We start from the raw sequence: 71,467 nt of genomic DNA, 5'->3' as shown, positions 1-71,467 counted from the left end.
CGGTTTCACACCCTGTAAAATGGGGAGAACAAACAAAACCGTGATTAGGTCTATTTGATAGTGGGGAAACCGAGGCACCCAGCGTTGAAGAGACTCGCTCATGGTCCCAAAGCCAGGAATAGAAAACGGCAGGTCTTCTGATAGCCAGTTGTGAGACCTCGCCCCTCTTATCCTGACCTCTCTCCTCTAACTTTAATCACAGCCTCCATGTCTTTTCCTCCATGTCCCTTAACCCCACGTCACTGCCGAAGAAAGATTTTCTGTTAGCCAGCTGGCTCTAATGCAGTGGTTCTCAAAATTTAGCACTAGTGACCACTTTCACAGACAAAGCCACTGAGTGTCACCCCTCCTTATAAATTAAAAACACTTTTTTATATATGTAACACCATTATAAATGCTGGAGGCAAAGCAGGCAGGGGTGGAGGCTGACAGCTCACGACCCCCCATATAATAACCTCACAACCCCCTGAGGGGGCTCGTCCCCCAGTTTGAGAACCCCTGCTCTAATGCATGTGGATGTCCTTCCAAAAGATGTGCTCTGGCTCAGTCCCATGTTATGGTTGGCTGAAGGAACAACTTGGTAACATTTTAGGGCCCGAGTTATACAGGAGGCGTGACTAGATACACATAATGGTCCTTTCCGACCTGAACATCTATCAATCTTTACATTTTCTGCTGCTAGGAAGATAACTCTGGACCTATTTTCTCTCATTCACTTTCAGTTGGAATAATTTAAATCCAGACCAAAGGATTTCCTCTTCCATTGTGTCTTCAGCACCTTTGAGAGCAAACAGCTACTGTTTGCCCACAGGTTTCCAGTTTCAACCTGTCCCATGGTGAGATGGCCAGGAAAGGGATTGGAGCTCAACTGCACCTAGCCCAGGTTATGCAGCTCCCTAGGGTGAAAGGAATAAGTGTGGGGATCAGGTGACAAGTAGTAGCATGTGACTAGGACCCAGGCCTGCTGAGAGACAGAAGGGCAGCCTGTGCTCAGCCAGGAGAGAGACCCGCAAGGGGAGCAGGTGTGGGAGGAGCTTGGAGAGTCCTTGAAAGGTCAGGGACAAGCCAGGAAGGGGCTAGGCTGAGCACTTAGGACAAGGCCCGAGGAGGGAAAGACAGGGCAGTTTAGGTGATGGGGCAGATAGTCCACTTGGTTTAGGGTCCCAGGGCCAGACACCAACAGGTGAAGGTGATTGTCGAGGCTTATGTCCTTCTACCCCAGGGTAGATCTGACAGTCGAGAAGAATGATGCTGGAAGGGGGAAGAGAGTTAACCCCAAGGTCACCCACTGAGTTTATATCACAAATGCATTCTCAGAAGGATCCAAGAGAAGAAACATGGATTTTTCCAGTCTCTTCTTTCTTGGAGTCCCCAGGGCCAAGGTAAAACCCCTGCTGCCTCTTCCCATTCTGCTCACCTCCGAGATGTGCTGGAGTTTGTCTGTGCTGGGGGATGCTGTCAGCAGGATCTAGAGCTCATCATCCATGTTCTATGGGCAGGCCTTGCTCTGAGCCTGCCAGCGGAGGGAGACCATGGGTCAGGGTTATGGAACCTGGGCCTACACCTGCCAGATGACAGCTGGCTCTGCAATCCTTGCCCAGAACAGCTCTCTGCAGAGGACCTGGTGCACAGCAGGGTAGGGAACAGCCAAGCTGCTAGGAATGGAAGCTGGGCTTCTGGACAGAATCCAGGACCCAAATCCCAGCCTGCGGAAAGAAAGGACTGCCCACGGAGGGACAATGTAATGTCCCATTGAGGGAAGAGCCTCTCCCCACCATTTCTTAACCTCATAGGCTGTTCTCATGCTCTGCCAACCACACGTCTCAGTAGCTCCAGCTGTCTGAGGGAGCAGGGAGCAGAGGCCATCCTGCTGCTGGGACAGAGGTGGAGGTTGATGTTCAACCTGCAGATGGGTGTTGTCCTTTCTCATGCCCACAGTCAAGACACCATGAAAGGGAAGGACTCTGGACATGCGATTCCTGCTCCAGAGCCAGGAGCAGCTTCAGCTTGCTGGGAGGAGACCAGGCGGAATGGGCTGAGTGTCTTAATAACGGCTAGAGCAAAAATATAAAAGCCATTAAGGGTCAGAAGAACATTCATCAGGGAATTGGAGAGTTCAAGGCTGGCCAGAAAACATGTCGGCTACGGCATAAACCAGTATGCGCTCTGCCACCTGACTGGTTTTGGAGACAAGGGTACGTCTCTTGGAGAGAGGGGTTCGAGGATCTTTCTCTGAGACACACAGCTGTCATTGCTGGGAACAGAAACCCCATCTGTAATTTTGCTCACAGGCCCTGCCGCAAACTCCACCCTCCAACCATTGTGAGCCAGGCCCGGGAACACCATTCCACTATCACAGGTACATGGACCTGTGCACCTGCAGTCACTGCAGCCGGCACACGCACTGGGGCTGGTGCTGTGACATGAGGTGGATGAACCACCCTGCTGGCCCCATATCCAGCATTCCCCCCCTGAGCAATCGGTCCTGCTCCCTGCTCTTCCTCTCTTCCCCCAGGAACCCCGGAGCAGGCTCTCTTCATGGACCGTGTCCCTCTCCTCCTTGGCTCTTTTAGAAGTAAGGTGCTCATTGTTCCTCCTTGCCCCTAAAGGATTGGCACCAGCGTGATTTGTGGGCAAGATCTGACTTGTCTATTGACCTGGGTCTGGGGCTTGGTCCTTTGGGATCGGGAGAACCTTTTTCTTTTACTTCAGGACAAGGAGGAAAGTGAGAACTGAATTTTGCAAAGGGAAGCCACAGGGTAACCCTAAAAGGCCCAAACTGCAATGGTATTGAGCCAAAGGTGTGGCATGACAAAAATGATTGTAGATGGACACTTCCAATGGATTTCTTGTAATTGCTAATGGTGATTTGTTTTAGCTATTTTTTTGCTATTACCAAAAACTGTAAAAGTGTACAATGTGCCTAATCTTTGGAGAAAACCCTTGAACATGTTAAGAGTCATACAGAAGAACATATTTTATGTTAAAAAAAGCTTGTGATGCAGATGTTTCACCCGCAAAATATCTGTATTTTTTACCCATGGAAACTTATGCGCAAATAAATCTGTTAGTCTTTCAGGTGTCACCGGACTCCTTGTTGTTTTTGTGGATACAGACTAACATGGCTACCCCCTGATACTTGTAAACAGTCTTGAAACTTTTCACAGGAGAAAAGACATTCCCGACCTGTTATGCTGTAGGAGAAGGGAAACCGAGGCACACTACCATATTGCTTTCAAGGCTAAATGCCAAGATTCCTATACTATGGACAACACTAATATCTACATTGTCTTGATATTAATTGGGTTCCAGACACATGCCAAAGCTTCTATGGATAAAGTAGCTATTTTCATTAGCTCTTGGCAAGATCACATGAGACATACCGGAACCACGCTGCAAGGGCAAATCCAATCCACTATTGTTCTAAGAAACTTTTACACTGAGTTTGTAAAAGAATTCAATCATGTTATTGAACATGACTTTGAGAAACCATTTCTGTTGTACACTGATATGGGCTCACCAAATGAAATTAATAGACAGCAGGTTTAAAACTAAAAAAAGGAAGTATTTTTTTAAACAAATGCACAGTCAATGTGTGGAACTCCTTGCCAGAGGATGTTGTGAAGACCAATCTCAGCAGCTTCCTAGGAAGGAGCCAGTGCTCTTCTTAGAGGACCTTCTCCTGGACCTCACAAGGCTCTGATGCTCTCACCCCGCAAGCCTGCCTGGGGTCTTGGAGTTAGTGCTCAAGAGAACCAGGCAGAGCCCTGTTGTCGAGCACCAGCACCTTCCCTCTGTCCCTGAAGGAGGAAGGGCCCCAACACTGCTCTGAACTGACTGCCCTGACCACGGGTGGCCCAATGGCTTTCAGATAGCAGGACACAATGGAGACATGGATCATCCAGTCTCTTATTTCCAGGTCTCCCCAGGGCTAAGGTAAAATTCCTGTTGCCCCTGCCCATTCTGCTCACCTCCAAGATGTGCGGGAGTTTGTCTGTGCTGGGGGTTGCTGTCAGCAGGCTCTTTAACATGGCATCCATGTCTCTGGGCAGGCCTTCTTCAGAGCCTGTCAGGGAGGGAGGGAGACCATGGGTCAGGGTTATAGAATCTGGGGCTACACCTGCCAGGATGACAGCTGGCTCTGCAGTCCTTGCCCAGAGCAGCTCTCTGCAGAGGGTCTGGTGCCGAACAAGGTAGGGAACAGCCAAGCTGTTAGGGATGGGAGCTGGGCTTCCTGGCAGAGTCCAGGAACCAAATCACAGAATCTGCAAGGAAGGACTTCCCCATAGAGGGGCAACATCATCTTCCACAGGTTGGGACTCTCTCCCTGACAGTGGATTAATCCTCTGGCCTGTTCCCATCTCTGCCCCCCCGCACCCGCAACTCAGCAGCTCCAGCCACCGAAGAGAGCAAGAACCAGAGACCTTCCTGCTCCTGGGACAGAGGAGTACGTTGATGATCTATCTGGATGTGAGTGTTGGCCCTCCCCATGCCCATGGTCTATCCTCCATTCAGGCCGCGCACAGGAACTGTGATTCTTGTTCTGGATCTAGGGGCGGCTTCAGTTTGCTGGCAGGAGGCTGTACATGAGACCTTGCCATTTGGGGGCTACACAGGCACTAACATGGGCATAGAAGTTTGAGGAACAGGGCAGAGGCCTGTGTGGGACAAGGAGGGCGGGGATTTGAGAAGGAAAAACAGAGGATCAAATACTCACTTAATGTGGGTCAGGATGATCCCCATTTCAAAGATAGAGAAAGTGAGGTATCAGGTGGGAGAGTGACCTGGCCAGGATCACGTTACCACTCAGTGGCAGGGCTGCAGTCCAACCAGTTGCCTGCTCTCATCACTGGATCCTGTTGCCCGTCTTGTATGACTCCTCCAGCCATCCTCTCCCATAGGCCATCCCCACCGCTCTCCAAAACCAGGCTGCCCCTTCCTGGCAAGGCCTGGTGTTACAGCTTTCTTGCTGGGCTAGCACCAAAGCCAAGAGTTGCTAGGGCCCTCTGGGAGTTCTTTGGCTGGAAACTCAGCCCTTCAACCAGGTGACCGTCTTTTAGTCCACTCCTTCCTGAGTCGTGCTCATCCCAAACAAAATGTCCAAAAATGTCTAACAGAAACAAGGTCTTCCGTTCCTTTGGGGGCTCTTCCTCAGACTGACTTTGGCTCGGCCTGCCCTTGGTAGCCCTTTCTATGGCCTTCTACGTCCCCTTCCTTAGAGACCATGGGAGAACCAGTCCTACCCTGGATTCTAGGTTCTGCCCCAAGGCCCTCTACTGAACAGCTAGGCCTGCTCTTTACCTTTGCTGCGGTTTTCCCTGTTTTTTCCCTCAGGTGAAGCTCACTCTGTAATCAGTTTGGCCTAGGTCCAGGCTTTACAGCCCACAGGCCACTCTCTGTTATATTCCCTCCTCCTTAGAACATCGCCCACCTGGGGGGGCAAGTTCGATTCTTATCCAAGCTTCATCCCTCATCATCTCATTGCTGTCACCGGCTGCGCGCTTGTACAGCCTGCGCACAGTGTCTCCAGCTCCACTGCCAGCCACTCACCAGAATTAAGAGGCAATCCTTCTCTTACGCAGTATCCCAGCGCTCTTCCTGCAGCCACTCCTTCTCATTCGCAACTGCTTGCGGAGCCTGTTCCGAAGCCTTTAGCTTCTTCTCTACCCCTTTTTGCTACTGCCGCTGCATATGCCAAAACCCTTTCCGTCAGGGTCTGAGAACGCACCACGGACTGCTCCACCCTGGTGTTTGTTCCTCCTTCAGTCTGCTTCATCTCTGGGCCAACCATTTCGTCCTTCACCTCCCTGCAGCACCCAACAGGGCGTGTTGGTGGAGGGTCTGCAAGGTCCACGGCCATCCCTTCCACCTCCACGTTGCCTGCCTCATGTGGGTTTCTGTCAGAGGACACCTTCTCCTTTCTTTCTACCTTCTTGGGGCTCTGGCCCCTTGTTTTGCCACTCAGCAATTTCCTAAGCAGGCCGTGTCTTTTGATATGGCCTGCTTCTCTGCACCCAAAACAAAGAACTCTTGTCCCCATCTTGGCATTAGGCCACGCTTGTACACTTCCTCATGCCCTGCTCTCCTGGGCTAATCTTCACAGCACAGCGCAGTCATGCTCTCCTTGTCTGCTCTTTTTGTCCATGGGCATAGCAGACCCTGGGTTGATTTCCCTTTGCAGGATCTCTCACAGGTATTTCTCCTGCTGCGTCCGTACTCCGCCTGCACTTCCTTCTGCCTCTGTTGGTGTCCTAGGAGCTGCGTGAGAAACTCCTAGACCTGCTTTGGCTGCTTAACCAGTCCTGGGAACTGAAGTGAGAAATCCAGTGACCAGCTCAGTCCCTCCAGACACCCGCATGGCGGGACAGACCTTCTCTCAGCACCCAAGACTTCCCCCTGTTATCCATGAGGGCTGATGGAATTCAATCCTCCTGACTGTACCAATTAGAAACGAATCTACTCATCGTTCCGTGCCCCCGTGGCGGCCAGGCATCGCATCACAGCCCTCTCGCTAGGCTAGCGTCCCCCATCTGTGGTTGCTCCAGCACCATGACACTTTCTCTGCCTGGTAACTCAACCCTTCGGCCAGATCGCCACCTTTAGTCCACCCTTCTGGGGCCCAGCTTCTCTCACACTAAAAGTCGAAACACGTCTTTCCACAGAAAGAAGTCCTTCTGCCATCACTAGGGCTCTTCCTCATCCTGCAGCCCCCTTGCTGGGCTTGGTAACCCTCTCCAGGTGGGTGTACGCCCCTTTCTTTGGGGCCAGTAGGGGAATCCAGTCCCACCCTGACATTGGCAGCAGCCCAGGGTTCTGTATCCAACAGAAAGGTCTACTCCTTTCTCTTTGTTGCAGTTTTCCCTGGGCACTTCCCACCTCTCTTCTCAAGTTTCCCTCTAGACTTTCCTTGCTGCTCTGAACTTTCTACCTTATTCTCATTCCCGTTGATACCCCAGCTGGGCTGTATCACCACTGAGGTCTGGCTCTGTAGGGGGAGGTACATGGTGCTTCTCAGGTAGGGCTCATTCTGTAATCAGCTTGGCTAAGCCCCAGGCTGTGCAGCCCAGGGGAGAGCACCTTGTTACAAGCATGCTCTGCCCCCTCCTACTGTTCCTGGGCTGGGGTCCTTGCTCCCCATTTCAGACCTAGTTTCCAGTGGGGCTCAGTACACACAGGCCCCACTGCCTGCAACCGGAGTTTGCTTGTTCTGGTGACTCTGACATTCAGGCCCTTCATCATTCAGAGGGTGACAGGTGTGGTGAGGGGGCTGGAGAAATCCCACTGCTGAGCGGAAGGAGGCCAAAGAGTTGGGATTCTGGGAGCTGATAGGTTCGTTTGCCCTGCTGCGGGAAGTGGAGCTGGAGACCGGAGATGCCATGTGAACGAGATTACCTGATGTCCTCTTCATGCCCGAGGGGCTGGAGCCTCCCACCGGAAACCCTCTCAGGAGTCCAGCTTGGAGGACATGTCTAGGGAGTCCCTTCCTACGAACAAAACCAGGGTGGTACAATGATCGAGACGTCTCTGTCCCAGATCTGGGAGCCAGGGACAGGGGAATCTCCCAGGCAGGCTATGCATTGGGGATCCCGTTTCTCCCCCAAGAGACCCAGACGCCCCAAGGAGTAAATGGCTCTTACCTCCATGAGGGAGTGGGGTCTTCCATCTAAGCCTCTTTGAGAGCCAGCACTGCTTGCTTTGATGGGACGAGGTGACCCATCTGCACAGCTCCAGGAGTTGGCTCAGCTGCAGGCTGCACCCATCTGGGAGGCTGTGAGGGCATTTGGGACGCAGAAGGAAGGACCCTGGTCCACAGAGAGCAGAGAGGGTTTCTGTGAGTGCCAAGGGGCTCCATTTCCCCTTCCACTATCTCCCCTTTTACAGTGAGCCAGAGCAGTACCTGCAGCAGGGAGCGGGAGTTGCTGGTGGCCTCAGAGGCACAGCCCTGCAGTGTCTCAGGCACCTGGCGCAAGTGCCGGATGATGCGGACCTGGCACATCACATTGGCCGTGACGTCCTCCTTCTGCAAGGGAACGAGAACCTGTCAGAGACTCAGCCGCCCCCGAGGAATTGGGGGGATTAAGGGTACCTGGAAGCAGCAGCATTTCCACCCACCACCTGCCTATCTATGAGGGATGGATTCACCCTCCTGACCCCTAGAATGGAGTCTTCTTGTCCTTTCTAGTGACCTCCAGTGTCAACCCCCCTCCTTGTAGGGTCAGCTCCTGAAACCTCCCCCTCAGTGTCCCTGACAGCTGTTCCACCTCTAATCCACAGCTCAAGTTCTCAGTCCCCTCTCCTCCACCTCCACCCAGGTTGGGCAGGGACAGGGCTCTAGCAGGGGAGTGTGGGGGAAGGACGGATTCTGGCAGCAGTGAAGTAGGATGTCGGGAGGTTGAGACCTTTCCCCAAGTCATCCCAGACACTAATGCTGAAGATGAATGATGGCAGCCCTGGTGAATGGGGCAGATCAGCAGCCCCTGCTAACTGAATCCTCCCATTCTCTCTAGAGCGGGTCCAGCCCTGCCAGCAGCAGGACAAGCTTCCCCTGCCCATGTGCCTCAACCCTGCCTGGTGAATCGCCATCACTCGTCAGTCCTTGGCTTCCCAGGCTGCCAGTGATGGGAGCAACTCTGGGTGGTGGCTCGGGCAACAATCCCCTTCTAAAGCTCTGCGATCAATGAATCAGATATTTCACCCCATGAACAATGTCTCAGCCCCCTGGGGATGGGCAGGATCTCATTATTGGAGCGTGCCCAGGGTGTCGCAAGAGACAGCCAGGGCCATTCGGAGCAGCACTGCCCTGTTTAGATCCACCATTACCCTCCCTGAGTTTGACGTAAGTGACCGTCTGGAACCCAATTAATATCAAGACAATGTAGATATTAGTATTGTCCATAGTATAGGAATTTTGGCATTTAGCCTTGAAAGCAATATAGTAGTGTGCCTCGGTTTCCCTTTTCCTACAGCATAACAGGTCGGGAATGTCTTTTCTCCTGTGAAAAGTTTCAAGACTGTTTACAAGTATCAGGGGGTAGCCATGTTAGTCTGTATCCACAAAAACAACAAGGAGTCCGGTGACACCTGAAAGACTAACAGATTTATTTGCGCATGAGTTTTCGTGGGTGAAACATCTGTATCACAGGGTCTTTTAACATAGTGTGGGTTTTTTTGTATCACTCTTAACATGTTCAAGGGTTTTCTTAAAAGATTAGGCACCGAGATACAGCATGGCCAGAGGGCAGAAGGAGAGTGTTTAAAGGGAGCCTTATTCCCTGTAGAAGGAAGAAAGTTTGCTATAGATTAATTAGAGCACCTGAAGCCAGTCACCTGATAACACGCCCCCTGCTTCAATCGAACAAGGGAAGGAGTTGAAGCAGAGTGGATTGGTCAATAGAGTCGATTGGTCAAGTCAGATCTTACCCAGAAATCACGCTGTTGCCAATCCTTCAGGAGCAAGGAGGAACAAGGAGAAACTTGCTTTCAAAAGAGCCAAGGAGGAGAGGGACACGGTCCATGAAGAGAGCCTGCTCCAGGGTTCCTGGGGGAACAGAGGAAGCGCAGGGAGCAGGACCGATTGCTCAGGGGGGGAATGCTGGATATGGGGCCAGCAGGGTGGTTCATCCAGCTCATGTCACAGCCCCAGCCCCAGTGCGTGTGCCGGCTGCAGTGTCTGCAGGTGCACAGGTCCATGTACCTGTGACAGTGGAATGGTGTTCCCGGGCCTGGCTCACAATGGTTGGAGGGTGGAGTTTGCGGCAGGGCCTGTGAGCAAAATTGCAGCTGGGGTTTCTGATCCCAGCAATGACAGCTGTGTGTCTCAGAGAAAGATCCTCTTACTGGTTTTGGAGACAAGGGTACGTCTCTTGGAGAGAGGGGTGAGGTGGCAGAGCGCATACTGGTTTATGCCGTAGACGACCCGTGTTCTGGTCAGCCTTGAATGCTCCAATTCCCTGATGAACGTTCTTCTGACCCTTAATGGCTTTTATATTTTTGCTCTCACGATTATTCAGACACTCAGCCCAGTCGGCCTGGTCTCACTTCCATGTGGTGCCTCACTCTCCCCCTCTCTGAAGTGGCGATAATCCTAACTGACAATTAGACAGTGTTTGATCCTCAGATCTTCCTTCCCAAATCCCTGCCCTCCTTGCCCAACACTACCCTCTCCCCCAGTTCCCCAAACTTCCATGCCTATCTTTGTGCCTGTCTCATCCCTCAACTACACGGTCTCAGACACCGTCTCCTTCCAGCAAGCTGAAGCTGTCCCTGGCTCTGGAGCTGGAATCGCATGTCCAGAGAGCTTTGCTTGCCTGGTGTATTGACCATGGGCATGAGAAAGGACAACACCCATCTGCAGGTTGAACATCAACCTCCACCTCTGTCCCAGCAGCAGGATGGCCTCTGGTCCCTGCTCCCTCAGACAACTGGAGCTACTGAGAAGTGTGGTTGGCAGAGCATGAGAACAGCCCATGAGGTTAAGAAATGGTGGGGAAAGCCTCTTCCCTCTATGGGACATTACGCTGTCCCTCCGTGGGCAGTCCTTTCTTTCCGCAGGCTGGGATTTGGGTCCTGCATTCTGCCCAGAAGCCCATCTTCCATCCCTAGCAGCTTGGCTGTTCCCTACTCTGGTGTGCACCAGGCTCTCTGCAGAGAGCTGCTCTGGGAAAGGCCTGCCCATAGAACATGGATGACGAGCTCTAGATCCTGTTGGCAGCATCCCCCAGCACAGACAAATTCCAGCACATCTTCGGGGTGAGCAGAATGGGAAGGGGCAGCAGGGGTTTTAACTTGGCCCTGGGGACTCCTAGAAAGAAGAGACTGGAGAATCCATGTTTCTTCTCTTGGATTCTTCTGAGTATGCATTTGTTATATAAACTCAGTGGGTGACCTTGGGGTTAACTCACTTCCCCCTTCCGGCATCAGTCTTCTCCACTATCAAACCTACCCTGGGGAAGAAGGACATAAGCCCCGACAATCACCTTCACCTGTGGCTGTCTGGCCCTGGGAGCCTAAACCAACTGGACTATCTGCCCCATGACCTAAACTGCCCTGTCTTTCCCTCCTCGGGCCTTGTCCTAAGTGCTCAGCCTAGCCCCTTCCTGGCTTGTCCCTGACCTTTCAAGGACTCTCCAAGCACCTCCCACACCTGCTCCCCTTGGGGGTCTCTCTCCTGGCTGAGCACAGGCTGTCCTATCTCTCAGCAGGCCTGGGTCCTAGTCACATGCTGCTGCTTGTCACCTGATCCCCACACTTATTCCCTTCACCCTAGGGAGCTGCATAACCTGGGCTAGGTGCTGCTGAGCTCCAACCCCTTTCCTGGCCATCTGACCATGGGACAGGTTGAAAGTGGAAACCTGTGGGCTAACAGTAACTGTTAGTAACTGTTTGTAACTAATTAGTTAGTCTCTAAGATGCCAGAAGTACTCCTTTTCTTTTTGCGAATACAGACTAACACGGCTGTTACTCTGAAACCAGTAACTGTTTGCTCTCAAAGGTGCCGAAGACACAATGGAAGAGGAAATCCTTTGGCCTGGATTTAAATTATTGCAACTGAAAGTGAATGAGAGAAAATAGGTCCAGAGTTATCTTCCTGGCAGCAGAAAATGGACAGATTAATAGATGTTAAGGTCATAAAGGACCATTATGTGTTTCTGGTCGCACCTCCTGAAAAACTCAGGCCCTAAAATGTCACCAAGTCGTTCCTTTAGCCAAGCATAACATGGGACTGAGCTAGAGCACGTCTTTTGGAAGGACGTCCACATGCATTAGAACAGAGGTTCTCAAACTGGGGGGTCAGGCCCCCTCAGGGGGTCATGTGGTTATTCCTTGGGGGGTCATGAGCTGTCAGCCTCCACCCCTGCTTTGCCTCCAGCATTTATAATGGTGTTAAATATATAAAAAAGTGTTTTTAATTTATAAGGAGGATTCACACTCAGATGCTTGCTTTTCTGTTCTTCGCTTTGGGACCATGAGCAAGTCTCTTCAATGCTGGGTGCCTCGATTTCCCCAACTAACAAATAGATCTAATCATGTTGGTTTTTTTTGTTCTCCCCATTTTACAGGGTGGGAAACAGAGACACAGTTGGGACCTGTCTACACTGCAAGTCTCTTGTGCATTTCGAAGCTGCTAACCCCCACACGTTGTTCAGATCCTATGGACAACACCGCTCCTAAAGGTGTGTTTGGTTTATCCCCTATGTAAACCAGCAGGGCTGGGCGGACTTTTCTCACTGTGCTGTGGGGAGCAGGTCCTGGGTACTAATGCTCTGAAGAAGCTCTCAAGGACTACTTTTTACAAATATTTTTATCAATGAATTGGGAGAAAATATACAATCCCTGCTGATAAGATTGGTGGGTGACAAAATATTGGCAGAGTGGTAATTACTGATGAGGAGAGGGCAGTGATACAGAACCATCTGGCTCATTCAGCAAGCTGGGGCCATTCAAAGAAAGCAAATTTGACCAGAGCCAAATGCAAGGTCCTACACCTAGCAACAAGGCATGCCGGCCACACTTCCAGAATAGGGTAGTGTATCCAGGAAAGCAGTGACTCTGGAAAGGATTTAGGGGCCATAGTGAAGAAGCCACTCAAAACGAGCTCCCAGCATAAAGCTGTTGTGACCAGGGCTAAAGCCATCCTTAGACATAGGAGCAGAGCCGTGAGGAGGCTAGGGAGGTGACACAGCATCAGTGAGACTGCTATTGGAAGACTGCCTCCAGTTTTGGTGTCCTCATTTGAAAAAGATGTTGAGAAATTGGAGCTGGGGCAGCAAAGAGCCACCAAATGTTCTGCGGGCTGGAGGAAAATGCCTTCTAGGGAGCTATTGAAAGAGCTCAACCTGTTTAGCTGATGAAAAGCAGATTGAAAGGTGACTTCACTGAAGTGTTGAAATACCTTAATGGAGAGATTTCAGAGTAGCAGCCATGTTAGTCTGCATTCGCAAAAAGAAAAGGAGTACTTGTGGCACCTTAGAGACTAACCAATTTATTTGAGCATGAGCTTTCGTGAGCTACAGCTCACTTCATCGGACACATACCGTGGAAACTGCAGCAGACATTATATATACACAGAGATCATGAAACAATACCTCCTCTCACCCCACTGTCCTGCTGGTAATAGCTTATCTAAAGTGATCATCAAGTTGGGCCATTTCCAGCACAAATCCAGGTTTTCTCACCCTCCACCCCCCCCACACACAAACTCACTCTCCTGCTGGTAAAAAAAAAAAGGTGAAAAGAGACCAATTCATATCACAAATAAGGCACAAATATTCAACAGCGAGGAAGATTCACCACGGGAAGAAGCTACCAAGGAGAGTGATGGATTCTCCATCTCTTGATGTGATTTAATGAAGACTAGATGCCTTTCTGGAATGTGTTTGCCAAACGGTAGCAACTGTGGTATACAGGAGGCCTGTGATATGCAGGGTGTCAGATGAGATGCTCTAATGGTCTCTTCTGACCATCAAGTCGACTCATTACTGAAAAACTGAGCGTAGCATTGGGAGCAGCCTCTGATGTTTTCCTGTCTAGCCGGCTTTCTTCCTTGAATGAACACTCCTTGAGTGGGGTGATCCACAGGGAGTAGCTCAAACCTCCAAAGTGTCTGGCCAGCGGCAGGACATTAGCACTGCAGGGGAGGGGTGGGTAGGCTAACGGGATAGCAAGTGTGAAAAAGGGGACAGGGAGTGGGGGGGTAAGGGGAGCCTATATAAGAAAAAGCCCCAGATAGCGGGACTGTCCCCATAAAATCGGGACATCTGGTCACCCCAGGGGTGGGTGTGGCAGTGACAACACAAAGGCCTTTTGCAGGACCTCAGCCTATTGGTCAAAGGTAGTGGGGAGGTGGTGACCTCACAGAGAGATGCTGACATCAGCCAGGCAGGACAGGGGCGCAGGGCGAGGGAAACCTCGCAGACCCCTGTAGCTTTGCTTCAGCAAGTCTCCCTCTCGAGATCTCTCTTTGAGGACCGAGAGAGTATTAGGGTTTACGTACGTGAGTGCGAGGAGGAACCTCTTTCGACTTTTCTCCTTTCCTTTTCCTGATTTTACTAGAAAACAGACGTCCCTGTTTGGAAGGTAAGAGCCTCCGAGAGGTTTGGAACCTGTTCAGTCTGATCCATTTGGTGCCAGCTGAATTCTAGGCCTGGAAAACGCTAGCTTCAGGTGGCAGAATTTTATTCCCCACCTAGGATTTTGTCCCTTAGAATCACTGGGGACGTTAGGGTTTGTCCTTTTTGTTTTACCTTTTCCTCCGTCCCTGCCTCCTTTCTCTTCTTCTTTATTTCTTTTGTCCTTTCCCCTGTTCCCGTACTGCCACCAGGAGGGGTGTGTGGGGGAAGTCACTAGGGGTGCTCTGCAGCTCCCATTGTGGAAGGTCCACCCAAAAATGTGGGGCTGAAATAGTGCTCGGCCAGTGATCCCCATTGGTGACCTGGGCCATCCTTTGGGTTTCCTCCCGCCCCCTCAGTCTCTACCCTGATTGGCTGTGCGGGGGGTTATTGACAGGGAGGAGACTTGGGTCCTTGTTGTTCTGCTTTAAGACCAAGTAAATAAGTCAGAACCAGTCATATGTTTGACGAATGTTGCTGCTTCTCTGCCTTCATTGTCTCTGAGCAGTTCATGATTCTCTCTAACATTCCAGTTCTCCTGAAACACTTGCTGAATAATTACTATGAACTGTTTGTTGGTCTGGAGCTCATGTGAGAGGACTTTATTCAGGTCATTCAGTGTATGAAATTCAAGATCCGATGGTTAGTTTGAAAGTCAGGGCTCTTGCGTCCTCTTCCCAACTCTGCCACTGACTGGCTGTTTGACTTCAGACAAGCCAATTCTCCTTTCTCAGCCTTAGCTTCTCCCTCTTTCAAGTAGGCATAACAGTCAGCTCCTATCTACCTCACGGTGGGAGGAGGATGGGGATCCATTGGAGAGTGTCACTAGGAGCAGTGCATAATATGAGGGGTCCTATCTCGTTTACTCAGATCAGATTATGACACAATAGAGTAGCTGAAATATTCTATTTTATTTATTTTTGATTATTTTGAAATTGTTAAGAGCAGGAACTCCTTAGCTCAGACTGAAGCATCTTCTCTAATTTTCGAGATCTAAGTGTCTCCTCTTTGTGCGCGACGAGACAATTTAACACACTGTGACAAACAGGAGATGCTTTTGTTTTGCAACAATATATTTTTGCAACGAATTTTCATCCCAATTGTTATGATTTCAAGAAACAAACCATTTTAGTCTGAATGGGATTTTCTGACAGAAATGGTTTCAATGAAATTTCCCCACCATCTCGATTCCTGGTCTCTCTCTTTGCCTCTGCGGGGTTTCTTGTCTGTTAGGAGTCAGGATTTGTGGCTTCTCTTTCTGGCTCTGCCACCGTGTTGATGTGTACGCCCTTGGGTAGGTCACTTCCCTTCTCTGTACCTCAGGCTCCCCATCTGCCTAATGGGAACAGGCACAGTTTGCGAACTCTGGGCAGTCATGAGCCTGAGTGAGATAAGGAGCGTTGTTAAAGCCCTTTGTGAAAGAGAAAGGGGAGTTTCACGGTGTTGAGCACCAAGGAATTCTAAACTTGGCTAAAATGTCTAGGCTGCGGAAACAAGAAATGGTCGGGGCCAAATTTTAACCGCTGTCTTTTTTAAAGCCCATTCAGGGATGTGAGTCCCACTCTTTTAGGTATCTGGGGTTCTTTGCCAGCAGCAGAGAAGAGGTTCCTGCCTCCATCTTTGTGGCCTTAACAAACCAGGTGCTGTGCCCCAGTTCTCATCTGAGATCCCCGAAAAGACATCTCCCCATCTGTTAACAAGACAGTAGCTATCTTTAAAAGGGAAACAAAGAGAACCCCGGGACTTACAGACTAGCCAGCCTCACTTCCATACCTGGAAAGATACTGGAACACATTATTAAACAATCAGGATCATTTGGTTCTTAGTACTAGTGAGCATGGATTTGTCAAGAACAAATCATTCTAAACCAATCCTGTTTCCTTCTATGACAGGGTTACGGGCCTAGTGGAGGTGGGTAGACAGTAGATGTGATCTATCTTGGTGTTAATCAGGCTTTTGACACAGTCCCATAGGACATTCTCACAAGCAAACTAGGGAAATGTGGTCTAGATGCAATTAGTATAATGTAGGTGCACAGGTGGTTGAAAACCTATCCTCCAAGAGTCGTTCTCCATGTTTGGCTGCCCAGCTGAAGGGGTGTACCTAGTGGGTCCAGCACGGATAAGTCCGGGGTGTGGTACTATTCCATATTTTCTTTAATGATTTGGAAAATGGAGTAGAGAGTATGCTTCTAAACTGTGCAGATGACACCAAGCACTTTGGAGCACAGGACTGGAATTCAAAACGCCCTTTACAATTTGGAGAATTGGTCTTCTTGAGCCAAACTTCAGGGCTGGGCTCCTCTCTGTAGACTGGGCAGAAGTGAAACCCCAGAGCCAAACACTCCTCCTCCTGGGCAGTGCACGCCGACCTTTAATGGTCAGATGCTGCTTAGCACTGTCAGAGCAGCTTCTGCTGCGGGATTCTCCCAGCACTTTCCAAGAGTGGGAAAGTATGAAATTCCCATTTGACTGTTGGGGACAGAGCCATAGAGCGGGGATCAACTTGCCCAAAGTCTCAATCGGAAAACCAGCAATGGAACCCAGGAGTCCTGACTCTCGATCCCCTCTTTTCACAGGCAGTCGATCGCCCAGTTTCATCATCCTGCCTGTCGGCTGGGCAGTGTAACTCCTCAGGTCACCACCCTCTCCAGCCTGCCTTGGGCTTGGAGAGTGAGGAGGAGAGCGAGGGACAGCAGATGACCCTGAACATCCGCCATCCTTTGGCCAGAGCAAGTGAGTGGCATTAGGGTTCCTCTGTGGCGTCCTCTGTCTGTCTGGGGAGAGGCAGAAAGAGGGGGAGAGAATCTCTCCAAAGGAGATTGGATTTGCAAAAGGCCCCCAGGAGTCCCTTGCTCTCAGACCGGGGAGGGGCTTTTCTAGAGTCATCTCCAGTGTGTTTGGAAAGGTCCCAGCAGTGCGGCTCCCAGCCCTTTCCTTGTGGAAGACTGTTCCATGGCTGAGAGTGTCTGAGCTGGGCCAGACCCTGTGAGCTGCTGAGCATGGATTATCATAAATATAAAGGGAAGGGTAAACCCCTTTAAAATCCCTCCTGGCCAGAGGAAAAATCCTCTCACCTGTAAAGGGTTAAAAAGCTAAAGGTAACCTTGCTGGCACCTGACCAAAATGACCAATGAGGAGACAAGATACTTTCAAAAGCTGGGAGGAGGGAGAAAAACAAAGGGTCTGGGTCTGTCTGTATGCTGCTTTTGCTGGAGACAGAACAGGAATGGAGTCTTAGAACTTAGTAAGTAATCTAGCTAGGTATGTGTTAGATTATGATTTCTTTATATGGCTGAGAAAATAGCTGTGCTGAATAGAATGACTATTCCTGTTTGTGTGTCTTTTTTGTAACTTAAGGTTTTGCCTAGAGGGATTCTGTATGTTTTGAATCTAATTACCCTGTAAGGTATCTACAATCCTGATTTTACAGAGGTGATTCCTTTACTTCTATTAAAGGTCTTCTTGTAAGAAAACGGAATGCTTTTTTCATTGTTCTAAGATCCAAGGGTTTGGGTCTGTGGTCACCTATGTAAATTGGTGAGGATTTTTACCAAACCTTCCCCAGGAAGTGGGGTGCAAGGGTTGGGAGGATTTTGGGGGGAAAGACGTGTCCAAACTCTGTTTTTTCAGGAACCCAGATAAAGTTTGTTGCTGGCAGTGGAAGTCCTAGGGCAAAGGGTAAAATAGTTTGTACCTTGGGGAAGTTTTAACCTAAGCTGGTAAAAGTAAGCTGAGGAGGTTTTCATGCAGGTCCCCACATCTGTACCCTAGAGTTCAGAGTGGGGAAGGAACCTGGACAGAAATCAATGAGAAATGTGGGGGCCCTGGGCTTCCTATGCCTAGGGACTTTGATGTGGGGAATGGTTTCCACGGAGAAGTCCAGACTCCTGGGTAGTGTTCTTTTCTCTAGCCTGGGGGGTAGCCAGGGATGGTAGGAGGGAGCTGCTTGTCCGATGGTCTTTGTAACTGACCCCAGTGCCTCCCCGGGTGTTGCAGCACCAGGGATGATGAGGGAAATCGTTGGGAGCAGACCATGCAATGAAGTCCTGCCAGTGTGTGGAGACTGCACTCCCTCCACCCCTGTGAGGGGAGGAGGAGCTGCTGGGGCAGAGATGGGGAGGGATGAAAAAGGCTGTTTGGTGAGAGGTTGCCTTGTCCCAAGACTCACGCCTACTCCCTGCTCGGTTCCAGGATAGCCGTGCTCCTAAGGATGTTCAGGAAGAAGGTCCTGCAAGTGGCCCCAGAGCCTGAGGGAAGCAGCTGCCATCTTCCCCAGGAGCAGAGCGGCCCCTCTGTCCCCGCTGGTGGGGAAGGAGCTCTCGGCCCAGGCCAGGAGGTGGAAGTGCCCAGCCTTCTGGCGGAAGAAACCCGCTCTTGGTGCAGGCACCAAGGTGGGAGAGCCACCAGCCAGGCTGAAATAGAGTTGGCCCAGGATGCAGCTGGGCAGGCAGGACCCAGCCCACGAAGGGAGCCAGGCAGGGTGGCTCTGAGGCTTGTTGTGTGGGAAGCACCGGCCCCAGGAGCCCAGCCCTGATTCCCAGCAGGAGGCATCGCCCTGCCCGGTCACTGAGGACCTTCCAGTGTCCCCGGGACAGGAGGTGGAGGATCCCTGTCCCAGCACCAGCAGCTCGGCCCACTCCCCATGGGACAGCAGCAGCGCCTGGGACTCTGGCTGCAGTGAGACCAAGGGGCGCCGCTGCTTGGTTCCAGGTGAGGAGCCAGGCTGGACTCAGGGAGGGGTAAGGAGGGGGCTGTGAACACCTTGAGCCCAGGCCCTCAAGCAGTGCTATGGGGGCTGGTCCCCAGCCCAGGTGTCGGCCCTGAGCCACGTGAACCTCTGACACTAGATGCTGCCACTTTGGTCCTTGGAGCTCTGGTTGGCGGAGTGGGTGCCAGGAGGGCGGGCAGGCACCTCTCAGGGAGTCCAGGACAGTGTGTGGGGGGATCTCTTTGCTATGGACTCCTGAATTACTTGGGGGCTGAAGGTATCACTGAGAGCGGGGAATGTGGGGAGCTATCTGTCCTGGGTCCCGGATGTGGGAAGGGGGCACATTGCCCCATCATGCGCCTGTCCTTCTCCCAAGTGGCAGCAGGTATCATCCTGTCCCCTTCTCTCCCTGGTGCAGGGACCACCCGGGATGACGAGGAGGAGAAATGGGTGGACGTGGCCACAGAGGAGGCTGCTCTCAAGAACATTCAAGAGCAACTCCAGGGCCGATAAAAGGTACAAACGTTCCCCAGCTGCGCTGGAACCGAGATTCTCCCGCCCCTTCCCAGCACCCTGACCCCCTGCAGAGGGTCTTGTCTCTGATGATCCACTAGCCCTAATGGAGACCTTTCTCCTCCATGATCTGGGACGCCCAAGATGGGGGTGTTTGTCACACACCAGCCGGGGTCTCCTCCCCCAACAGGCACTGTCCCAGATCTGGACCCTGCTTGTGTGGGAGCCATGGGTGATTTGGACAATGGGCGGGTCCCCACTGTCCCCCATTCAGGCCTGAGTGCTGCAGCTGGTGTAGGTAGGGCTAACTGGCTCTCTCCTGTAACCCCACTCCTGGTGGATGCAGGACGAGGCCCAGCAGCTCATGTTCCTGCACGCCATCTACCCCCGTGTTTCGCTGCACAGCAGAGAGGGCAGGACACATTGGAGCCACACTGCTGCAAGGTGCTGTGCTGGAGAGGATTGTGGAGAGGGAGGACAGAGATGGGAGGGGCAGGGATTTCCCCAGGCCAATGGATAGGGGATGGCTGGTGCTGGAGGGGCAGCTGAGGCCAGGGATTGCTGGGGCTGAAGATGGGGGAGAAGAGACAGGACAAATTCTGAGATTGACCACTAGTGGGCAGGAATCGGAGGAGCTGGAGGCAGGTGGGGGGATCCTGCTGACTGTGTGGGGAGCTGGCTGTGTAATCTCCTCACTGGTGTCAATGAGGCCCGAATCTCTCACGCTCCTTTGTCTCGTTTGGGTCTCACGGGAGCTTATTGAGGAGCTGCCTGATAACTCTCCTCCTGGTGCCATCCTCACTAACTCCCTGATTGCTGTGGGCAACCTCGGATGCCGAGACCCTCCAGCCCTATTCCCCTAACCCCAGTGCTGCTCAGGCCCAGGGCTGGGAGTCACTGCTCCTCCCACCACCACATCACCTCCCAAGGTGTCTCCTGTGTCAGAGGTGGTGGGAAGGTTCACTCTCTCTGGGTTGGGCTGTTCTTTTCACTCCAGTAATATTGGATTTGCTTTGGGGACAGGCTCACTCCCTGGATCAGATACAGGAGGGGCAGCAGGGTCCAGGGAACAGGCACTATTCCTCTCCTGCCACTGTCTGTCTGGAAAACCTTTCACTTCTCATTCCCTGGCTCGTTGCCTCAGTTTACATTCTCACCAGCCTCTGCCTATTTCCCTGAAGTTTCATATCCCTGTTGGTGCCAGTCCCACCCCCACACTGCACAGTCTAATATCAGCCATGGTATTACCACCATGACACCTGCCCTGGAGCCAGAGGGGGAGAGCCACCTCCTTCGAGCTGCCCTGCATGTTAGCTTCACCCTGGGCACGTAGAAAGACACCACCCAAGTCCAGGTAGATCATGTTAAGTCATGGAATGAAGAGCCAGCTGTCATCCTGCCATGAATCCTTGCTAATTGCCTGCAGTGGAATGTGAATGAGTGAGTCCAGGATATGTGTTTGGGGGTCTCACAAGTGCTTCCCAGAGACCCCTCTTCCCATCTACAGGCAGGTGTAGCCCCAGTTTCCCCAATACTGACCCATGGCTCTCCCTTGCTTTATAGGATCTGCATAGTGTCCTGCCAGACCTCCTGGATGCCTTCCTAGGGAACCTGCTGGCAGAGTCCCCACACACTGACAGGCTCCACTACATCTTGGAGGTGAGCCCGATAAGAGGGGTGGGGCTATTTTGCCTGAACTCTTAGATCCATTTTCAAGTCTGTCTTCCTAGCTGGGCCCTCAGTGGGAAGTCCTTGGTTAGGGCAGTCAGTACAATGCAGTGTCAGGCCCTTCCTCCTTGAAGGACAGAGGAAGTAGCTGGGAGTTCAAGCCAGAGCTTTGCCTGGGGACTGGCTTAGGGAGTGAGAGTCTGAACCCCTCCTGTGAGATCCAGAAGATGGTCCTCAGAGAAGAGTCACTGGCTCCTTCCTAGAGAAACAGGAGGATCCCAGAGAATCAGCACTTCTCTCCAACGGGCCCTGAGATTCCTAGGGGGATTGTGCTCACACTCAGTCCCTTCACCCAACCAAAGACTTGAGAGCCAAGGAGGGGTGAGGGGTCTGTCTCCTCCCTGGTGAGCTGTTCAGGAATCAGGAGTTCAGGGAGGATGGGACCAGCGCCCACATCGAACGTTGTCCCAATCTAGAGAGACAATGAGAAGTCGTGACCTGCAGGGTACAGGCATTGTCCTGGGGGCAACAATCCCCTTCTAAAGCTCTGCGATCAGTGAATCAGAGATTCCACCCCGTGCGCAATGTCTCAGCACCCTGGGGATGGGAAGGGTCTCATTAGCACAACACATGCACCGGCTTATTGATCCTCCGCTGCCTCCTTTCCCCCTCGCACATTAACTATTGGATCATGTCCAGGGTGTCGCAAGAGAGAGCCAGGGCCATTAGGAGCAGCACCGCCCTGCTCAGATCCACCATCACCCTCCCTGAGTTTGACGTAAGTGACCTCTCAGCCCAGCTTCCTGACTCCAGACGTCGGTGGACTGGCTCGAACGGGCTGTAGGATGTGCTGCTGCAGGGACTGGGGGTTAGGAGTGTTCCTCTTGGGGAGGCAGAGTCAGAGCAGAAAATGAACTTGGCTTGAGTCAAGTTCTTCTTGTCCTGGTTAAGTGGTGACTCTGGGCTTTTAAGGGGACCATGCTGCAGATTCATGCATTTTTGCCATCCTGGAGCAGCTGGGGAAGTAAGTCCTCATGGAGGGCCCTGCCCACATCCCTGTACTCCAGGCTCCTTTTGAGGGCAGAGGAAATTTAAGGGTCTAAGCTCTACCTCCTATCCTCTAGCATCTCCTGCTGACGGGAAGGAGAGTTCTGGCCCAGGGGAAGACTGGGAACTGACAGGAAAATGCTGATGGAGTCCCCTCTCCCTTCCATTAGAACTCAGCAGAATTCCCCAGGATGGGTCACCGTGTGGCACAGCTGGCTCTGTCCATCAGTGACCCAGCCAAGGACCTCAGCCGGCAGGCCAGGAAGGGAGTGTACTGGCTCTACCGGCCTCTGCTGCACCAGAGGGGTAAGGAACCCAGCTGGGAAATGGCACCCGATAGAAGAGTGAGAGTGGAACCCCAACCAATTTCTCTCAGACTGACCCTGGCTGGAAGCTGAGTCTCTCTTGATCTTTCTCTGTTCTATACCAGCCCCCTCAATTCTGTTGGGCCAGGCACGCAGTGAGGACTCTGCCCACTGTGCAGCCACCAATGGGATTGGAAGGACACAAGCACTGCAACCAGAATGACAAGTGTGTGTTTGTGTGTGTCTGTTTCCCAGGGCTGACCATCCACGAGACCGAAGCTCTGTGGTGTTGGGACTGGCACCAGGACAGCAGGCTCCTGGGTTACAGGAAGACAGCCAGGGTGGGGGAGGTAAGGACACTCTGCCAGGGCATGACACAGGTCAGGGAGTGGTGGTGGCTGGATCCTCTGCAATGGCTGCCTCCTGGGGCCACTGGACAGAGATACCGTTGTAGCCGCAGGATTTGGAGCCTGGTTCTGGGCAATCTGCTAATGCCTCGCATCCTGTTGGGTTTAGGTCTTTGGAAAGTTCTTCTGGGAGGGGCAGAAAAGATCCTTCCTCCGGACAGCAGTGCTGACCATCCATGACCCCCTGCTGTGTGTCAGCCTGGCTGGGCCACTCCTCACCTATTTCCTCCTGGGGGAAGCCCAGCAGCTGATGGGGGACAAGGTAAGCAGCTGCATTAGAGTCAGAAAATTGGGGTGGGGCCCAGGCCTCATTCCCATCCAATGGCCATTCGCTGGCCTGGCAGTAATAACCCTGTTGGGGAATTAGAGTGAGAACAGGTGCTACTGGGAAGGGAGATAAATTCACCTGCAAGAGCAGGAGGGAGCCAGCTTGTCCCCAGAGCAGCTCCAACTGAGCTCTTTAGCAAGGCTAATTAATGACAAGTATTACCTCATCACGGACTTATGTTCTTAGGACACGGTGCTATCACTCTTGGGAAGTACCCTCTGCGAGTCTCTCCTGTCCCACAGGGCAGCACAAATTCCCAGTGGCCTAGTGTCCGTGTCGCCCGAGCCACTACCCAGAGTTGCTCCCATCACTGCCAGCCTGGGAAGCCAAGGACTGACGAGTGATGGCGACTCACCAGGCAGGGCTGATGCACATGGGCAGGGGAAGCTTGTCCTGCTGCTGGCAGGGCTGGACCTGCTCTAGAGAGAATGGGAGGATTCAGTCAGCAGGGGCTGCTGATCTGCCCTATTTACCAGGGCTGCCATCCTGCGTCTTCAGCATTAGTGTCTGGGATGACTTGGGGAAAGGTCTCAACCTCTCCACATCCCACTTCACTGCTGCCAGAATCCCTCCTTTCCCCCACACCTGAACCTCGGTGGGGGTGGAGGAGAGGGCTCTGAGAACTTGCGCTGTGGTTTGGAGGTGGAACAGCTGTCAGGAACACAGAGCGGGAGGTGGCCGGAGCTGACCGTACAAGGAGGCGGGTTGGCACTGGAGGTCACTAGAAAAGACAAGAAGACTGCATTCTGGGGGTAAGTATGGTGAATCCATCCCTCAGAGGTAGCAGGTGCTGGGTGGAAATGTTGCTGGTTCCGGGTGCCCTTAATCCCCTGATGCCTCGGGGGCGTCTGAGTCTCTGAGAGGTTATCGTTTCCTTGCAGCAGGAGGACGTCGCAGCCAATGTGATGCGCCTTCAGTGGTGATACAGCCCAGCTGGGGTATCAACAGGAATGAGAACGAGGTAGGAAGTTCAGAGCAGCAAGGAAAGTCTAGAGGGAAACTTGAGAAGAGAGGTGGGAAGTGCCCAGGGAAAACTGCAACAAAGGAAAAGGAGCAGACCTAGCTGTTGGGTACAGGACCCTGGGCTGCTCCCAATGTCAGGGTGGGACTGGGTTCCCCTACTGGCCCCAAAGAAGGGGGCGTCCACGCACCCGGAGAGGGTTACCACGCTCAGCAAGGGGGCTGTAGGATGAGGAAGAGCCCCAGTGATGGCAGAAGGACCTCTTTCTGTGGAAAGACCTGTTTGGACTTTTGGTGTGAGACAAGCTGGGCCCCAGAAGGGTGGAGTAAAGGTGGCGACCTGGCCAAAGGGTTGAGTTACCAGGCATATCAAAAGACACGGCCTGCTTAGGAAATTGCTGAGTGGCAAAACGAGGGGCCAGGGCCCCAAGAAGGTAGAAAGAAAGGAGAAGGTGTCCTCTGACACAAACCCACGTGAGGCAGGCTACGTGGAGGTGGCAGGGATGGCCGTGGACCTTGCAGAGTCTCCACCAACACGTCCTGTTGCGTGCTGGAGGGAGGTGAAGGACGAAATGGTTGGCCCAGAGATGAAGCAGACTGAACAAGGGAGAAACACCATGGTGGAGCAGTCCGTGGTGTGTTCTCAGACCCTGACGGAAAGGGTTTTGGCGTATGCAGCGGCAGTAGCAAAAAGGGGTAGAGAAGAAGCTAAAGGCTTCGGAACCGGCTCCGCAAGCAGTTGCGAATGAGAAGGAGTGGCTGCAGGAAGAGCGCTGGGATACTGCGTAAGAGAAGGATTGCCTCTTAATTCTGGTGAGTGGCTGGCAGTGGAGCTGGAGACACTGTGCGCAGGCTGTACAAGCGCGCAGCCGGTGACAGCGATGAGATGATGAGGGATGAAGTTTGGATAAGAATCGAACTTGCCCCCCCCCCCGGTGGGCGATGTTCTAAGGAGGAGGGAATATAACAGAGAGCGGCCTGTGGGCTGTAAAGCCTGGACCTAGGCCAAACTGATTACAGAGTGAGGTCCACCTGAGGGGAAAACCAGGGAAAACCGCAGCAAAGGTAAAGAGCAGGCCTAGCTGTTCAGTAGAGGGCCTTGGGGCAGAACCTAGAATTCAGGGTGGGACTGGTTCTCTCATGGTCTCCAAGGAAGGGGACGTAGAAGGCCATAGAAAGGGCTACCAAGGGCAGGCCGAGCCAAAGTCAGGCTGAGGAAGAGCCCCCAAAGTTACGGAAGACCTTGTTTCTGTTAAAGACATTTTTGGACTTTTTGTTTGGGATGAGCACGACTCAGGAAGGAGTGGACTAAAAGACGGTCACCTGGCTGAAGGGCTGAGTTCCCAGCCAAAGAGTGCCCAGAGGGCCCTAGCGACTATTGGCTTTGGTGGTAGCCTAACAAGAAAGCTGTGACACCAGGCCTTGCCAGGAAGGGGCAGCCTGGTTTTGGAGAGTGGTGGGGATGGCCTATGGGAGAGGATGGCTGGAGGGGTCCTACAGGAGGGGCAACAGGGTCCAGTGATGAGAGCAGGGAACTGGTTGGACTGCAGCCCTGCCACTGAGTGGTAACGTAATCCTGGCCAAGTCACTCTCCCACCTGATGCCTCACTTTCTCTATCTTTGAAATGGGGATCATCCTGACCCACATTAAGTGAGTGTTTGATCCTCTGCTCTTCCTTCCCAAATCCCTGCCCTCCTTCCCCACACAGGCCTCTGCCCTGTTCCTCAAACTTCCATGCCCATGTTAGTGCCTGTGTAGCCCCCCAATTGCAAGGTCTCATGTACAGTCTCCTGTTAGCAAACTGAAGCCGCCCCTAGATCCAGAATAGGAATCACAGTTCCTGTGCACGGCCTGAATAGAGTGTAGAGCATGGGCACGGGGACGGCCAACACTCACGTCCAGGTAGATAATCAACCTACTCCTCTGTCCCTGGAGCAGGAAGGTCTCTGGTTCCTGCTCTCTTCGGTGGCTGGAGCTGCTGAGTTGGGGGTGCGGTGGGCAGAGATGGGAACAGGCCAGAAGATTAATCCAGTGTCAGGGGGAGAGTTTTGTGGGAGATGATGTTGCCCCTTTGTGGGCAAGGCCTTGCTTGCAGATGCTGTGCTTTGGTTCCTGGACTCTGCCAGGAAGCCCAGCTCCCATCCCTAGCAGCTTGGCTGTTCCCTACCTTGCTCGGCACTAGACCCTCTGCAGAGAGCTGCTCTGGGCCAGGACTGCAGAGCCAGTTGTCATCCTGGCAGGTGTAGCCCCAGGTTCCATAACCGTGACCCATGGTCTCCCTCCCCTGACAGGCTCTGAAGAAGGCCTGCCCGGAGACGTGGATGCCAAGTTAAAGAGCCTGCTGACAGCAACCCCTAGCACAGATAAACTCCCGCACATCTTGGAGGTGAGCAGAATGGGCAGGGGCAGCAGGAATTTTACCTTAGCTCTGAGGAGGCCTGGAAATGAGAGATCAGATGATCCACGTCTCCATTGTGTCCCTCTACTTGAGAGCCATTGGGCCACCCGTGGTCAGGGCAGTCAGTGTAGAGCAGTGGTGGGGCCCTTCCTCCTTCAGGGACAGAGGGAAGGCGCTGGTGCTCGACAACAGGGCTCTGCCTGGTTCTGTTGAGCACTAACTCCAAGACCTCAGGCAGGTTTGCGGAGTGAGAGCATCAGAGCCCTGTGACGTCCAGGAGAAGGTCCTCCGAGAAGAGCACTGGCTCCTTCCGAGGAAGCTGCTGAGATTGGTCTTCACAACATCCTCTGGCAAGGAGTTCCACACGTTGACTGTGCATTGTGTAAAAAAAATATTTCCTTTTTTTAGTTTTAAACTTGCTGTCTATTAATTTCATTTGGTGAGCCCATATCAGTGTACAACAGAAATGGTTTATCCAAGTCATGTTCAATAAAATGATTGAATCCTTTTACAAACTTAATGTAAAACTTTCTTAGAACTATAGTGGATTGGATTTGCCCTTGCAGCATGATTCCTGTATGTCTCATGTGATCTTGCCAAGAGCTAATGAAAATAGCTACTTTATCCATAGAAGCTTTGGCATATGTCTGGAACCCAATTAATGTCAAGACAATGTAGATATTAGTGTTGTCCATAGGATAGGAATATTGGCATTTAGCTATGAAAGCAATATGGTAGTGTGCCTCGGTTTCCTTTTTCCTACAGCATATCAGGTCTGCAATGTCTTGTCTCCTGTGAAAAGTTTCAAGATTTATTTGGGCAAAAGCATTCATTGGTAAAAAAAACACAGATATTTCGTGGGTGAAACAGCTGCATCACAAGGTTTTTTTTTTTACATAAAGTATGTTCTTCTGTATCACTCTTAACATGTTCAAGGGTTTCCCAAAAGATGAGGTGCATTGTACACTTTTACAGTTTTTGGAAATAGCAAAAAAATAGCTAAAACAAATCACCATTAGCAATAACAAGAAATCCATTGGAAGTGTCCATCTACAATCATTTTTGTCATGCCACTCTTTTGGCTCAATACCATTGGGGTTTGGGCCTTTTAGGGTTACCATGTGGCATCCCTTTCCGAAATTCAGTTCTCACGTTCCTCCTTGTCCTGAAGTAAAAGAAAAAGGTTCTCCCGATCCCAAAGGACCAAGCCCCAGACCCAGGTCAATAGACAAGTCCGATCTTACCCACAAATCACGCAAATCCTTTAGGGGGAAGAAGGAACAAGGAGCATCTTGATTCTAAAAGAGCCAAGGAGGAGAGGGACACGGTCCATGAAGAGAGCCTGCTCCGGGGTTCCTGGGGGAAGAGAGGAAGAGCAGGGAGCAGGACCGATTGCTCAGGGGGGGAATGCTGGATATGGGGCCAGCAGGGTGGTTCATCCAGCTCATGTCACAGCCCCAGCCCCAGGGCGTGTGCCGGCTGCAGTGTCTGCAGGTGCACAGGTCCATGTACCTGTGACAGTGGAATGGTGTTCCCGGGCCTGGCTCACAATGGTTGGAGGGTGGAGTTTGCGGCAGGACCAGTGAGCAAAATTGCAGATGGGGTTTCTGTTCCCAACAATGACAGTTGTGTGTCTCAGAAAAAGATCCTCTTACCCCTCTCACCAAGAGACGTAACCTTGTCTCCAAAACCAGTGAGGTGGCAGAGCGCATACTGGTTTATGCCGTAGCCACATGTTTTCTGGCCAGCCTTGAATGCTCCAATTCATTAATGAATGTTTTTCTGACCGTTAATGGCTTTTATATTTTTTCTCTAGCCATTATTCAGATGCTCAGCCCAGTCAGCCTGGTCCCACTTCCATGTGGTGCCTCACTTTCCCCCTCTCTGAAGTGGCGATAATCCTAACTGACAATTAGACAGTTTTTGATCCTCAGATCTTCCTTCCCAAATCCCTGCCCTCCTTGCCCAACACCAGCCTCTGCCCCGTTTTCCCAAACTTCCATGCCTATCTTAGTGCCTTTCTCCTCCCACAACTGCAAGGTCTCAGACACCATCTCCTTCCAGCAAGCTGAAGCTGCCCCTGGCTCTGGAGCTGGAATTGCACGTCCTGAGAGCTTCCCTTGCATGGTGTATTCACCGTGGGCATGAGAAAGGACAACACCCATCTGCAGGTTGAACATCAACCTCCACCTCTGTCCCAGCAGCAGGATGGCCTCTGGTCCCTGCTCCCTCAGACAGCTGGAGGTACTGAGAGGTGTGGTTGGCAGAGCATCAGAACAGCCCATGAGGTTAAGAAATGGTGGGGAGAGTCTGTATTCTGCCCAGAAGCTCAGCTTCCATCCCTAGCAGCTTGGATGTTTCCTACCCTGCTGTGCACCAGGCCCTCTACAAAGAGCTGGTCTGGGCAAGGATTGTAGAGCCAGCTGTCATCCTGGCAGGTGTAGCCCCAGGTTCCATAACCCTGACCCATGGTCTCCCTCCGCTGGCAGGCTCAGAGCAAGGCCTGCCCATAGAACATGGATGACGAGCTCTAGATCTTGCTGACAACATCCCCCAGCACAGACAAACTGCAGCACATCTCGGAGGTGAGCAGAATGGGAAGGGGCAGCAGAGGTTTTACCTTGGCCATGGGGACTCCAAGCAAGAAGAGATTGGAAAATCCATGTTTCTGCTCTTGGATCCTTCCAAGTATGCATTTGTGATATCAGCTCAGTTGGTGACCTTGAGGTTAACTCACTTCCCTCTTCCAGCATCAGTCTTCTCCGCTCTCAAATCTACCCTGGGGAAGAAGGACATAAGCCCTAACAATCACCTTCACCTGTGGGTGTCTGGCCCTGGGAGCCTAAACCAACTGGACTATCTGCCCCTTCACCTAAACTGCTCTGTCTTTTCCTCCTAGGGCCTTGTCCTACGTGCTCCGTCTAGCCCCTTCCTGGCTTGTCCTGTCCTCTCAAGGACTCTCCAAGCTCCTCCCACACCTGCTCCCCTTGGGGTCTCTCTCCTGGCTGAGCACAGGCTGTCCTATCTCTCAGCAGGCCTGGGTCCTAGTCACATGCTGTTTCTTGTCACCTGACCCCCACACTTATTCCCTTCACCCTAGGGAGCTGCATAACCTGGGCTAGGTGCAGTTGAGCTCCAACCCGTTTCCTGGCCATCTCACCATGGGACAGGTTGAAACCGGAAACCTGTGGGATAACAGTAACTGTTTGCTCTCAAAGGTGCAGAAGACACAATGGAAGAGGAAATCCTTTGGTCTGGATTTAAATTATTCCAACTGAAAGTGAATGAGAGAAAATAGGTCCAGAGGTATCTTCCTAGCAGCAGAAAATGTAAAGATTGATAGATGTTCAGGTCAGAAAGGACCATTATGTGTATCTAGTCACACCTCCTGTATAACTTGGGCCCTAGAATGTTACCAAGTGGTTCCTTCAGCCAACCATAACATGGGACTGAGCCAGAGCACGTCTTTTGGAAGGACATCCACATGCATTAGAGCAGGGTTTCTCAAACTGGGGGTCGAGCCCCCTCAGGGTCATGAGGTTATAACATGGGGGGTCGTGAGCTGTCAGCCTCCACCCCCAACCCTGCTTTGCCTCCAGCATTTATAATAGTGTTAAATATATAAAAGTGTTTTTAATTTATAAGGAGGGGTGACACTCAGTGGCTTGCTCTGTGAAAGTAGTCACCAGTGCTAAAGTTTGAGAACCACTGCATTAGAGCCAGCTGGTTAACAGAAAATCTGTCTTCTGCAATGATGTGGGGTTAAGGGACATGTAGGAAAAGACATGGAGGCTGTGATTAAAGTTAGAGGAGCGAGGCCAGGATTACAGGGGCAAGGTCTCAGGACTGGCTATCAGAAGACCTGCCATTTTCTATTCCTGGATTTGGGACCATGAGCAAGTCTCTTCAATGCTAGGTGCCTCAGTTTCCCCACTATCAAAGAGAGCTAATTAAGGTTTTGTTTGTTCTCCCCATTTTACAGGGTGGGAAATGGAGACACAGTTGGGACCTGTCTACACTACAGCTCTCTAGAGCATTTCTAAGCTGCTGACCCCCACATGTTGTTCAGAGCCTATGGACAACACTGCTACTAAAGGTGTGTTTGTTCTGTTCTTATCCCCTACGTACCAGCAGGGCTGGACGGCCTTTTCTCACTGTGCTGTGGGAAGCAGCTCCTGGATACTAAGGGTCTGAAGAAGCTCTCAAGGACTAATTTTTAAAAATATTTTTATCAATGAATTGGGAGAAAATACACAATCCCTGCTGATAAGATTGGTGGGTGACAAAATACTGGCAGAGTGGTAATTACTGATGAGGAGAGGGCAGTGATACAGAGCCATCTGGCTTATTCGGCAAGCTGGGCCCATTCAAAGAAAGCAAGTTTGAGCAGAGCCAAATGCAAGGTCCTACACCTAGCAACAAGGCATGCCGGCCACACCTCCAGAATGGGGAAGTGTATCCAGGAAAGCAGTGACTCTGAAAAGGATTTAGGGGCCATAGTGGAGAAGCCACTCAACAGAAGCTCCCAGCATGATGCTGTGGTGACTAGGTCTAAAGCCATCCTTAGACATAGAAGCAGAGCCGTGAGGAGGCTAGGGAGGTGACACAGCATCAATGAGACTGCTATTGGAATACTGCCTCCAGTATTGGTGTCCTCATTTGAAAAAGATGTTGAGAAATTGGAGCTGGGGCAGTAAAGAGCCACCAAATGTTCTGCGGGCTGGAGAAAAATGCCTTCTAGGGAGCGATTGAAAGAGCTCAACCTGTTTAGCTGATGAAAAACAGATTGAAAGGTGACTTCACTGAAGTGTTGAAATGCCTTAATGGAGAAAAAATACTGGGGATTAAAAGGCTCGTTAATCTAGCAGAGAAAGGCATTACAAGACCCAATGGCTGGAAGGTGAAAAGCGACAAATTCATATCACAAATAAAGCACAAATATTCAACAGCGAGGATGATTCACCACGGGAAGAAGCTACCAAGGAAAGTGGTGGATTCTTGATCTCTTCATGTCATTTAATGAAGACTAGATGCCTTTCTGGAATGTGTTTGCCAAACGGTAGCGGGACTGTCCCTAGAAAATCGGGACATCTAGTCACCCCAGGGGTGGGTGTGGCAGTGACATCACACAGGCCTTTTGCAGGACCTCAGCCGATTGGTCAAAGGTAGTGGGGAGGTGGTGACCTCACAGAGAGATGCTGACATCAGCCAGGCAGGACCGGGGCGCAGGGCCAGGGAAACCTCGCAGACCCCTGTAGCTCTGCTTCAGCAAGTCTTCTTCTCAAGGTCTCTCTTACAGGACCGAGAGAGAGTATGAGGGTTTACGTACGTGAGCGGGAGGAGGAAACTCTTTCGAGTTTTCTCCTTTCCTTTTCCTGATTTTACAAGAAAACAGACGTCCCTGTTTGGAAGGTAAGAGCCTCCGAGAGGTTTGGAACCTGTTCAATCTGATCCATTTGGTGCCAGCTGAATTCTAGGCCTGGAAAACGCTAGGTTCAGGTGGCAGAATTTTATTCCCCACCTCGGATTTTGTCCCTTAGAATCACTGGGGACATGAGGGTTTGTCCTTTTTGTTTTATCTTTTCCTCCATCCCTCCCTCCTTTCTCTTCTTCTCTTAGTTCTTTTGTCCTTTCCCCTGTTCCCCTCCCGCCACCAGGAGAGGTGTGTGGGGGGAGTCACTGGGGGTGCTCTGCAGTTCCCATTGTGGAAGGTCCACCCAAAAATGCAGGGCTGAAATAGTGCTCGGGCAGTGATCCCCACCGGTGACCTGGGCCATCCTTTGGGCTCTCTGGTGAGAACCCTCAGCCTCCTGCCCCTCAGTCTCTACCCTGATTAGCTGAGCAGGGTGTTATTGACCGGGAGGAGACTCTGGTCCTTGTTGTTCTCTTTTAAGACCAAGGAAATAAGTCATAACCAGTCATGTTTGACGAATTTTGCTGCTTCTGTGCATTCATTGTCTCTGAACAGTTCATGATTCTCTCTAACATTCCAGTTCTCCTGAAACACTTGCTGAATAATTACTATGAACTGTTGTTAATCTGGAGCTCATCTGAGAGGACTTTATTCAGATCGTTCAAAGTATGAAACTCAAGATCCGATGGTTAGTTTGCAAGTCAGGGCTCTTGGGTCCTATTCCCAACTCTACCACTGACTGGCTGTGTGACCTCAGACAAGTCAAATCTCCTTTCTCAGCCTTAGCGTCTCCCTTTTTCAAGTAGGCATAACAATCCGCTCCTACGTACTTCATGGCGGGTGGAGGATGGGGATCCATTGGAGAGTGTCACTGGGAGCAGTGAATAATATGAGGTGTCCTATAACTTTTACTCAGATCAGATTATGACACAATAGAATAGCTGAAATATTCTATTTTATTTTTTTTGATTATTTTGAAATTGTTAAGAGCAGCAACTCCTTAGCTCAGACTGAAGCATCTTCTCTAATTTTCGAGATCAAAGTGTCTCCTCTTTGTGTGTGACGAGACAATTTAACACACTGTGACAAACAGGAGATGCTTTTGTTTTGCAACAAAATATTTTTGCAAAGAATTTTCATCCCACTTGTTATGATTTCAAGAAACAAACCGATTTAGTCTGAATGGGATTTTCTGACCAAAACGGTTTCAATGAAATTTCCCCACCATCTTGATTCCTGGGCTCTCTCCCTGCCTCTAGGTGGTTTGTTGTCTGTTAGAACAGGCGTCAGGATTGGTGACATCTTTTTCTGGCTCTGCCACCGCATTGCTGTGTAGGCCCTTGGGTAGGTCACTTCCCTTTTCTGTACCTCAGGCTCCCCCTCTGTCCAATGGGAACAGGTACAATTTGCGAACTCTGGGCAGTCGTGAGCCTGAGTGAGATAGGGGCGTTAAAGCCCTTTGTGAAGGAGAAAGGGGAGGTTCACGGTGTTGAGCACAGAGGAATTCTCAACTTTGCTAAAATGTCTAGGCTGCGGAAACAAGAAATGGTCGGGGCCAAATTTTAAGCATTGTCTTTTTTAAAGCCCATTCAGGGATGTGAGTCCCGCTCTTTTAGGTATGTGGGGTTCTTTGCCAGGAGGAAAGAAGAGGTTCCTGTCTCCATTTTTGTGGCCTTAACAAACCACGTGCTGTGCCCCAGTTCTCATCTGAGATCCCCGAAAAGAACCTCTCCCCATCCGTTAAGAAGACAGTAGCTATCTTTAAAAGGGGAACAAAGCGAACCCCGGGATTTACAGATTAGCCAGCCTCATTCCATACCTGGGAAGATACTGGAACACATTAGTAAACAATCAGTTTGTGAGAACCTACAGGATCATTTGGTTCTTAGTACTAGTGAGCATGGATTTGTCAAGAACAAATCATTCCAAACCAATCCTGTTTCCTTCTTTGACAGGGTTACAGGCCTAGTGGAGGTGGATAAACAGTAGATGTGATCTATCTTGGTGTTAATCAGGCTTTTGACAGAGTCCCATAGGACATTCTCACAAGCAAACTAGGGAAATGTGGTCCAGAAGCAATTAGTATAATGTAGGTGCACAGGTGGTTGAAAACCCATCCTCCAAGAGTCGTTCTCCATGTTTGGCTGCCCAGCTAAGAGGGTGAACCTACTGGGTCCGGCAGGGATCAGTCTGGGGTGTGGTACTTTCCATATTTTCATTAACGATTTGGAAAATGGAGTGGAGAGTGTGCTTCTAAACTGTGCAGATGACACCAAGCACTTTGGAGCACAGGACTGGAATTCAAAACGCCCTTTACAATTTGGAGAAATTTGTCTTCTTGAGCCAAACTCCACGGCTGGGCCCCTCTCTATAGACTGCGCGAAAGTGAAACTCCACAACCAAACACTCCTCCTCCTGAGCAGTGCATTCCAACCTTTAATGGCAGAGGGACCGGACATGAGGCCCTGGTTGTAATTGCCAGCTGTGGAAGGGAGTGTGTAGCAGTGGTTAGTGAAGAGGCCTGGAAATAAGGACTGCTGCATCCCATCTGTGGCTCTGAGACTTGGTGTGACCCTGAGCAAGTAGCTATCCCTCACTTGGCCTGTTTTTCATCAGTAGGTTTGTGGTCGCTGTCCCTACAGCCCAGGGGGGTTGGGAGGCTCCAGGAAGGTGTGTAAAGTGGGAGCTGGGAGGTGCTGTCACCCCCGCACTAAGGCAGTGTTTTCCACCCCCTGCTGCTGGCTGAGTTTCTCCGTCCCTTGGCAATAATACAGACCCTTCTTTTCACAGTCAGTTGATCGCCCAGTGTCATCACCATGCCTGCTGGCTGGGCGTGTAACTCCTCAGGTCACCATCCTCTCCAGCCTGCCTCGGGCTTGGAGAGTGAGGAGGAGGGCGAGCGACAGCAGGTGACCCTGAACATCCACCATCCATCGCTCCATCACCTAGAGCAAGTGAGTGACATTAGGGTTCCTCTGTGGCATCCCCTGTCTGTCTGGGGAGAGGCAGAAAGAGGGGAAGAGAATCTCTCCCAAAGGAGATTGGATTTGCAAACGGCCTCCAGGAGCCCCTTGCTCTCAGACGAGGGAGGGGCTTCTCCAGAGCCTTCTCCAGTGTGTTTGGAAAGGTCCCAGCAATGCAGCTCCCAGCCCTTCCCTTGTGGGAGACTGTTCCCCTGGCTGAGAGTGTCTGAGCTGGGCCAGACCCTGTGAGCTGCTGAGCATGGAAATCAATGAGAAATGAGGGAGCTCTGGGCTTCCTATACCTAGGGACTTTGATGTGGGGAACGGTTTCCCCGGAGAAGTCCGGACTCCTGGATATTGTTCTGTTCTCTAGTCTGGGTGGTAGCCAGGGACGGCAGGAGGGAGCTGCTTGTCCAATGGTCTTTGTAACTGACCCCAGTGCCTCCCCGGGTGTTGCAGCACCAGGGATGATGAGGGGAATCGTTGGGAGCAGACCATGCAATGAACTCCTGCCAGTGTGTGGAGATGGCAATCCCTGCACCCCTGTGAGGAGAGGAGGAGCTGCTGGGGCTGGGGCTGGGCCAGGGATGGGGAGGGATGAAAAAGGCTGTTCGGTGAGAGGCTGCCTTGACTCCAGACTCATGCCTGCTCCCCGCTCGGTTCCAGGATGGCCGGGCTCCTGAGGATGTTCAGGAAGAAGGCTCAGCAGGTGGCCTCAGAGCCTGAGGGAAGCAGCTCCCATCTTCCTCAGGAGCAGAGCTACCCCTCTGTCCCCACTGGCAGGGAAGGAGGTCCCGGATGGACCAGAAGGTGGAAGTGCCCAGCCTTCTGGCAGAGGAAATCAACTCTCGGCACAGGCGCCGAGGTTGGAGAGGCAGCAGCCAGGCTGAAATGGAGCTGGCCCAGGATGCAGCTGGGCAGGCAGGACCCAGCCCAGGAAGGGAGCCGGGCAGGGTGGCTCTGGGGCTTGTTGTGTGGGAAGCACCGGCCCCAGGAGCCCAGCCCTGATTCCCAGCAGGAGGCATCGCCCTGCCCAGTCACTGAGGACCCTCCAATCTCCCTGGGGCAGGAGGCGGAGGATCCCTGTCCCAGCACCAGCAGCTCAGCCCGCTCCCCATGGGACAGCAACAGTGCCTGGGATTTGGGTAGCAGTGATGTCAACGGGTGCCGCTGCTTTGTTCCAGGTGAGGAGCCAGGCTGGGCTCAGGGAGGGGTGAAGAGGGGGCTGTGAACACCCTGAGCCCAGGCCCTCAAGCAGCACTCTGGGGGCAGGTCTCCAGCCCAGATGTCTGGCCTGAGCCACGTGAACCTCTGACACTAGATGCTGCCACTTTGGTCCCTGGTGCTCTGGTTGGCGGAATGGGTGCGGGAAGGGCAGGCAGGCACCTCCCACGGAGTCCAGGACAGTGTGTGAGGGGGTTCGCTTTGCTATGGACTCCTGAATTATTTGGGGAGTGAAGGTATCACTGAGAGCGGGGGATGTGGGGAGCAATCTGCTCTGGGTCCCGGAGGTGGAGGTGCCCTTGTCCTTCTCCCAAGTGGCAGCAGGTATCATCTGAGATTGGCTACTAGTGGGCAGGAATCGGAGGAGCTGGAGGCAGGTGGGGGGATCCTGCTGGTTGTGTGGGGTGCTCGCTGTGTAATCTCCTCACTGGGAAGTTTCAATGAGGCACGAATCTCTCACGCTCCTTTGTCTCCTTTGGGTCTCGCAGGAGCTCATTGAGGAGCTGCCTGATAACTCTCCACCAGGTGCTGTCCTTGCTAGCTCCCTGATTGCTGTGGGCAACCTCGGGTACCGAGACCCTCCAGCTCTGTTCCCCTAACCCCGGTGCTGTTCAGGCCCAGGGCTGGGAGTCACTGCCCCTCCCACCACCAGGTCACCTCCCAAAGGTGTCTCCTCTGGCAGAGGTGGTGGAAAGGTTCACTCTCTCTGGGTTGGGCTGTTCTTTTCTCTCCAGTAACATTGCAATGGCTGTGGGGAGAGGCTCACTCCCAGGAACAGATACAGCAGGGTCAGCGGGGTCCAGGGAACAGGCGCTATTCCTGCCCTGCCACTGTTGGTGCCAGTCCCACCCCTGCACTGCACAGTCTAATACCAGCTCCTCTCTCTTGCCAGCACCATGACACCTGGCCTGGAGCCAGAGCTGGAGAGCCACCTCCTTTGACATGCCCTGCATGTCATCTTCACCCTGGGCACGTAGAAAGACACCACCCAAGTCTAGGTAGATCATGCTAAAGTCATGGATTGAAGAGCCAGGTGTCATCCTGCCATGAATCCTTGCTAATTACCTGCAGTGGGATATGAATGAGCGAGGCCAGGATATGGATTTGGGGGTCTCACAAGTGCTTCCCAGAGACCCCTTTTCCCATCCTGTGGCAGGTGTAGCCCCAGTTTCCCAAACACTGACCCATGGCTCTCCCTTGCTTTGCAGGATCTGCAAAGGGTCCTACCAGACCTCCTGGATGCCATGCTGGGGAGCCTGCTAGCAGAGTCTCCAGACACCAACAGGCTCCACTACTTCTTGGAGGTGAGCCCGATGAGAGGGGCGGGGACAATTTTATCTTTACTCTTAGACCCATTTTCAAGTTTGTCTTCCTAGCTGGGCCCCCAGTGGGCCGTCCTTGCTCAGGGCAGTCAGTGCAATGCAGTGTCAGGCCCTTTCTCCTTGAAGGACAGAGGAAGGAGCTGGGACTTCTAGCCTGAGCTCTGCCTGGTTCTGTTGCACAACAATACCCTTCTAAAGGTCTGCGATAAATGAATCAGATGTTCCACCCCATGCACAATGTCTCAGCCCCCTGGGTATGGGGAGGGTCTCATTAGCACAACACATGCACCGGCCCATTGATCCTGAGCTGCCTCCTTTCCCCCTAGCACATTAACTATTGGATCGTGCCCAGGGTGTTGCAAGAGAGAGCCAGGGCCACTAGGAGCAGCACCGCCCTGCTCAGATCCACCATCACCCTCCCTGAGTTTGACATAAGTGACCTCTCACCCCAGCTTCCTGACTCCAGGCGTCGGTGGGCTGGCTCGAATGGGCTGTAGGATGTGCTGCTGCAGGGGCTGGGGGTTAGGCGTGTTCCTCTTGGGGAGGCAGAGTCAGAGCAGAAAATGAACTTGGCTTGAGTCAAGTTCTTCTTGTCCTGGTTAAGTGGTGACTCTGGACTTTTAAGGGGACCATTCTCCAGGTTTATGCCTTCCTATCATCCTGGAGCAGCTGGGGAAGTAAGTCCTCATGGAGGGCCCTGCCCACTTCCCTGTGCTCCAGGCTCCTTTTGGGGGCAGAGGAAATTAAGGGTCTAAGCTCTACCTCCTATCCTCTAGCATCTCCTGCTGAGGGGAAGGAGAGTCCTGGGCCCAGGGGAGGACTGGAAACTGACAAGAAAATGCTGATGGAGTCCCCTCTCCCTTCCATTAGAACTCAGCAGAATTCCCCAGGATGGGTCACCGTGTGGCACAGCTGGCTCTGTCCATCAGTGACCCAGCCAAGGACCTGAGCCGGCAGGCCAGGGAGGGAGTGTACCGGCTCTACCAGCTGCTGCTGCACCAGAGGGGTAAGGAACCCAGCTGGGAAATGGCCCCCGATAGGAGACTGAGAATGGGAGTGGGGAAATTGGAATCATGTTTTGCTAAAGGGGGAAATGGGAACAGGGAATGGGAGTAAGGAAGTTGGAATCATGTTTGGCTAAGGGCAGGAATGGGAACAGGGACACAGGTGTAAGGCTCTGTGGTGTCAGAGCTGGGAAGGAGGATACTAAGGAAGGAAACTGGAATCATGCTTGCTGGAAGTTCACCCCAATAAACATCGAATTGTTTGCACCTTTGGACTTGGGGTATTGTTGCTCTGTGTTCATGCGAGAAGGACCAGGGAAGTAAGTGGTTGAAGGAATAAGCCCCCTAACAACAGGTTCTCATTCCCTTGCAGCAGGAGGACGTCCCAGCCAATGTGATGTGCAAGCTCCCCATCATCCGGCACTTGCGCCAGGTGCCTGAGGCACTGCAGGGCTGTGCCTCTGAGGCCACCAGAAACTCCCGCTCCCTGCTGCAGGTACTGCTCTGGCTCACTGTAAATGGGGAGCTAGTGGAAGGGGAAATGGAGCCCCCTTGGCACTCACAGAAACTCTCTCCTCTCTCTGTGGAGCAGGGTCCTTCCCTCTGCCCCGCAAATTCCAGCACAGTCTCCCAGACGAGCGCAGTCTGCAGCTGAGCCACCTCCGGGAGCAGTGGGAACAGGTCACTTCATCCCATCAAAGCAAGCAGTGCTGGCTCTCAAAGAGGCTGAGATGGAAGACCTCACTATCCCTCATGGAGGTAAGAGCCATTTACTCCTTGGGGCGTCTGGGTCTCTTGGGGGAGAAATGGGATCCCCGATGCATAGCCTGGCTGGGAGCTTCCCCTGTCCTTGGCTCCCAGCTCTGGGACAGAGATGTCTCCATAATCATACCACCCTGGTTTTGTTCCTAGGAAGGAGCTCCCCAGAGATGTCCTCTAACCTGCACTGCATAGGACTTCGCCAAGCTGATTACAGAATGAGCCCTACCTGAGAGGCACCATGTACTTCTCCCTACAGAGCCAGACTTTAGTGGTGATACGGCCCAGCTGGGGTGTCAACAGGAATGAGAACGAGGTAGGAAGTTCAGAGCAGCAAGGAAAGACTAGAGGGAAATTTGAGAAGAGAGGTAGGAAGTGCCCAGGGAAAACTGCAGCAAAGAGAAAGGAGTAGACCTTGCTGTTGGGTACAGGACCCTGGGCTCCTGCAATGTCAGGGTGGGACTGGATTCCCCTACTGGCCCCAAAGAAGGGGGCATACACGCACCTGGAGAGGGTTACCAAGCCCAGCAAGGGGGCTGCAGGATGAGGAAGAGCCCCAGTGATGGCAGAAGAGCTTCTTTCTGTGAAAAGACCTGTTTGGACTTTTAGTGTGAGACAAGCTGGGCCCCAGAAGGGTGGACTAAAGGTGGCGACCTGGCCGGAGGGTTGAATTACCAGGCAGAGAAACTGTCATGGTGGTGGAGCGACCATGGATGGTGGAGGCTAGCCCAGCGAGAAGGCTGTGATGTCTTGTCTGGCCACCATGGGGGCATGTAACAATGTGTAAATTTGTTTCTAATTGGCATTGTCAGGAGGATTGAATACCCCCTGTTGTCCGTGAGGGCTGATTGAAGTCTTGGTTGCTGAAGGCAGGTCTGTCCTCCCAAGCAGGTGTCTCGAGGGACCGAGCTGGTCACTGGATTTCTCAGTTCAGTTCCAGGGACTGGTTAAAGCAGGTCTAGGGGTTTCTCACGCAGCTCCTAGAACACCAACAGAGGCAGAAGGAAGTGCAGCGGAGCTACGGACGCAGCAGCAGAAATAGCTGTGAGAGATCGTGCAAAGGGAAATCAACCCAGGGTCTGCTATGCCCATGGACAAAAAGAGCAGACAAGGAGAACAGGCCTGGGCTGTACTGAGAAGGTTAGCCCAGGAGAGCAGGGAGGTGCGGTGGGCAGAGATGGGGACCGGCCAGAGGATTAATCCAGTGTCGGGGGAGAGTCCTCCCCCTTGTGGGAGATGATGATGTCCCTCTGTGGGGAAGTTCTTCCTTGCAGATGCTGTGCTTTTGGTTCCTGGACTCTGCCAGGAAGCCCAGCTCCCATCCCGAGCAGCTTGGCTGTTCCCTACCTTGCTCGGCACCAGACCCTCTGCAGAGAGCTGCACTGGGCCAGGACTGCAGAGCCAGCTGTCATTCTGGCAGGTGTAGCCCCAGGTTCCATAACCCTGACCCATGGTCTCCCTCCCCTGACAGGCTCTGAAGAAGGCCTGTCATCCCAGGCCTGTCATCCCAGGGACGTGGATGCCAAGTTAAAGAGCCTGCTGACAGCAACCTCCAGCACAGATAAACTCCCGCACATCTTGGAGGTGAGCAGAAGGGGCAGGGGCAGCAGGAATTTTATCTTAGCCCTGGGGAGGCCTGGAAATGAGAGACTGGATGATCCACGTCTCCATTGTGTCCTGCTACCTGAGAGCCATTGGGCCACCCGTGGTCAGGGCAGTCAGTCCAGAGCAGTGGTGGGGCCCTTCCTCCTTCAGGGACAGAGGGAAGGCACTGGTGCTCAACAACAGGGCTCTGCCTGGTTCTGTTGAGCACTAACTCCAAGACCTCAGACAGGCTTGCGGAGTGAGAGCATCAGAGCCCTGTGAGGTCCAGGAGAAGTTCCTCCGAGAAGAGCACTGGCTCCTTCCGAGGAAGCTGCTGAGATTGGTCTTCACAACATCCTCTGGCAAGGAGTTCCACACGTTGACTGTGCATTGTGTAAAAAAAAAAAAAAAACTTCCTTTTTTTAGTTTTAAAGCTGCTGTCTATTAATTTCATTTGGTGAGCCCATATCAGTGTACAACAGAAATGGTTTCTCAAAGTCATGTTCAATAACATGATTGAATCCTTTTATAAACTCAATGTAAAAGTTTCTTAGAACAATAGTGGACTGGATTTGCCCTTGCAGCATGATTCCTGTATGTCTCATGTGATCTTGCCAAGAGCTAATGAAAATAGCTACTTTAGCCAAAGAAGCTTTGGCATATGTCTGGAACCCAATTAATATCAAGACAATGAAGATTTTAGTTGTCAGCTCTAGGGTACAGATGTGGGGACCTGCATGAAAACCTCCTAAGCTTACTTTCACCAGCTTAAGTTATAATTTCCCCAAGGTACAAATTAATTTTACCCTTTGCCGTCGGAATTTCCACTGCCAACACCAACTTTAAGTGGGTTTACTGGGAAACGTAGTTTGGACACATCTTTCCCGCAAAAATCTTCCCAACCCTTGCACCCCCCTTCCTAGGAAAGGTTTGGTAAAAATCCTCACCAATTTGCATAGGTGACCACAGACCCAAACCCTTGGATCTTAGAACAATGAAAAAGCATTCAGTTTTCTTACAAGAAGACTTTTAATGGAAGTAAAGGAATCACCTCTGTAAAATCAGGATGGTAGATACCTTACAGTGTAATTAGATTCAAAACATACAGAATCCCTCTAGGCAAAACCTTAAGTTACAAAAAAGACACACAGACAGGAATAGTCATTCTATTCAGCACAGTCCTTCTCAGCCATTTTAAAGAAATCATAATCTAACGCATACCTAGCGAGATTATTTACTAAGTTCTAAGACTCCATTCCTGTTCTGTCCCCAGCAAAAGCATCATACAGACAGACAAAGACCCTTTGTTTTTCTCCCTCCTCCCAGCTTTTGAAAGTAACTTGTGTCCTCATTGGTCATTTTGGTCAGGTGCCAGTGAGGTTACCTTTAGTTTCTTAACCTTTTACAGGTAAGAGGATTTTTCCTCTGGCCAGGAGGGATTTCAAAGGGGTTTACCCTTCCCTTTATATTTATGACATTAGTGTTGTCCATAGTATAGGAATCTTGGCATTTAGCCATGAAAGCAATATGGTAGTGTGCCTCGGTTTCCCTTTTACTACAGCAGAACAGGTCGGGAATGTCTTTTCTCCTGAGAAAAGTTTCAAGACTGTTTACAAGTATCAGGGGGTAGCCATGTTAGTCTGTATCCACAAAAACAACAAGGAGTCCTGTGACACCTGAAAGACTAACAGATTTATTTGCGCATAAGCTTTCATGGGTAAAAAACACAGATATTTTGTGGGTGAAACATCTGCATCACAAGGTTTTTTTTAACATAAAGTATATTCTTCTGTATCACTCTTAACATGTTCAAGGGTTTTCTCCAAAGATTAGGCACATTGTACACTTTTACAGTTTTTGGTAATAGCAAAAAAATAGATAAAAAAAATCATCATTAGCAATAAGAAGAAATCCATTGGAAGTGTCCATCTACAATCATTTTTGTCATGCCACACCTTTGGCCCAATACCATTGGGGTTCTGGCCTTTTAGGGTTACCCTGTGGCTTCCCTTTGCAAAATTCAGTTCTCACTTTCCTCCTTGTCCTGAAGTAAAAGAAAAAGGTTCTCCCGATCCCAAAGGACCAAGCCCCAGACCCAGGTCAATAGACAAGTCAGATCTTGCCCACAAATCATGCTGGTGCCAATCCTTTAGGGGCAAGGAGGAACAATGAGCACCTTACTTCTAAAAGAGCCAAGGAGGAGAGAGACACGGTCCATGAAGAGAGCCTGCTCCGGGGTTCCTGGGGGAAGAGAGGAAGAGCAGGGAGCAGGACCGATTGCTCAGGGGGGGAATGCTGGATATGGGGCCAGCAGGGTGGTTCATCCAGCTCATGTCACAGCCCCAGCCCCAGGGCGTGTGCCGGCTGCAGTGTCTGCAGGTGCACAGGTCCATGTACCTGTGACAGTGGAATGGTGTTCCCGGGCCTGGCTCACAATGGTTGGAGGGTGGAGTTAGCGGCAGGGCCTGTGAGCAAAATTGCAGACGGGGTTTCTGATCCCAGCAATGACAGCTGTGTGTCTCAGAGAAAGATCCTCTTACCCCTCTCTCCAAGAGACATACTCTTGTCTCCAAAACCAGTGAGGTGGCAGAGCGCATACTGGTTTATGCCGTAGCCGACACGTTTTCTGGCCAGCCTTGAATGCTCCAATTCCCTGATGAATGTTCTTCTGACCCTTAATAGCTTTTATATTTTTGCTCTAGTGATTCTTCAGATGCTCAGCCCAATCGGCCAGGTCCCGCTTCCATGTGGTGCCTCACTTTCCCCCTCTCTGAAGTGGGGATAATCCTAACTGACAATTAGTGTTGGATCCTCAGATCTTGCTTCCCAAATCCCTGCTCTCCTTGCCCAACTCCGGCCTCTCCCCCATTTCCCCAAACTTCCATGCCTATCTTAGTGCCTGTCTCATCCTCCAACTGCAAGGTCTCAGACACAGTCTCCTTCCAGCAAGCTGAAGCTGCCCCTGGCTCTGGAGCTGGAATCGCATGTCCTGAGAGCTTCCCTTGCGTAGTGTATTCACCGTGGGCATGAGAAAGGACAACACCCGTATGCAGGTCTAACATCAGCCTCCACCTCTGTCCCAGCAGCAGGATGGCTCTGGTTCCTGCTCTGTTAGGGGGCTTATTCCTTCACCCACTTATTTCCCTGGTCCTTCTTGCATGAACAGAGAGCAACAATACCCGAAGTCCAAAGGTGCAAACAATTCGATGTTTATTGGGGTGAACTTCCAGCAATCATGATTCCAGTTTCCTTCCTTAGTGTCCCCCTTCTCAGCTTTGACACCACAGAGCCTTACCTGTGTCCCTGTTCCCATTTTCCCCCCCTTAGCAAAACATGATTCCAATTTCCCCGCCCCCATTCTCTGTTCCCATTCCCCCCCTTAGCAAAACATGATTCCAGTTTCCCCACCTCCATTCCCTGTTCCCATTCCCCCTCCTTACTTCCTGATTGACTGCAGACTATATAGTAAACTTGAGTTCCGCTTAGCTATACCTTAACCAATCATTTTACTGAAATTTAACTAACCAATCCTAACATATTGTAACATGATTATTTAACCAATTATATCCCACCACCTTAATTAGTTTACACCCAGCAAAATTAATTATACAGCAGACAGAAACAAACAGTAGGGAAATGTTTCAGAGTAACAGCCGTGTTAGTCTGTATTCGCAAAAAGAAAAGGAGTACTTGTGGCACCTTAGAGACTAACCAATTTATTTGAGCATAAGGTTTCGTGAGCTTCAGCTCACTTCATCGGATGCATACTGTGGAAAGTGTAGAAGATCTTTTATACACACAAAGCATGAAAAAATACCTCCCCCATAGTGATAGAACAACAAAGAAATGAGGATTTCACATCCCAGCTATTGATAAGCGAGTTCTTGCCAGACAGGATGCTATCAAACTAAGTTTCCTTTTACATCTTCCAGGCACTTCCCTTTCTCTGGAGGTGATAGGTATTATCAGGACAGGATTGTATTCCTAACAGCCCAATAGCACCTTATTTCAATGTGACTAGTTTGGAATGTGGGCATGTGACCGTTTGCTTCCCAGCTTATGGCTGCCTCTGCTGCTTAGCCAAAGGCCTTAGCCTAAGAACAGGCCCTCAGACTGTCACAGTAAGAGAAGACCCTTACACTGGCAGACAGTGATTTTGATTCTTTCTTTTATACCTCTAGAACTAGCTAAGTGATGATAATACACCTAAATCCTTAGAGTATAGGCCTTTACAGACAGGCCTGAATATATCCTAACATGCTCCCTTGGACAGCTGGAGGCACTGAGAAGTGGAGTTGGCAGAGCATGAGAACAGCCCATAAGGTTAAGAAATGGTGGGGAGAGCCTCTTCCCTCCATGGGACATTACGTTGTCCCTCCGTGGGCAGTCCTTTCTTTCCGCAGGCTGGGATTTGGGTCCTGGATTTTGCCGAGAAACCCAGCTCCCATCCCTACCAGCTTGGCTGTTCCCTACCGTGCTCGGCACCAGGCCCTCCGCAGAGAGCTGCTCTGGGCAAGGACTGCAGAGCCAGCTGTCATCCTGGCAGGTGTAGCCCCAGGTTCCATAACCCTGACCCATGGTCTCCCTCCGCTGGCAGGCTCTGAGCAAAGGCCTGTCCAGAGAACATGGATGACGAGCTCTAGATCCTGCTGACAGCATCCCCCAGCACAGACAAATTCCAGCACATCTTGGGGGTGAGCAGAATGGGAAGGGGCAGCAGGGGTTTTACCTTGGCCCTGCGGACTCCAAGAAAGAAGAGACTGGAAAATCCATGTTTCTTCTCTTGGATCCTTCCCAGTATGCATTTGTGATATAAACTCAGTGGGTGACCTTGGGGTTAACTCACTTCCCCCTTCCGGCATCCGTCTTCTCCACTCTCAGATCTACCCTGGGGAAGAAGGACATAAGCCTTGACAATCGCCTTCACCTGTGGGTGTCTGGCCCTGGGAGCCTAAACCAACTGGACTATCTGCCCCATCACCTAAACTGCCCTGACTTTTCCTCCTAGGGCCTTGTCCTAAGTGCTCAGCCTAGCCCCTTCCTGGCTTGTCCCTGACCTTTCAAGGACTCTCCAAGCCCCTCCCACACCTGCTCCCCTTGGGGTGTCTCTCGTGGCTGAGCACAGGCTGCCCTTCTGTCTCTCAGCAGGCCTGAGTCCTAGTCACATGCTGCTTCTTGTCACCTGACCCCCACACTTATTCCCTTCACCCTAGGGAGCTGCATAACCTGGGCTAGGTACAGTTGAGCTCCAACCCCTGTCCTGGCCATCTCACCCTGGGACAGGTTGAAAGTGGAAACCTGTGGGCTAACAGTAACTGTTTGCTCTCAAAGGTGCTGAAGACACAATGGAAGAGTGAAGGGTTAATGTCTAGCTATTCCACCTGGAAGCAGGCGGGGCACACCCTGACTGTTTCCTAGGAGCAATGCACACATTGCTCTATCCAAGGACAAGGGCTAGATATGAACCCTGAGAACTTGATTGTTTGGACAGCAACTGTGGGAGGTTTCTTTAGCCTGGGCTCAAGGCCTGAGAACCAGGATTGTAGTAGATAGAGGATGGTAACTAAGCATATGAATCAACGTCATACATTCCTTTGTGTAGCAGTGTGTAATGCTTAGGGGGAGAAATATAATAAAAGGAGAAGGTGGAAGGCAGGGGGGGCAGAACAGCCCATCTCCGCTGACCAGCCTGTTTGCTTGCATAAAGCTGTGTTCTGTCTCATCACTGAACCGCAACAACTGGCGCCCAACGTGGGGCCCTCAGCACTCACCTCGCCCGGCAAGGGTTTCAGACGCGTCACTCATCCACTTCGTGGATCCCGGACCGTTGTGGGTTCCAGCCCGGTGCGTGCGACCGGCACTTAAACAACATGGCATGGCACCAGGGGCTGTCGAATCCCATACCAGAGTTTCAGCTGACCTTGGAGGAGACCGCGTTGCCCCCCGAGTCGACAACGGCGGGACGGAAACAGAGGAGGCGTAGCGTCCCAAGCCAGCCCGTGACATGGGGAGCAGTAAAAGCATTGGTCGCCACGGCTCAACGAAAACTGGCAGCAGATCAGCAGCCAGAAACTCCTAAGACTTTGTTTGTGGCGATTCTCGCCCAAATCACTGCTAATTCTGTGATGATTGTGTGCCTTTTGTGCCTGCTATTTCCTGTAGGGGTTGGCTCGGAAGCGCCTCCCCCGTTACAAGCCCGAATGACATATAACATATGGGAAAGATGGGCTTCAATAGCAAATGTTACCCACTTTTGTTTATCTAATTCTGTAGCAGCCAGAGGTTTGTTAGGTACATGCCTTATTCCAGTATGTTATCACCCTGAGGAGATGGAGAATAAGACACTGTTCTCTGCTTATGCTAATCTTTCCTCCCAGTACTCTAGCATGGCTAATTGGGGCCCGGCCAACTATACTCTGCCTTGCACGGCTATATCCCTCCACACACCGTACCCGGCCGGGGCTCACAATGTCACCTGTGCGCGTGTAGTTAACTGCACTAGTACAAAGGTGCCCTTGGGCTGTCAAAAAATTTCTCAATCCCTTTTAAATTGTTCCCATGCTGTTAATGTTTCATATAATTATGGCCATATTATCCTACCATCAGGATGGGTTTTTACTTGTGGTTCATGCACCTTTAATTATATTCCTGCAAATTTAAGTGATGGCACCCTTTGCTGTCTTAGTAGAATGATACTTATATTGCCTTTTGCTGGTCACAATTGTAGTAAAAGAAGTGTACCCCTTTTAGATGATTATATTGCAGATGTTAAGCTTTTGGTTATTTTGTGTTTGTAATCATTGGGCTTATTTTTTTTTTGTTGCTGCTGTGTACAATGTATTCCTTCCTTGTTAAGACTTTGTAAAATTTTTGCCCTGGAAAGCTCCCCAGGTTATGTCCTTGTCTGTCTGGGAGTTAAATAGCATGACAAAACAAATTGGCGGCTACCATGAGATGGCCAACTATCAATAAACAAAAAAAGGGGAGATGAAAGGTTAATGTCTAGCTATTCCACCTGGAAGCAGGCGGGGCACACCCTGACTGTTTCCTAGGAGCAATGCACACATTGCTCTATCCAAGGACAAGGGCTAGATATGAACCCTGAGAACTTGATTGTTTGGACAGCAACTGTGGGAGGTTTCTTTAGCCTGGGCTCAAGGCCTGAGAACCAGGATTGTAGTAGATAGAGGATGGTAACTAAGCATATGAATCAACGTCATACATTCCTTTGTGTAGCAGTGTGTAATGCTTAGGGGGAGAAATATAATAAAAGGAGAAGGTGGAAGGCAGGGGGGGCAGAACAGCCCATCTCCGCTGACCAGCCTGTTTGCTTGCATAAAGCTGTGTTCTGTCTCATCACTGAACCGCAACAGAAGAGGAAATCCTTTGGTCTGGATTTAAATTATTCCAACTGAAAGTGAATGAGAGAAAATAGGTCCAGAGTTATCTTCCTAGCAGCAGAAAATGTGTAGATTGATAGATGTTAAGGTCAGAAAGGACCATTATGTGTATCTAGTCACACCTTCTGTACAACTCGAGCCCTCGAATGTCACCAAGTGATTCCTTCAGCCAACCATAACATGGGAATGAGCCAGAGCACGTCTTTTGGAATGACATCCACATGCATTGGAGCCAGCAGGCTAACAGAAAATCCTTCTGCAGTGACATGGGGTTAAGGGACATGAAGGAAAAGACATGGAGGCTGTGATTAAAGTTAGAGCACTGAGACCAGGATAACCGGGGCTAGGTCCCAAGATTGGCTAGCAGAAGACCTGCCATTTTCTATTCCTGGCTTTGGGACCACGAGCAAGTCTCTTCAATGCTGGGTGCCTCGGTTTCCCCCAACTATCAAATAGAGCTAATCAAGGTTTTGTTTGTTCTCCCCGTTTTACAGGGTGGGAAACCGAGACACAGTTGGGACTTGTCTACACTACAGCTCTCTAGTGCATTTCTAAGCTGCTGACCCCCACATGTTGTTCAGAGCCTATGGACAACACAGCTCCTAAGGGTGTGTTTATTCTGTTCTTATCCCCTATGTACCAGCAGGTCTGGGCGGCCTTTTCTCACTGTGCTGTGGGGAGCAGGTCCTGGGTACAAAGGGTCTGAAGAACCTCTCAAGGACTAATTTTTAAAAATAATTTTTATCAATGAATTGGGAGAAAACATACAATCCCTGCTGATAAGCTTGGTGGGTGACAAAATACTGGCAGAGTCGTTATTACTGATGAGAAGAGAGCAGTGATACAAAGCGATGTGGCTCATTTGGCAAGCTGGACCCATTCAAAGAAAACAAGTTTGACCAGAGCCAAATGCAAGGTCCTATACCTCTGTAGCCAGACAGCCAGCCCCCCCCCACCCTCAGACCAGCATTGCTGGAAACACAGGAGGAAGCCAGAACAGGGCACTTAACATATATTCCAGCACAGCCTTTGAAGCTGTGAAAGCACAGGTGTGCTGCTACAATGTGCCTCTGGGAGCAGATACAAGGATTAAGCTCACAGCAGGCAGAGGCCCTGTGACAGACATGGCTCTTAGCCCCTACTAAATAGCGTGATGCACACACACCAACATCCTAGGTGGGAAAATATTTACCCTGATAAAAGAAATGTCCAGTAGTCGAAACTTATTGTTTCTCTCCTTTGCAAGTGTAAACTACTCTTGCGAAAGCTGGCGTCACCCAGACAGACCAGCCTCAATTTGGCATAAGAAAGGAGAAAGAGAATAAAGGAGTACAGAGGTATAAGTAGGGGACCTACAGCACCATGATTTTTGAGTGCTTTTCACTATCTATCTGCTGGTCAGATAAGTGACAGCCTCCCAAGGCTTCTGCAGCTAAGAGGGTCCCTACGCCTTGTCCCTTATTCGTCTTTCCGCGGAATTGAGTGACCGATCCTGGCTTGGCACCGCTGGAATCGAGAGATGCAAGGAGGGTAAGAAGCACCCACACCTGATCTCCTATCTTTAGTGTACACATATTTTGAAATAGAGCTCTATACTTTGTTTTCTTTCTTTGGGATTGTGGCTCCAGTTTTGTAACTTGTTTGTGTGTGTAACATCTCTACATTTAAATAAGTAGGCACTAGCAATTTTGTAACCACATGATTAGAATCTAGCTTAATAAATTTTGGTAACCATTTATGCATTAGCCTGACTTGTTTTCTCTGGTTTACTGTAAAGCAGCCAATACAATTAAAGAACCTCAGCCGTTTTGGCTCTAAAGCCTGGCCATTAGGTGAGAGTACTAAGAGCCTAGCGTTGAGTTGTGCCGCCTCCACGGGGCAAACTCTTGGGGCACCTGTCAGTCAATCCTGGCTGCCCGCTGCGAAGGAGCTCTGAGCTCTAGCAGTTAAAGTCACGGGTGTGGAGAGGCTCTTAGTGCTGCCATTGGGGCACCTGTCAGTCAGTATTGACTGCCCGCTGCGAAGGAGCTCTGAGCTCTAGCAGTTAAAGTCACGGGTGGTTAGGACCTTGGGGCATCCGTCAGCCTAGCCCGGGCTGTCCGCCGCGAAGGGACAGTGCGTCCTAGCGGTTAAAGTCACGGATGGTATAAACGGGCATAGCTGGCACCTCACTAAACATCCTTGGCCGTCGGCTAACAACCTCCCAACAAGGCATGCCGGCCACACCTCCAGAATGGAGAAGTGTATCCAGGAAAGCAGTGACTCTGAAAAGGATTTAGGGGCTATAGTGGAGAAGCTACTCAACACGAGCTCCCAGTGGGATGCTGTGGTGAACAGAGCTAAAGCCATCATTACATGTAGGAGCAGAGCCGTGAGTAGCATAGGGAGGTGTGACATTATGAGTGTAATATAATATCTCATTGATAGGTCACAGGGCCAGAAAGAGTTAATTAACTCACAGGCTGACCTGATCCATGGCTGAACTTTAAAGACTGGTGAGGAAGATATGTAAAGGAATAGAGCTTTGAAATGCAAGCCTGCATTGTTAGAGATAGAAGGGTAGATGTTTGCTCAGGTCTTGTGATATAAGCAAACGAGTCTTGTCTATTGCTATAGCTTTGATTCAAAGATCAAAAGAGGAATATTAACATTTAGGAAGACACTTGAGTGAAACAGTATTATTGTTCATATGTCTCTTTGAAGGTTGTGGTAACCTGTATCTAAACTGTTTAATGGATAAATTATCCTGTGATAATTGCCAGGATGTTTAGGAGAAGGAAAGTTAAGCCTATTGTTTTCTCAGGCCAAAAGGCTGCTGGAAATGTATAAAAACCCTGGGACACAATCCTTCTTCATCTCAGATCTGCTTTGGGTTTCAAGAAGGGGAAACCCGAAGCCATAAGGACTGAGATCCCCAGTCACTGACTGGAGTCACCCTGAATATGGACATTGGACTATAACCTATGGACTATTTCTAAAAGGACTTTTGGCAACTACAAGCTCATCTCTGCTCTGTACCTGTACCTCAAGAGTTGAATTCAAGTCCGTATCTGTATTGATCTTTTAACCAACACGCTCTTCCTTTTCCTTTTTAATAAATTTTAGTTTTGTTAATAAGGATTGACTGTAAGCGTGTATTTTGGGTAAGATCTGAGTTATCATTTGACCTGGGTCTGGGGCTTGGTCCTTTGGGATCAGGAGAACCTTTTCTTTTATATGATGAAATAAGATTTTCAGAATTTATCATCATATGTTTGACCTGTGTGTCTGGAAGGAGTCCTGAGGCTGGGTACTTTAAGGGAACTGCATTATTTGGACTTCTGAGTAACCAGGGAGGTGCTATAGAAGCTGTTTTGTGCTGGCTTGCTAAATCTAAGTATTGGAATATCCACCAGCCTTTGGAGTTTGTTTACCCCGTTTGTTTGCAGTCCACCCTGACTGAGTGACCTCAGCTGGCTCCCACGGGCAGCACTGTCACAGGAGGTGACACAGCATCAGTGAGACTGCTATTGGAATACTGCCTCCAGTTTTGGTGTCCTCATTTGAAAAAGATGTTGAGAAATTGGAGCTGGGGCAGCAAAGAGCCACCAAATGTTCTGCGGGCTGGAGAAAAATGCCTTCTAGGGAGCGACTGAAAGAGCTCAACCTGTTTAGCTGATGAAAAGCAGATAGAAAGGTGACTTCACTGAAGGGTTGAAATGCCTTAATGGAGAGAAAATACTGGGGATTAAAAGGCTCGTTAATCTAGCAGAGAAAGGCATAACAAGACCCAATGGCTGGAAGGTGAAAAGAGACCAATTCATATGACAAACAAGGCACAAATATTCAACAGTGAGGATGGTTCACCACAGGAACAAGCTACCAAGGAAGTGATGGATTCTCCATCTCTTGATGTCATTTAATGAAGACTAGATGTCTTTCTGGGATGTGCTTCCCAAACGGAAGCAACTGTGGTATAAAGGAGGCCTGTGATATGCAGGGGGTCAGATGAGATGCTCTAATGGTCTCTTCTGGCCATCAAGTCGACTCATTTCTGAAAACCTCCAAAGTGTCTGGCCAGCGGCAGGACATTAGCACTGCAGGGGAGGGGTGGGTAGGTTGACAGGATAGCAAGTGTGAAAAAGGGGACAGGGAGTGGGGGGTAAGAGGAACCTATATAAGAAAAAGCCCCAGATAGCGGGACTGTCCCTATAAAATCGGGACATCTGGTCACCCCAGGGGTGGGTGTGGCAGTGACATCACAAAGGCCCTTTGCAGGACCTCAGCCTATTGGTCAAAGATAGTGGGGAGGTGGTGACCTCACAGAGAGATGCTGACATCAGCCAGGCAGGACAGGGGTGCAGGGCCAGGGAAACCTTGCAGACCCCTGTAGCTTTGCTTCAGCAAGTCTCCGTCTCGAGGTCCCTCTTTCAGGACTGAGAGAGTATTAGGGTTTACGTACGTGAGCGCGAGGAGGAACCTCTTTTGAGTTTTCTCCTTTTCCTGATTTTACTAGAAAACAGACATCCCTGTTTGAAAGGTAAGAGCCTCTGAGATGTTTGGAACCTGTTCAGTCTGATCCATTTGGTGCCAGGTGAATTCTAGGCGTGGAAAAGGCTAGCTTAAGGTGGCAGAATTTTATTCCCCACCTAGGATTTTTTCCCTTAGAATCACTGGGGACATTAGGGTTTGTCCTTTTTGTTTTACCTTTTCCTCCATCCCACCCTCCTTTCTCTTCTTCTCTTACTTCTTTTGTCCTTTCCCCTGTTCCCCTCCCACCACCAGGAGGGGTGTGTGTGGGGGAGTCACTGGGGGTGCTCTGCAGCTCCCATTCTGGAAGGTCCACCCAAAAATGTTGGGCTGAAATAGTGCTTGGCCAGTGATCCCCACCGGTGACCTGGGCCATCCTTTGAGCTCTCTGGTGAGAACCCTCAGTCCTCCGCCCCTCAGTCTCTACCCTGATTGCCTGAGCGGAGGGTTACTGACAGGGAGGAGACTCGGATCCTTGTTGTTCTCTTTTAAGACCAAGTAAATAAGTCATAACCAATCATATGTTTGACGAATTTTGCTGCTTCTCTGCATTCATTGTCTCTGAGCAGTTCATGATTCTCTCTAACATTCCAGTTCTCCTGAAACGCTTGCTGAATAATTACTATGAACTGTTTGTTGGTCTGGAGCTCATGTGAGAGGACTTTATTCAGGTCATTCAGTGTATGAAATTCAAGATCCGATGGTTAGTCTGAAAGTCCGGTCTCTTGGGTCCTATTACCAACTCTACCACTGACTGGCTGTGTGACCTCAGACAAGTCAGTTCTCCTCCTTTCTCAGCCTTAGCTTCTCCCTCTTTCAAGTAGGCATAACAATCGGCTCCTACCTACCTCACGGTGGGAGGAGGATGGGGATCCATTGGAGAGTGTCTCGAGGAGCAGTGCATAATATGAGGGGTCCTATCTCGTTTACTCAGATCAGATTATGACATAATAGAGTAGCTGAAATATTCTATTTTATATGTTTTTGATTATTTTGAAATTGTTAAGAGCAGCAACTCCTTAGCTCAGACTGAAGCATCTTCTCTAGTTTTCGAGAACTAAGTGTCTCCTCTTTGTGCGTGACGAGAGAATTTAACACACTGTGACAAACAGGAGATGCTTTTGTTTTGCAACAAAATATTTTTGCAAAGAATTTTCATCCCACTTGATATGATTTCAAGAAACAAACGGGTTTAGTCTGAATGAGATTTTCTGACAGAAATGGTTTCAGTGAAATTTCCCCACCATCTCGATTCCTCTTTGCCTCTGCGGGGTTTCTTGTCTGTTAGGAGTCAGGATTTGTGGCTTCTCTTTCTGGCTCTGCCACCGTGTTGCTGTGTAGGCCCTTGGGTAGGTCACTTCCCTTCTCTGTACCTCAGGCTCCCCATCTGTCTAATGGGAACAGGGACAACTTGCGAACTCAACTGAAGGGTTGAAATGCCTTAATGGAGAAAAAATACTGGGGATTAAAAGGCTCGTTAATCGAGCAGAGAAAGTCAAAACAAGACCCAATGGCTGGAAGGTGAAAAGCGACCAATTCATGTGACAAATAAAGCACAAATATTCAACAGCGAGGATGATTCACCACAGGAACAAGCTACCAAGGAAAGTGGTGGATTCTCGATCTCTTGATGTCATTTAATGAAGACTAGATGCCTTTCTGGAATGTGCTTCCAAACGGTAGCAACTGTGGTATACAGGAGGCCTGTGATATGCAGGGGGTCAGATGAGATGCTCTAATGGTCTCTTCTGGCCATCAAGTCGACTCATTTCTGAAAAACTGAGTGTAGCATTGGGAGTAGCCTCTGATGTTTTGCTGTCTAGCCGGCTTGCTTCGTAGAATGAACACTCATTGAGTGGGCTGATCCAAAGGGAGTAGCTCAAACCTCCAAAGTGTCTAGCCAGCGGCAGGAGATTAGCACTGCAGGGGAGGGGTGGGTAGGTTGACGGGATACCAAGTGTGAAAAAGGGGACAGGGAGTGGGGGGTAAGAGGAACCTATATAAGAAAAAGCCCCAGATAGCGGGACTGTCCCTATAAAATCGGGACATCTGGTCACCCCAGGGGTGGGTGTGGCAGTGACATCACAAAGACCTTTTGCAGGACCTCAGCGTATTGGTCAAAGGTAGTGGGGAGGTGGTGACCTCACAGAGAGATGCTGACATCAGCCAGGCAGGACAGGGGCGCAGGGCCAGGGAAACCTCACAGACCCCTGTAGCTTTGCTTCAGCAAGTCTCCCTCTCGACGTCCCTCTTTCAGGACTGAGAGAGTATTAGGGTTTACGTACGTGAGCGCAAGGAGGAACCTCTTTCGAGTTTTCTCCTTTCCTTTTCCTGATTTTACTAGAAAACAGACATCCCTGTTTGGAAGGTAAGAGCCTCCGAGAGGTTTGGAACCTCACAGTGGGTGGAGGATGGGGATCCATTGGAGAGTGTCACTGGGAGCAGTGCATAATATGGGGTGCCTTTAACATTTACTCAGATCAGATTGGTTTCAGAGTGACAGCCGTGTTACTCTGTATTCGCAAAAAGAAAAGGAGTACTTGTGGCACCTTAGAGACTAACCAATTTATTTGAGCATGAGCTTTCGTGAGCTACAGCTCACTTCATCGGATGCATACCGTGGAAACTGCAGCAGACTTTATATACACACAGAGAATATGAAACAATACCTCCTCCCACCCCACTGTCCTGCTGGTAATAGCTTATCTAAAGTGATCATCAGGTTGGGCCATTTCCAGCACAAATCCAGGTTTTCTCACCCTCCACCCCCCCACACAAATTCACTCTCCTGCTGGTGATAGCCCATCCAAAGTGACAACTCTTTACACAATGTGCATGATAATCAATTTGGGCCATTTCCTGCACAAATCCAGGTTCTCTCACCCCCATCCCAAAAACCACACACACAAACTCACTATCCTGCTGGTAATAGCTCATCCAAAGTGACCACTCTCCCTACAATGTGCATGATAATCAAGGTGGGCCATTTCCAGCACAAATCCAGGTTTTCTCACACACACACCCCCACCCCCACCCCCATACACACACAAACTCACTCTCCTGCTGGTAATAGCTCATCCAAACTGACCACTCTCCAAGTTTAAATCCAAGTTAAACCAGAACATCTCGGGGGAGGGTAGGAAAAAACAAGAGGAAATAGGCTACCTTGCATAATGACTTAGCCACTAACCACTAACCCAGGAACTTATTCTTGCAACAAAGCCCGTTGCCAATTGTGCCCACATATCTATTCAGGGGACACCATCACAGGGCCTAATAACATCAGCCACACTATCAGAGGCTCGTTCACCTGCACATCCACCAATGTGATATATGCCATCATGTGCCAGCAATGCCCCTCTGCCATTTACATTGGTCAAACTGGACAGTCTCTACGTAAAAGAATAAATGGACACAAATCAGATGTCAAGAATTATAACATTCATAAACCAGTCGGAGAACACTTCAATCTCTCTGGTCACGCAATCACAGACATAAAGGTCGCTATCTTAAAACAAAAAAACTTCAAATCCAGACTCCAGCGAGAAACTGCTGAATTGGAATTCATTTGCAAATTGGATACTATTAATTTAGGCTTAAATAGAGACTGGGAGTGGCTAAGTCATTATGCAAGGTAGCCTATTTCCCCTTGTTTTTTCCTACCCCCCCTTCCCCGGTTTAACTTGGATTTAAACTTGGAGAGTGGTCAGTTTGGATGAGCTATTACCAGCAGGAGAGTGAGTTTGTGTGTGTATGGGGGTGGGGGGATGTGAGAAAACCTGGATTTGTGCAGGAAATAGCCCAACTTGATTGTCATGCACATTGTGTAAAGAGTTGTCACTTTGGATGGGCTATCACCAGCAGGAGAGTGAATTTGTGTGTGGGGGGGTGGAGGGTGAGAAAACCTGGATTTGTGCTGGAAATGGCCCACCTGATGATCACTTTAGATAAGCTATTACCAGCAGGACAGTGGGGTGAGAGAAGGTATTGTTTCATGATCTCTCTGTGTATATAATGTCTGCTGCAGTTTCCACGGTATGCATCTGATGAAGTGAGCTGTAGCTCACGAAAGCTTATGCTCTAATAAATTGGTTAGTCTCTAAGGTGCCACAAGTACTCCTTTTCTTTTTGCGAATACAGAGTAACACGGCTGTCACTCTGAAACCAATCTGATCTGAGTAAATGTTAAAGGCACCCCATATTATGCACTGCTCCCAGTGACACTCTCCAATGGATCCCCATCCTCCACCCACTGTGAGGTAGGTAGGAGCTGATTGTTATGCCTACTTGAAAGAGGGAGAAGCTAAGGGTGAGAAAGGAGAACTGACTTGTCTGAGGTCACACAGCCAGTCAGTGGCAGAGTTGGGAATAGGACCCAAAAGCCCGGACTTTCAAATAACCATTGGATCTTGAGTTTCATACGTTGAACGACCTGAATAAAGTGCTCTCAGATGAGCTTCAGACCAACAAACAGTTCATAGTAATTATTCAGCAAGTGGAATGTTAGAGAGAATCATGAACTGCTCAGAGACAATGAATGCAGAGAAGCAGCAAAATTTGTCAAACATATGACTGGTTATGACTTATTTACTTGGTCTTAAAAGAGAACAACAAGGACCCGACTCTCCTCCCTCTCAGTAACCCCCCGCTCAGGCAATCAGGGTAGAGATTGAGGGGCGGGGGGCTGAGGGTTCTCACCAGAGAGCTCAAAGGATGGCCCAGGTCACTGGTGGAGCACTATTTCAGCCCCACATTTTTGGGTGGACCTTCCACAATGGGAGCTGCAGAGCACCCCCAGTGACTCCCCCCCACACACCCCTCCTGGTGGTGGGAGGGGAACAGGGGAAAGGACAAAAGAAGTAAGAGAAGAAGAGAAAGGAGGGAGGGATGGAGGAAAAGGTAAAACAAAAAGGACAAACGCTAATGTCCCCAGTGATTCTAAGGGACAAAATCCTAGGTGGGGAATAAAATTCTGCCACCTTAAGCTAGCGTTTTCCAGGCCTAGAATTCAGCTGGCACCAAATGGATCAGACTGAACAGGTTCCAAACCTCTCAGAGGCTCTTACCTTCCAAACAGGGATGTCTGTTTTCTAGTAAAATCAGGAAAAGGAAAGGAGAAAACTCGAAAGAGGTTCCTCCTCGTGCTCACGTATGTAAACCCTAATATTCTCTCAGTCCTGAAAGAGGGACGTCGAGAGGGAGACTTGCTGAAGCAAAGCTAAAGGGGTCTGCGAGGTTTCCCTGGCCCTGCACCCCTGTCCTGCCTGGCTGATGTCAGCATCTCTCTGTGAGGTCACCACCTCCCCACTACCTTTGACCAATAGGCTGAGGTCCTGCAAAAGGCCTTTGTGATGTCACTGCCACACCCACCCCGGGGGTGACCAGATGTCCCGATTTTATAGGGACAGTCCCGCTAACTGGGGCTTTTTCTTATATAGGTTCCTATTACCCCCCACTCCCTGTCCCCTTTTTCACACTTGCTATCCCGTCAACCTACCCACCCCTCCCCTGCAGTGCTAATGTCCTGCCGCTGGCCAGACATTTTGGAGGTTTGAGCTACTCCCTGTGGATCAGCCCACTCAAGGAGTGTTTATTCTAGGAAGCAAGCCGGCTAGACAGCAAAACATCAGAGGCTACTCCCAATGCTACACTCAGTTTTTCAGAAATGAGTCGACTTGATGGCCAGAAGAGACCATTAGAGCATCTCATCTGACCCCTGCATATCACAGGCCTCCTGTATACCACAGTTGCTACCGTTTGGGAAGCACATCCCAGAAAGACATCTAGTCTTCATTAAATGACATCAAGAGATGGAGAATCCACCACTTCCTTGGTAGCTTGTTCCTGTGGTGAACCATCCTCACTGTTGAATATTTGTGCCTTGTTTGTAATATGAATTGGTCTCTTTTCACCTTCCAGCCATTGGGTCTTGTTATCTCTTTCTCTGCTAGATTAACGAGCCTTTTAATCCCCAGTATTTTCTCTCCATTAAGCTATTTCAACACTTTAGTTGATGAAAAGCAGATTGAAAGGTGACTTCACTGAACAGGTTGAGCTCTTTCAATCGCTCCCTAGAAGGCATTTATCTCCAGCCTACAGAACATTTGGTGGCTCTTTGCTGCCCCAGTTCCAATTTCTCAACATCTTTTTCAAATGAGGACACCAAAACTGGAGGCAGTATTCCAATAGCAGTCTCACTAATGCTGTGTCACCTCCCTAGCCTCCTCATGGCTCTGCTTCTACGTCTAAGGATGGCTTGAGCCCTGGTCACCACAGCATCATGCTGGGAGCTCGTTTTGAGTGGCTTCTCCACTATGGCCCCTAAATCCTTTTCAGAGTCACTGCTTTCCTGGATACACTTCCCCTTTCTGGAGGTGAGGCTGGCATGCCTTGTTGCTAGGTGTAGGACCTTTGCATTTGGCTCTGGCCAAACTTGCTTTCTTTGAATGGGCCCATCTTGCCAAACGAGCCAGATGGCTCTGTATCACTGCCCTTTCCTCATCAGTAGTTACCACTCTGCCAGTATTTTGTCACCCACCAATCTTATCAGCAGGGATTGTAGGTTTTCTCCCAATTCATTGATAAAAATTATTTTTAAAAATTAGTCCTTGAGAGCTTCTTCAGACCCTTAGTACCCAGGACCTGCTCCCCACAGCACAGTGAGAAAAGGCTGTCCTGCTGGTACATAGGGGATAAGAACAGAACAGACATACCTTTAGTCGCTGTGTTATCCATAGGCTCTGAACAACATGTGGGGGTCAGCAGCTTAGAAATGCTCTAGAGAGCTGTAGTGTAGACAGGTCCCAACTGTGTCTCGGTTTTACACCCTGTAAAATGGGGAGAACAAACAAAACCGTGATTACGTCTATTTGATAGTGGGGAAACCGAGGCACCCAGCGTTGAAGAGACTCGCTCATGGTCCCAAAGCCAGGAATAGAAAACGGCAGGTCTTCTGATAGCCAGTCGTGAGACCTCACCCCTCTTATCCTGGCTCTCTCCTCTAACTTTAATCACAGCCTCCACGTCTTTTCCTCCATGTCCCTTAACCCCACGTCACTGCCGAAGAAAGATTTTCTGTTAGCCAGCTGGCTCTCATGCAGTGGTTCTCAAACTTTAGCACTAGTGACCACTTTCACAGACAAAGCCACTGAGTGTCACCCCTCCTTATAAATTAAAAACACTTTTTTATATATGTAACACCATTATAAATGCTGGAGGCAAAGCAGGCAGGGGTGGAGGCTGACAGCTCACGACCCCCCATATAATAACCTCACGACACCCTGAGGGGGCTCGTCCCCCAGTTTGAGAACCCCTGCTCTAATGCATGTGGATGTCCTTCCAAAAGATGTGCTCTGGCTCAGTCCCATGTTATGGTTGGCTGAAGGAACAACTTGGTAACATTTTAGGGCCTGAGTTATACAGGAGGCGTGACTAGATACACATAATGGTCCTTTCCGACCTGAACATCTATCAATCTTTACATTTTCTGCTGCTAGGAAGATAACTCTGGACCTATTTTCTCTCATTCACTTTCAGTTGGAATAATTTAAATCCAGACCAAAGGATTTCCTCTTCCATTGTGTCTTCAGCACCTTTGAGAGCAAACAGCTACTGTTTGCCCACAGGTTTCCAGTTTCAACCTGTCCCACGGTGAGATGGCCAGGAAAGGGATTGGAGCTCAACTGCACCTAGCCCAGGTTATGCAGCTCCCTAGGGTGAAGGGAATAAGTGTGGGGATCAGGTGACAAGTAGTAGCATGTGACTAGGACCCAGGCCTGCTGAGAGACAGAAGGGCAGCCTGTGCTCAGCCAGGAGAGAGACCCCCAAGGGGAGCAGGTGTGGGAGGAGCTTGGAGAGTCCTTGAAAGGTCAGGGACAAGACAGGAAGGGGCTAGGCTGAGCACTTAGGACAAGGCCCGAGGAGGGAAAGACAGGGCAGTTTAGGTGATGGGGCAGATAGTCCAGTTGGTTTAGGGTCCCAGGGCCAGACACCAACAGGTGAAGGTGATTGTCAAGGCTTATGTCCTTCTTCCCCAGGGCAGATTTGACAGTCGAGAAGAATGATGCCGGAAGGGGGAAGAGAGTTAACCCCAAGGTCACCCACTGAGTTTATATCACAAATGCATACTCGGAAGGATCCAAGAGAAGAAACATGGATTTTCCAGTCTCTTCTTTCTTGGAGTCCCCAGGGCCAAGGTAAAACCCGTGCTGGCCCTTCCCATTCTGCTCACCCCCAAGATGTGCTGGAATTTGTCTGTGCTGGGGGTTGCTGTCAGCAGCATCTAGAGCTCGTCATCCATGTTCTATGGGCAGGCCTTACTCTGAGCCTGCCAGCGGAGGGAGACCATGGGTCAGGGTTATGGAACCTGGGGCTACACCTGCCAGATGACAGCTGGCTCTGCAATCCTTGCCCAGAACAGCTCTCTGCAGAGGGCCTGGTGCACAGCAGGGTAGGGAACAGCCAAGCTGCTAGGAATGGAAGCTGGGCTTCTGGACAGAATCCAGGATCCAAATCCCAGCCTGCGGAAAGAAAGGACTGCCCATGGAGGGACAATGTAATGTCCCATTGAGGGAAGAGCCTGTCCCCACCATTTCTTAACCTCATGGGCTGTTCTCATGCTCTGCCAACCACACCTCTCAGTAGCTCCAGCTGTCTGAGGGAGAAGGGACCAGAGGCCATCCTGCTGCTGGGACAGAGGTGGAGGTTGATGTTCAACCTGCAGATGGGTGTTGTCCTTTCTCATGCCCACAGTCAAGACATCATGCAAGGGAAGGACTCTGGACATGCGATTCCTGCTCCAGAGCCAGGAGCAGCTTCAGCTTACTGGGAGGAGACCAGGCGGAATGGGCTGAGTGTCTTAATAACGGCTAGAGCAAAAATAAAAAAGCCATTAACGGTCAGAAGAACATTCATCAGGGAATTGGAGAGTTCAAGGCTGGCCAGAAAACGTGTCGTCTACGGCATAAACCAGTATGCGCTCTGCCACCTGACTGGTTTTGGAGATAAGGGTACGTCTCTTGGAGAGAGGGGTAAGAGGATCTTTCTCCGAGACACACAGCTGTCATTGCTGGGAACAGAAACCCCATCTGCAATTTTGCTCACTGGCCCTGCCGCAAACTCCACCCTCCAACCATTGTGAGCCAGGCCCGGGAACACCATTCCACTGTCACAGGTACATGGACCTGTGCACCTGCAGACACTGCAGCCGGCACACGCACTGGGGCTGGTGCTGTGACATGAGCTGGATGAACCACCCTGCTGGCCCCATATCCAGCATTCCCCCCCTGAGCAATCGGTCCTGCTCCCTGCTCTTTCTCTCTTCCCCCAGGGAACCCTGGAGCAGGCTCTCTTCATGGACCGTGTCCCTCTCCTCCTTGGCTCTTTTAGAAGTAAGGTGCTCATTGTTCCTCCTTGCCCCTAAAGGATTGGCACCAGCGTGATTTGTGGGTAAGATCTGACTTGTCTATTGACCTGGGTCTGGGGCTTGGTCCTTTGGGATCGGGAGAACCTTTTTCTTTTACTTCAGGACAAGGAGGAAAGTGAGAACTGAATTTTGCAAAGGGAAGCCACAGGTTAACCCTAAAAGGCCCAAACTGCAATGGTATTGAGCCAAAGGTGTGGCATGACAAAAATGATTGTCGATGGACACTTCCAATGGATTTCTTGTTATTGCTAATGGTGATTTGTTTTAGCTATTTTTTTGCTATTACCAAAAACTGTAAAAGTGTACAATGTGCCTAATCTTTGGAGAAAACCCTTGTTAAGATGTTAACATGTTAAGAGTGATACAGAAGAACATATTTTATGTTAAAAAAGCTTGTGATGCAGATGTTTCACCCGCAAAATATCTGTTTTTTTTACCCATGAAAACTTATGCGCAAATAAATCTGTTAGTCTTTCAGGTGTCACCGGACTCCTTGTTGTTTTTGTGGATACAGACTAACATGGCTACCCACTGATACTTGTAAACAGTCTTGAAACTTTTCACAGGAGAAAAGACATTCCCGACCTGTTATGCTGTAGGAGAAGGGAAACCGAGGCACACTACCATATTGCTTTCAAGGCTAAATGCCAAGATTCCTATACTATGGACAACACTAATATCTACATTGTCTTGATATTAATTGGGTTCCAGACACATGCCAAAGCTTCTATGGATAAAGTAGCTGTTTTCATTAGCTCTTGGCAAGATCACATGAGACATACAGGAACCATGCTGCAAGGGCAAATCCAATCCACTATTGTTCTAAAAAACTTTTACACTGAGTTTGTAAAAGGATTCAATCATGTTATTGAACATGACTTTGAGAAACCATTTCTGTTGTACACTGATATGGGCTCACCAAATTAAATTAATAGACAGCAGGTTTAAAACTAAAAAAAGGAAGTATTTTTTTAAAACAAAGGCACAGTCAACCTGTGGAACTCCTTGCCAGAGGATGTTGTGAAGACCAATCTCAGCAGCTTCCTCGGAAGGAGCCAGTGCTCTTCTTAGAGGACCTTCTCCTGGACCTCACAGGGCTCTGATGCTCTCACTCCGCAAGCCTGCCTGGGGTCTTGGAGTTAGTGCTCAACAGAACCAGGCAGAGCCCTGTTGTCGAGCACCAGCGCCTTCCCTCTGTCCCTGAAGATGGAAGGGCCCCAACACTGCTCTGAACTGACTGCCCTGACCACGGGTGGCCCAATGGCTCTCAGGTAGCAGGACACAATGGAAATGTGGATCATCCAGTCTCTTATTTCCAGGTCTCCGCAGGGCTAAGGTAAAATTCCTGTTGCCCCTGCCCATTCTGCTCACATCCAAGATGTGCGGAAGTTTGTCTGTGCTGGGGGTTGCTGTCAGCAGGCTCTTTAACATGGCATCCATGTCTCTGGGCAGGCCTTCTTCAGAGCCTGTGATGGGAGGGAGACCATGGGTCAGGGTTATGGAACCTGGGGCTACACCTGCCAGGATGACAGCTGGCTCTGCAATGCTTGCCCAGAGCAGCTCTCTGCAGAGGGTCTGGTGCCGAGCAAGGTAGGGAACAGCCAAGCTGCTCGGGATGGGAGCTGGGCTTCATGGCAGAGTTCAGGAACCAAATCACAGAATCTGCAAGGAAGGACTTCCCCATAGAGGGGCAACATCATCTCCCACAGGGTGGGACTCTCTCCCTGACAGTGGATTAATCCTCTGGCCTGTTCCCATCTCTGCCCCCCCACACCCCCAACTAAGCAGCTCCAGCCACCGAAGAGAGCAAGAACCAGAGACCTTCCTGCTCCTGGGACAGAGGAGTACGTTGATGATCTACCTGGATGTGAGTGTTGGCTGTCCCCATGCCCATGGTCTATCCTCCATTCAGGCCGTGCACAGGAACTGCGATTCTTGTTCTCGATCTAGGGGCGGCTTCAGTTTGCTGGCAGGAGACTGTACATGAGACCTTGCCATTGTGGGGCTACACAGGCACTAACATGGGCACAGAAGTTTGAGGAACAGGGCAGAGGTCTGTGTGGGACAAGGAGGGTGGGGATTTGAGAAGGAAAATCAGAGGATCAAATACTCACTTAATGTGGGTTAGGATGATCCCCATTTCAAAGATAGAGAAAGTGAGGTATCAGGTGGGAGAGTGACCTGGCCAGGATCACATTACCACTCAGTGGCAGGGCTGCAGTCCAACCAGTTCCCTGCTCTCATCACTGGATCCTGTTGCCCCTCCTGTACGACCCCTCCAGCCATCCTCTCCCATAGACCATCCCCACCGCTCTCCAAAACCAGGCTGCCCCTTCCTGGCAAGGCCTGGTGTTACAGCTTTCTTGCTGGGCTAGCACCAAAGCCAATAGTTGCTAGGGCACTCTGGGAGTTCTTCGGCTGGAAACTCAGCCCTTCAGCCAGGTGACCGTCTTTTAGTCCACTCCTTCCTGGGTCGTGCTCATCCCAAACAAAAAGTCCAAAAATGTCTAACAGAAACAAGGTCTTCCGTTCCTTTGGGGGCTCTTCCTCAGCCTGACTTTGGCTCGGCCTGCCCTTGGTAGCCCTTTCTGTGGCCTTCTACGTCCCCTTCCTTAAAGACCATGGGAGAACCAGTCCTACCCTGGATTCTAGGTTCTGCCCCAAGGCCTCTACTGAACAGCTAGGCCTGCTCTTGTACCTTTGCTGCGGTTTTCCCTGGTTTTCCCCTCAGGTGAAGCTCACTCTGTAATCAGTTTGGCCTAGGTCCAGACTTTACAGCCCACAGGCCACTCTCCGTTATATTCCCTCCTCCTTAGAGCATCGCCCACCTGGGGGGGCAAGTTCGATTCTTGTCCAAGCTTCATCCCTCATCATCTCATCGCTGTCACCGGCTGCGCGCTTGTACAGCCTGCGCACAGTGTCTCCAGCTCCACTGCCAGCTCGCTCACCAGAATTAAGAGGCAATCCTTCCCTTACGCAGTATCCCAGCGCTCTTCCTGCAGCCACTCCTTCTCATTCGCAACTGCTTGCGGAGCCTGTTCCGAAGCCTTTAGCTTCTTCTCTCCCCCTTTTTGCTACTGGCACTGCATTCACCAAAACCCTTTCCGTCAGGGTCTGAGAACGCACCACGGACTGCTCCACCCTGGTGTTTCTCCCTTCTTCAGTCTGCTTCATTTCTGGGCCAACCATTTCGTCCTTCACCTCCCTGCAGCACCCAACAGGGCATGTTGGTGGAGGGTCTGCAAGGTCCACGGCCATCCCTTCCACCTCCACGTTGCCTGCCTCATGTGGGTTTGTGTCAGAGGACACCTTCTCCTTTCTTTCTACCTTCTTGGGGCCCTGGCCCCTTGTTTTGCCACTCAGCAATTTCCTAAGCAGGCCGTGTCCTTTGATATGGCCTGCTTCTCTGCACCCAAAACAAAGAACTCTTGTCCCCATCTTGGCATTAGGCCACGCTTGTGCACTTCCTCATGCCCTGCTCTCCTGGGCTAAACTTCGCAGCACAGCCCAAGCATGCTCTCCTTGTCTGCTCTTTTTGTCCATGGGCATAGCAGACCCTGGGTTGATTTCCCTTTGCAGGATCTCTCACAGGTATTTCTGCTGCCGCGTCTGTAGCTCCACCTGCACTTCCTTCTGCCTCTGTTGGTGTTCTAGGAGCTGCGTGAGAAACTCCTAGACCTGCTTTGGCTGCTTAACCAGTCCTGGGAACTGAAGTGAGAAATCCAGTGACCAGCTCAGTCCCTCCAGACACCCTCTTGGTGGGACAGACCTTCTCTCAGCACCCAAGACTTCCCCCTGTGATCTGTGAGGGCTGATGGAATTCAATCCTCCTGACTGTACCAATTAGAAACGAATCTACTCACCGTTCCGTGCCCCCATGGCGGCCAGGCATGGCATCACAGCCCTCTCGCTAGGCTAGCGTCCCCCATCTGTGGTTGCTCCAGCACCATGACACTTTCTCTGCCTGGTAATTCAACCCTTCGGCCAGGTCGCCACGTTTAGTCCACCCTTCTGGGGCCCAGCTTGTCTCACACTAAAAGTCCAAACACGTCTTTCCACAGAAAGAAGTCCTTCTGCCATCACTAGGGCTCTTCCTCATCCTGCAGCCCCCTTGCTGGGCTTGGTAACCCTCTCCAGGTGGGTGGACGCCCCCTTCTTTGGGGCCAGTAGGGGAATCCAGTCCCACCCTGACATTGGCAGCAGCCCAGGGTTCTGTACCCAACAGCAAGGTCTACTGCTTTCTCTTTATTGCACTTTTCCCTGGGCACTTCCCACCTCTCTTCTCGAGTTTCCCTCTAGACTTTCCTTGCTGCTCTGAACTTCCTACCTCATTCTCATTCCCGTTGATACAGCCCAGCTGGGGTATCACCACTGAGGTCTGGCTCTGCAGGGGGAGGTAAATGGTGCCTCTCAGGTAGGGCTCATTCTGTAATCAGCTTGGCTAAGCCCCGGGCTGTGCAGCCCAGGGGAGAGCACCTTGTTACAAGCCTGCTCTGCCCGCTCCTACTGTTCCTGGGCTGGGGTCCTTGCTCCCCATTTCAGACCTGGTTTCCAGTGGGGCTCAGTACACACAGGCCCCACTGCCTGCAACTGGAGTTTGCTTGTTCTGGTGACTCTGACATTCAGGCCCTTCATCATTCAGAGGTTGACAGGTGTGGTGAGGGGGCTGGAGAAATCCCACTGCTGAGTGGAAGGAGGCCAAAGAGTTGGGATTCTGGGAGCTGATGGGTTCGTTTGCCCTGCTGTGGGAAGTGGAGCTGGAGACCAGAGATGCCATGTGAACGAGATTACCTGATGTCCTCTTCATGCCCGAGGGGCTGGAGCCTCCCACCGGAAACCCTCTCAGGAGTCCAGCTTAGAGGACATGTCTAGGGAGTCCCTTCCTACGAACAAAACCAGGGTGGTACAATAATCGAGACGTCTCTGTCCCAGAGCTGGGAGCCAGGGACAGGGGAAGCTACCAGGCAGGCTATGCATCGGGGATCCCGTTTCTCCCCGAAGAGACCCACACACCCCAAAGGAGTAAATGGCTCTTACCTCCATGAGGGAGTGGGGTCTTCCATCTAAGCCTCTTTGAGAGCCAGCACTGCTTGCTTTGATGGGACGAGGTGACCCATCTCCACAGCTCCAGGAGGTGGCTCAGCTGCACGCTGCACCCATCTCAGAGGCTGTGAGGGCATTTGGGGCGCAGCAGGAAGGACCCTGCTCCACAGAGAGGGGAGAGGGTTTCTGTGAGTGCCAAGTGGGCTCCATTACCCCTTCCACTATCTCCCCTTTTACAGTGAGCCAGAGCAGTACCTGCAGCAGGGAGCTGGAGTTGCTGGTGGCCTCAGAGGCACAGCCCTGCAGTGCCTCAGGCACCTGGTGCAAGTGCCGGATGATGCGGAGCTGGCGCATCACATTGGCTGTGACGTCCTCCTTCTGCAAGGGAACGAGAACCTGTCAGAGACTCAGATGCCCCCGAGGAATTGGGGGGGATTAAGGGCACCTGGAAGCAGCAGCATTTCCACCCACCACCTGCCTACCTCTGAGGGATGGATTCACCCTCCTGACCCCTAGAATGCAGTCTTCTTGTCCTTTCTAGTGACCTCCAGTGTCAACCCCCCTCCTTGTAGGGTAGCTCCTGCTACCTCCCCCTCAGTGTCCCTAACAGCTGTTCCACCTCTAATCCACAGCTCAAGTTCTCAGACCCCTCTCCTCCACAGCTTGGGCAGGGACAGGGCTCTAGCAGAGGAATGTGGGGGAAGGACGGATTCTGGCAGCAGTGAAGTAGGATGTCGGGAGGTTGAGACCTTTCCCCAAGTCATCCCAGACACTAATGCTGAAGATGCAGGATGGCAGCCCTGGTGAATGAGGCAGATCAGCAGCCCCTGCTAACTGAATCCTCCCATTCTCTCTAGAGTGGGTCCAGCTCTGCCAGCAGCAGGACAAGCTTCCCCTGCCCATGTGCATCAGTCCTGCCTGGTGAATCGCCATCACTCATCAGTCCTTGGCTTCCCAGGCTGCCAGTGATGGGAGCAACTCTGGGTGGTGGCTCGGGCAACAATCCCCTTCTAAAGCTCTGCGATCAATGAATCAGATATTTCACCCCATGAATAATGTCTTAGCCCCCTGGGGATGGGGAGGATCTCATTATTGGAGCGTGCCCAGGGTGTCGCAAGAGACAGCCAGGGCCATTCGGAGCAGCACCGCCCTGCTTAGATCCACCATTACCCTCCCTGAGTTTGACGTAAGTGACCGTCTGGAACCCAATTAATATCAAGACAATGTAGATATTAGGCACTGTGATACAGCATGGCCAGAGGGCAGAAGGAGAGTGTTTAAAGGGAGCCTTATTCCCTGTAGAAGGAAGAAAGTTTGCTATAGATTAATTAGAGCACCTGAAGCCAGTCACCTGATAACACCCACCCCCCCCCCCGCTTCAATCGGACAAGGGAAGGAGTTGAAGCAGAGTGGATTGGTCAATAGACAAGTCAGATCTTACCCACAAATCACGCTGGTGCCAATCCTTTAGGGGCAAGGAGGAACAATGAGCACCTTACTTCTAAAAGAGCCAAGGAGGAGAGGGACATGGTCCATGAAGAGAGCCTGCTCCGGGGTTCCTGGGGGAAGAGAGGAAGCGCAGGGAGCAGGACCGATTGCTCAGGGGGGGAATGCTGGATATGGGGCCAGCAGGGTGGTTCATCCAGCTCATGTCACAGCACCAGCCCCAGGGCGTGTGCCGGCTGCAGTGTCTGCAGGTGCACAGGTCCATGTACCTGTGACAGTGGAATGGTGTTCCCGGGCCTGGCTCACAATGGTTGGAGGGTGGAGTTTGCGGCAGGGCCAGTGAGCAAAATTACAGATGGGGTTTCTGTTCCCAACTATTGACAGCTGTGTGTCTTAGAGAAAGATCCTCTTACTGGTTTTGGAGACAAGGGTACGTCTCTTGGAGAGAGGGGTGAGGTGGCAGAGCGCATACTGGTTTATGCCGTAGACGACCCGTGTTCTGGTCAGCCTTGAATTCTTCAATTCCCTAATGAATGTTCTTCTGACCCTAAATGGCTTTTTTATTTTTGCTCTCGCAATTATTCAGACACTCAGCCCAGTCGGCCTGGTCCCACTTCCATGTGGTGCCTCACTTTCCCCCTCTCTGAAGTGGGGATAATCCTAACTGACAATTAGACAGTGTTTGATCCTCAGATCTTCCTTCCCAAATCCCTGTCCTCCTTGCCCAACACTACCCTCTCCCCCATTTCCCCAATATTCCATGCCTATCTTTGTGCCTGTCTCATCCCCCAACTACAAGGTCTCAGACACCGTCTCCTTCCAGCAAGCTGAAGCTGTCCCTGGCTCTGGAGCTGGAATCGCCTGTCCAGAGAGCTTCCCTTGCATGATGTCTTGACCGTGGGCATGAGAAAGGACAACACCCATCTGCAGGTTGAACATCAACCTCCACCTCTGTCCCAGCAGCAGGATGGCCTCTGGTCCCTGCTCCCTCAGACAACGGGACCTACTGAGAGGTGTGGTTGGCAGAGCATGAGAACAGCCCATGAGGTTAAGAAATGGTGGGGAGAGCCTCTTCCCTCTATGGGACATTACGCTGCCCCTCCGTGGGCAGTCCTTTCTTTCTGCAGGCTGGGATTTGGGTCCTGGATTCTGCCCAGAAGCCCAGCTTCCATCCCTAGCAGCTTGGCTGTTCCCTACTCTGGTGTACACCAGGCTCTCTGCAGAGAGCTGCTCTGGTCAAGGACTGCCCATAGAACATGGATGACGAGCTCTAGATCCTGCTGACAGCAACCCCCAGCACAGACAAACTCCAGCACATCTTGGAGGTGAGCAGAATGGGAAGGAGCAGCAGGGGTTTTAACTTGGCCCTGGGGACTCCTAGAAAGAAGAGACTGGAAAATCCATGTTTCTTCTCTTGGATTCTTCTGAGTATGCATTTGTTATATAAACTCAGTGGGTGACCTTGGGGTTAACTCACTTCCCCCTTCCGGCATCAGTCTTCTCCACTATCAAATCTACCCTGGGGAAGAAGGACATAAGCCCCGACAATCACCTTCACCTGTTGGTGTCTGGCCCTGGGAGCCTAAACCAACTGGACTATCTGCCCCATCACCTAAACTGCCCTGTCTTTCCCGCCTAGGGCCTTGTCCTAAGTGCACAGCCTAGTCCCTTCCTGGCTTGTCCCTGACCTTTCAAGGACTCTCCAAGCTCCTCCCACACCTGCTCCCCTTGGGTCTCTCTCCTGGCTGAGCACAGGCTGCCCTTCTATCTCTCAGCAGGCCTGGGTCCTAGTCACATGGTGCTGCTTGTCACCTGATCCCCACACTTATTCTCTTCACCCTAGGGAGCTGCATAACCTGGGCTAGGTGCTGCTGAGCTCCAACCCCTTTCCTGGCCATCTCACCGTGGGACAGGTTGAAAGTGGAAACCTGTGGGCTAACAGTAACTGTTAGTAACTGTTAGTAACTAATTAGTTAGTCTCTAATGTGCCACAAGTACTCCTTTTCTTTTTGCGAATACAGACTAACACGGCTGTTTCTCTGAAACCAGTAACTGTTTGCTCTCAAAGGTGCCGAAGACACAATGGAAGAGGAAATCCTTTGGCCTGGATTTAAATTATTGCAACTGAAAGTGAATGAGAGAAAATAGTTCCAGAGTTATCTTCCTGTATCTTCTGTACAGCAGAAAATGTACAGATTAATAGATGTTAAGGTCAGAAAGGACCATTCTGTGTTTCCGGTCGCACCTCCTGAAAAACTCAGGCCCTAAAATGTCACCAAGTGGTTCCTTCAGCCAAGCATAACATGGGACTGAGCCAGAGCATGTCTTTTGGAAGGACATCCACATGCATTAGAACAGAGGTTCTCAAACTGGGGAGTCAGGCCCCCTCAGGGGGTTGTGAGGTTATTCCTTGGGGGGTCGTGAGCTGTCAGCCTCCACCCCTGCTTTGCCTCCAGCATTTATAATGGTGTTAAATATATAAAAAAGTGTTTTTAATTTATAAGGAGGATTCACACTCAGATGCTTGCTTTTCTGTTCCTGGCTTTGGGACCATGAGCGAGTCTCTTCAACGCTGGGTGCCTCGATTTCCCCAACTAACAAATAGATCTAATCATGTTGGTTTTTTTTTGTTCTCCCCATTTTACAGGGTGGGAAACCGAGACACAGTTGGGACCTGTCTACACTGCAAGTCTCTTGTGCATTTCGAAGCTGCTAACCCCCACATGTTTTTCAGATCCTATGGACAACACCGCTCCTAAAGGTGTGTTTGGTTTGTGCTTATCCCCTATGTAAACCAGCAGGGCTGGGCGGACTTTTCTCACGGTGCTGTGGGGAGCAGGTTCTGGGTACTAAGAGTCTGAAGAAGCTCTCAAGGACTACTTTTTACAAATATTTCTATCAATGAATTGGGAGAAAATAAACAATCCCTGC

Source organism: Lepidochelys olivacea (assembly GCF_965140295.1).
Source record: "Lepidochelys olivacea isolate rLepOli2 genome assembly, chromosome: 3".
NCBI classification, from domain to species: domain Eukaryota; kingdom Metazoa; phylum Chordata; order Testudines; family Cheloniidae; genus Lepidochelys; species Lepidochelys olivacea.
This window is presented reverse-complemented; position numbering follows the sequence as displayed.